Consider the following 72089-nt stretch of genomic DNA (forward strand, 5'->3'; position numbering starts at 1 on the left):
CGATGCGTGCGGCCGGGCACCATGCATCCACAGACCTCCCCTGCTTGGGCACCTTAATTCAATGATTGACAGGTTAGTAAAACCATTTTTTTCCGCAGAATAAAGCCACAAATAGCTTTTATAAGGCCACCTTAGAAATCAGAATGCTGCCCTGGACATGAGAATATGTTTAGCTCACAGGGCTTATAGGTGGTGACAGAATCCCTTTAATCATATACATAAATATGATAATTTGGGGCAGGGTAATGAGCCCAGTCCTCCACACCATAGAGCAAAGTGTGCAGATACTGCATATGTTTGGAAAATGTAATAAAAAGTTTGTGAAAATAAAAAAAAAGAAAACCTCCCTGAAATGAGAAGTGCACCTCCCTGAAATGAGTTTTTGCAGGTTGGGATGTCTGCAAGCTTCATCAGCTTCACATCAGACCTTCAGACCCCCAAGCTCCATCAGCCTCAGATCAGACACCCCAGCCTCCATCAGCCTCAGATCAGACCCCCATCAGACTCAGATCACACCCCCATCAGACTCAGATCACACCCCCATCAGACTCAGATCAGACCCCCATCAGACTCAGATCAGACCCCCATCAGACTCAGATCACCCCTCCCATCAGACTCAGATCACACCCCCATCAGACTCAGATCACACCCCCATCAGACTCAGATCAGACCCCCATCAGACTCAGATCAGACCCCCATCAGACTCAGATCACCCCTCCCATCAGACTCAGATCACACCCCCATCAGACTCAGATCACACCCCCATCAGACCATGTCAGACTCAGATCAGATGTTAATAAAGAAATAAATAAATAAACTTACCTCGCTTGCTCCGGATGGCGCTGCCTCTCACTTACCTCTCCCTGGTCTTCTTCCGGCCTGGGCTGCACTGTGACCGGACAACGCACAGCATCAGGTCATAGTGCGCGCCTACCTGCACTACATCCTGACGCTATATAAAGTCAGTAAATGGTGCAGAGCGTGGCCCGAAAGAAGACCAGGGAGTGCTAGTACAGCTGCACAGAGCTTCCCTCAATGCCCCCTGCAACTCCCGCATGGTGATGACTGCTCACTGCCATTTTCCCTTCACTTTTAAGGAAAAAAGTTCACCTTATAGCCCAAAAAATATATATGTATATATATTTAGTTTTTTGCCATCAATGTCCACACATAAGCCAAAGCTTGAGGCTGCACTACTGAAAGATTCCGATGACAACATGTCACACTGCCCGGAGAAAGACATGACGCAGATATTATTATATGTTGCATTGGGGCCCAGGAGTCTCAAATGACTCCTCTGAGAACAGTGACACACCCTGTGTAATTGGAGGGCCGCACTGCCAGCAGTGGAGTGGGGAAGGCAGCCCTCCATGCTTAGGAGACTTGCCTACACTTCTGGGCAGGCTCGGACTGGCCCACAGGGGTACAGGTGAATCCCCCTGTGGGCCCCTGAGGAAGGTGGGCCCCTAGTCTCCCACCCCCTGCACAAGTGGCACATAACACAGTAGACTTACTGCACTATATGCATATATTCAATGTACAGCACCTCAACCAGCCTACGTTCATATAAAAAACTTGATAGATTATTAAAGAAACTCCCCAGTTTATTATTATAGACACAATCAGATCCGAGATGACTTCTAGATATAGAGTAAAGCTGCCAGTGTCCTCTTTTCCCCAGGACCTACCTTCTCAAAGCTGCTGCAGGGACCTCCATATTCAATCATCTGGTAGCATCTTGCTGTTGTGTGAGCAGGTAATATTTGAATGTATCCGTAAGGTGGGCCCCCAAAATAAATTTTATTAGTGGGCCCTAGGCACCTCAGTCCGACACTGCTTCTGGGAATCTTTGAGGTTCTAAAGTGTTGTGACGGAGGCGGACCTGCGGTGCAGAACGGAATGGAAGCACGGAACGGAACCCCACGGAAGCACTACGGAGTGCTTCTATGGTGTTCAGTTCTGCAAAAAGATAGAACTTGTTCTATCTTTTTGTGGAACGGACGGATCGCGGACACCATTCAAGTGAATGGGTCTGCGATCCACATGAGACTGCCCCATGGTCGGTGCCCGTGCATTGAGGACCGAATTTTGCGGACCGCAGCACGGGCATGGAGCCCTTACGTTTGTGTGAAAGAGGTCTAACTTTGATATAGATCCACTTGGTACTTGTTGTACTACAATATTTATTCTGAAACCCACAGGAAAATATAAAAATACATTTTCTTCAAAGCAGGGAAATGGCCTCATGACCAAACCGCAAATCCGTGAAATAAGGATCTGCAGTATTCTCACTCCCATCATTAGAAATGCCTATTCTTATCTGCAAAATAGACAAGAATAGGACAAGTTCTATAATCTGCGGAACAACCACACAGATGACATGTGCTGTGACTGCTGTCAATGTTTTTGGCGGACACATAGAAATGAAAGAGTCCATGTTTGATCCATAAAAAATGCATATTGGACGTGGAACAAAGCTACAGTAGTGTTACATGAACTCTAAACAAGTTTTCTGAGATTGATGTCCAAGCACACAGGCAGGATGCATAATTCTCTCCTATTCTTCCACATGGCGTTTTTACAGCTACAGTGATGATGACTAAACACTAGATGGCGTCACACCACGTTGTCTCCCGGTTTTACTGCCACAACGAATATGGCGCCTGGAGACTGACGTGACGTAATAAATTCGAAATAATCACGCGTTCTATTGCGGTGTTCCACCATCCTGTGCTGAGGCCACGCCCCTTCCTCTCACTTCCGGGCTGCCTTCGTAACAATGGAGAAAATGGCGGAATAAGGAGAGGTCTGGGCGGAGGAGCCGGAATAGAGCGGATACCGGAGCAAGAGGGCTCTCCTTAAGGTTTGTATGTGTTGAAAATGTTTATGGCAAGCGTGGGACACCAGGCAGTTGTCATTGTTCCTGTCAGGTAACGTATACCGGGCCTCCGACGTGTAGCGAACTTTCGGCCTGAAAAGTACGAGAGGCCGAGGCTTTTCCAGAGGTGACTAGGCCCAGTGTCTTCCGGGCGGGTATCCGACAGTCGAGGTCGTGTGAAGCGGATTATGGCGTAGATTTTGTGTCGGGCGTTTCTTATGTAATCCCCGGCGCCTTCACCCGCTGCCTGTGCTGGAGTGTGATGTCACCCCCGGGGCCCTGTGCTGGAGTGTGATGTCACCCCCGGGGCCCTGTGCTGGAGTGTGATGTCACCCCCGGGGCCCTGTGCTGGAGTGTGATGTCACCCCCGGGGCCCTGTGCTGGAGTGTGATGTCACCCCCGGGGCCCTGTGCTGGAGTGTGATGTCACCCCCGGGGCGTTACGTAGGATTGCAGCTCTGGGGACATGCCTATTTGGGAATACTATTAATGCTGCCCCTCATCAGTCCTGGTTCTGCAGGCTATCATCAGGCCCATTATCTAACGGTCCTTTTGGGTCCAGTTCCGGATTTATGTTTTAGGTGATAATCCCCCTTCCACTTATAAGTGCACTGTACCAGATGAGTGAAGATGTTGCCCCCCAACATCCAATCGCCGTGCAGGTTTCATGTTTCCTAAACCTTGGATAGAAATGGGAGCTGGACTCTGATTGGTTATTCTAGGTGACCCCTGTCTGTAGACCTCCTCTTCAGTTCCTTGACGTGTTCTTTACATAACATGTATGACCGTGTCATCCATCTCATTATGGGACCTTGTTCATGTGGCCTAAATAAACCCCTTTAAAATTTGAAATTGGAAGCGGTATGTCAGTTCTTGATGGGAGAACCCCGGCCGGAATCTGTCATGGTTTCAGCGCCAAGACAGGCAGCAAATCTATGGCCGAATTTTTGCTTTCAATTCCACGTCAGATTTTTTTCCAGCATGTATCTTTGAGGGTCCATTCACACGTCCGTTGTTTCTTTCCTGATCTGTTCCGTTTTTTGCGGAACAGATCTGGACCCATTCATTTTCAATGGGTCCTGAAAAAAATCGGACAGCTCAATGTCTGATTTTTTTTTTTCAGGACCCATTGAAAATGAATGGGTCCAGATCTGTACCGCAAAAAACGGAACAGATCAGGAAAGAAACAACGGACGTGTGAATGGACCCTAACCGTGTGAATGTGCTGTGGGGTTCTGTTCACACTGCAGTGTAATCTAGGGTTCATGCACACGGCCGTAATATCCGGTCCACAAAACGTGGATACCGGCCGTGTGCGTTCCGTATTTTACATCCTGCCCTTTGTAGAAATGTCCTTTCCTTGTCAGTAAAACGGCCAGGAATAGGATATGTTCTATATTGAAGTGAATGGGGCTGGATACGGACAAACGGTCGTGTGCATGAGCCTTTATGCAGATTTATTTATTTATTTTTTGTGTGTGCGGTTTTCAGTGTTTCCTCACAACCTGCGGATTTGGCCCAGATCTTACCTGCATTGCAAAGGGTGAAATCGGCACTGAACATCCCCATAGACATGTGATGTGGGACCCCGCAGGTCAATTCCAGCACCATGTAGACGAGATTCAGGAAATGTCACCTACTTAGTTGGTGCCGTATTATCTACACATTATTCCCATTCATAGTCAGTGGGGACAAAACGGAGCACGCCGGATGGGGGGCCGCAGAACGCATTCCGTTCCATTTTGTTGTGTTCCCATGACACAAAACTGCTGCAAGCATGGAAAATGATCAAGTACGATCCGGCATGAAACGCAGTGTAAGGGCCCATGCACACGACTGTATGCCCTCTGAGACATAGGTACGTGAGCGGGCCATATGTATCACACAGTATCGGGCTGCCCGCGGGACTATTGTCTTGCTTTCATATGAGTGCAGGACAATAGCCCCGCGGGCGGCCCGATGCGCGCAGCATCATGGTAACCTATGATGCCGTGCACACGATTTATGCCACTCCGGGACATATGGCCCGCTAACGGACTGTATGTCTCGGAGGGCATACGGTCGTGTGCATGAGCCCTAAGTCAGTGGTGCCGGAACAGTTTTTTCGGATGTGTCTTTTTCATATTAGAGATAATTCAACCGGATACGTTTTTGCTGGTCTCCTGCTGGATCCTGCAAAAACGCAGATGTGAAAGTAGACACACCCGGTGTGCTTTCCGTGCGGAAAATCTGCAGCCTAATACAGTATCGACGAGCTTAAAGGACATGTGCAGCGCTAGTATATTGATGCCTCCTCCTCAGGATAGGTCACCAATATCGGATCGGCGAGGGTCTGGCTACCGGGGCCCCCACCAATCAGCTGTTTGAATATGTGGCGTTTGTACGTCTAAATTGTAGTGGCTTTGTGGATTTTGAAACCTGCAGCATGTCTGTTTGTGCTGATTACCAGTGCACATTTCACCCATGTCAGAACCCGCAACTGCGCAAAAATCCAGGTAAACCGCACTGCTGTGTCCTTGTAGCCGAAGTGTAAATGCACACGATCAGGATTGCGTGCGGAAAATCCGCACCGTAGGTCATGTAGATTGTATTCTTTGAGAATTTGAAATTCTCATGCACACAATGCAGATGTTTTCGGTGCAGATTTTAAAGTCTTCAGCATGTCAATTTAGGGCTCTTTCACACTTGCGTTGTTCTTTTCTTCCGGCATAGAGTTCCGTCGTCGGGGCTCTATGCCGGAAGAATCCTGATCAGGATTATCCTAATGCATTCTGAATGGAGAGAAATCCGTTCAGGATGCATCAGGATGTCTTCAGTTCTGGAACGGAACGTTTTTTGGCCGGAGAAAATACCGCAGCATGCTGCGCTTTTTGCTCCGGCCAAAAATACGGAACACTTGCCGCAAGGCCGGATCCAGAATTAATGCCCATTGAAAGGCATTAATCCGGATCCGGCCTTAAGCTAAACGTCGTTTCGGCGCATTACCGGATCCGACGTTTAGCTTTTTCTGAATGGTTACCATGGCTTCCAGGACGCTAAAGTCCTGTTTGCCATGGTAAAGTGTAGTGGGGAGCGGGGGAGCAGTATACTTACCGTCCGTGCGGCTCCTGGGACGCTTCAGAGTGACGTCAGGGCGCCCCACGCGCATGGATGACGTGATCGCATGGATCACGTCATCCATGCGCATGGGGCGCTTTGACGTCATTCTGGAGCGCCCCGGGAGCCGCACGGACTGTAAGTATACCGCTCCCCCGCTCCTACTATGGCAACCAGGACTTTAATAGCGTCCTGGCTGCCATAGTAACACTGAACGCATTTTGAAGACGGATCCGTCTTCAAATGCTTTCAGTTCACTTGCGTTGTTACGGATCCGGCGTGTATTTCCGGCAAATGGAGTACACGACGGACCCGGACAACGCAAGTGTGAAAGAGGCCTAATTTTATTTTTCCTGACCGCATTTTCTCCATTTACTTCAATAGGGAGAGTAATATCTGCATGGGGAAAATCCGTCCCAAATCCGCATGTAGGTCCGCACAAATTGATGCGGATTGACCGCACAAATTTCCTTGCGAACACCTGCGGATTTCAGTGCATTTAGCCTCAGTGTGGATTTGCTGTGGTATTCACCACTTACCATGTAGCAGGAATGAAAGGGTCCATTCACACGTCCGCAAAATGGGTCCGCATCCATTCTGCAATTTTGTGAAACTGGTGCGGACCCATTCATTTTCAATGAGGCCGGAATGTGCTGTCCGCATCTGCGGATTTGCACTTCCGTTCCGCAAAATAATAGAACATGTCCTATTCTTGTCCGCAATTGAATACAAGAAAAGGCATTTTCTATGAGAGTGCCGGCGATGTGCAGCCTGCAAAATGCAAAACTCACATTGCCGGTGTCCGTGTTTTGCGGATCCTCAAAACGCATACGGATGTGTGAATGGACCCTAACACGCTGTTCACATCTACTTTTTTCATTTGTCATCCAGGAAAATGACAGCGTGGATCTGTTACACAGTGGACACCAGCATTGCCTGGCGGACCCCCTTGTTCACATCTCCGTCAAGCAGATCCGGCCATGCTGTCTGCATGCAACGGTTTTTCTCCAGCCGAATATGGCGTGTTTCGACCGGATCACCGCCAGACCTCACTACAGTCAATGGGGATCCGGTGGTGAACTAGAGAATCCAGCTTGATGGAGATGTGAACGAGACCTCACTTAAGTCTCACTGGTTTCCATCATGTCCGTCACTCTACTGGAAAACATTTCTGAAATCTATCACTGGACCTTTTTGAAGGTCTCCAGTGTAATGTGCCCTACACCATGAGTCCCTAGGCTGCGGGCTTACGTTAACCAGTTTAGGACTGGGCCACTTTCCCCCCTTCATGACCAGAAACATTTATTTATATTTCAGTATGTGCAGCTTTGAAAGCTATGTTTTTTTTTGTTTTTTTTTTTCCTTTGATTATGACCTCATGCACACGACCGTTGTGTGTTTTGCGGTCCGCAAATTGCAGATCCGCAAAACACGGATGGCGTCTGTGTGCGTTCCACGATTTGCGGAACGGACAGCCATTGATATAACTGCCTATTCTTGCAAAACGGACAAGAATTGGTCAGGTTCTATTTATTTATTTTTTGGGCGGACCACGCAACGGAGCAACAGATGCGGACATCATCTTTTGCGGCCCCATTGAAGTGAATGGGTCCGCATCCAAGCTGCAAAAGCTCGGATGCGGACCAAAACAACGGCCGTGTGCATGAGGCCTATTTCAGATTTATTTTAATTTTTTTGTGATACATGGGGCTTAATTTTTATGCTGTGTGTTTTTTTTTTTTTTTTTTTTATATGCCTGGGGGTATTTATTTATTTTTGTCTCCTTTCCATTTCGGCAGTTTAGGCTACTTTCACACTTGCGGCAGAGAGATCCGGCAAGCAGTTCCGTCGCCGGAACTGCCTGCCGGATAAGGCAAAATGTATGCTAACTGATGGCATTAGTAAGACTGATCAGGATCCTGATGAGTCTTAAAAATGCCTGATCAGTCGAAAAAATGCATTGAAATGCCGGATCCGTCTTTCCGGTGTCATCCGGCAAAAACGGATCCGGCATTTATTTTTTCACCTTTTTTTCAGTCTGCGTATGCGCATACCGGAAGGACGGATCCGGCATTCCGGCACTAATACATTCCTATGGGAAAAAATGCCTGATCCGGCATTCAGGCAAGTCTTCCGTTTTTTTGGCCGGAGATGGTTTTCTCTTTTGCCTGATCAGTCAAAACGACTGAACTGAAGACATCCTGATGCAAACTGAACGGATTACTCTCCATTCAGAATGCATGGGGATAAAACTGATCAGTTCTTTTCCGGTATAGAGCCCCTGTGACGGAACTCTATGCCGGAAAAGAACAACGCAAGTGTGAAAGTATCCTTACTGTCGCCAGGGTCGGGCTTGAAGCTTGCAGGTAGGCTGGTGGTGGCGCTTTTTTATTTTATTTTTTTTAAATATTGCTTTGTATTTATTTTATTTTACATGTTGTGCCCCCTTAAACCCAACAACCTTTTGGGGGGCATTTTAACATATTGCATCTTTTTTATTTTTTATTGCTGTTTTCTCCTGTAATTTGGTCTGATGTATTAGCCCTTGTTCAGGTCCCCGGATGAATCGCTGCCCTGCGTATACAATGATAAACCATGTCTGCTTGCTCTTCGTGGAGCCTGGCTCCCCCACTCGTGCACGTGTTGCCGTCTTGTTGCATTTATGATGTGACGGCGCTGTTGTCGATCTGCCACATGATCTGCGGTGGGCGCTTTTTACACTAATTGGAACCACCCTGTTTAGCCTGTCTACTGTTAAATGGGCTTGTGCCAAGTACGTTTGCAAGTTATCGCCCTTTCATTAGGATGGGGGGTAACTAACTGGCCACTGGGACCCCCATGAACCTGAGAACAGGGATCTTTTTCCGACCCCTGTCCGATGGAGCAGCAGGATGAGCACACGCCCAGCCGCTCCATTCATTCTCTACGGCACTGTCGGAAATAGCTGAGCGCGGTACTTGGCTATCTTCTGACCTGGGTCAATTCATACAAGTGATTTTCCTCACGGGATATAGGTCCATCCATTCGGAGAAAAATCCAGCAACCATTTTCACATAACTTATTCACTGAAATGAATGGGTCTTTAAAAAAAAAAAAAGTCAAACCCCAAAACTTCTTGTCGTGTGTCTCCAACCATTCTGTGGCAGGATGCATTATCCTGGTGAAAGAGGACTCTGCCACGAGGGTGGCACTGCCCGTGTGATATGGCTCCTGGCTATCATAGCCAGCATTAGGTTGTGTCTGACTTCTTGCCACGGTAAGTGAAGTACAGACACCCAGCCATCGACCTGATGTAAAAGAAAATGTGATTCATCGGACGATGCCCCCAGAGGTGGGCACGGCTCAGCATTGGCGCTCACACCCCAGTATGTAGCCGCTGTGACCTTTCTATCATAGCCAGCATTAGCTTTTTTCAGCAGTTCGTGCTATAGTATACAGGTGGCTTTATGGCAACACATGATATGACTGTGTGCTGCCTTGGTCCTTCCAGTATGTTGGGAATAATCTACCTAGCCCAATAACTGAACAACATGGAAGCACGCCACGTTATTTTTTTTCTATCAAATTTGATGGGAATGCATCTGAAAAACCTTCTTTTAAAACCAGAATTCTAGGTGACGTTGAAGCCCCCCATCTTCTGTGGGTCCTGTATTATGGCTCAGTTCACGACGGACCCGCGTCACGTCTATGCATGAAACCTCATTATACTAGAAAACCTTGATGTTGGTCGGTTCTGCTCCTGGATACAACTTATAGAACGGGTTCATTTTATAATAATCCTCTTAGAACTGGTATCCTTGACAGAGAAAGGACTAAAAGCTGAATAATATTGGCTGAGTATAAACTGTGGTGCCCTGAAGTTAGAAGACCTAACGGCTCTGCTGACATGTCTGCTTTACGAAGGGAAGGACTATTCTGGATCGTCATGTCTCATAATTGTGGTGTTCCTGTGTTACTCCTTTTAGAAGGTTATACATTCACTACTGGCTGCTCCCAGTCCCATTGTCAGAGGTATTCTTACTACGTAGTCTATCTTGATCCGAATTGGATGAAGTCTGTGAAAGGAAACGCCCCCAGCTGGTGACACCTACTTGTCAATTAATTTCATAAATATCTGGGAGGAATAACAGAGGAACAGCACAACACAGAGTTTGAAGAAAAGATGCTCCAGAGTTATTTATGGGTATTGGGTACTAAAACAGGACAGACGACAGGTCCTCCCTAAAGGGGTAATCCAATACTATAAAAATGTCCTCCATATGCTGGGCCCCTCACAGGGAATATACTTACCCCGCGCTGCTCCTGGTCCCAACACAGCCGCTGCCGCTTCTCCCTTAGTGCAGATGAAAACATCTGTGGGGGGGGGGGGGGGGGGGGGGAGCCAGCCAGCCAATGGCAGGCGGTGACGGGGACAAGACTCCCTAGCATCGTGAATGACACTAGGGCGGCTTGTCACCAGCTGCCCGCAACACCACACCTGCGCACGGGGAGAAGCAGCAGCAGCTGTGCGGGGACCAGGAGCAGCGCGGGTTAAGTATATTTACTGTGAGGGGGCAACTTTAACCCCTTCCCGACCTATGACGTGTATACTAGTCATGGTGCACTGCTACTTGTCGCTCCATGACGAGTATACACGTCATGGCTGGAAACTGCCACCATGTTTTACTACATGGTGGCAGAGCTGTGATGATAGCTGTCACGGATTATCACAGCTAGCTGGCCTGGGACCTGTGGGAGCACACCCAGGTCAGCGATCGCTGTGATTGGTCCATGAAGTCTCATGGACCAGTCAGCGCTAGTTTTATGCGCAGGGAGGTGGGGCTGTATCCGAGACTGCAGCGGCGCTCCGACCTACTGCTATAGAGGCTCTGATGGTCCCTCCAATAGACCGATCAGAGAGGGAAGGCATTGCTGCTGTCATGGCGCTTTGACAGCCATCCCAGACGCTGATGTGTATGTGAACCTGTCACACTGTACAGTTGTGGCCAAAAGTTTTGAGAATGACAAAAATATTAGTTTTCACAAAGTTTGCTGCTAAACTGCTTTTAGATCTTTGTTTCAGTTGTTTCTGTGATGTAGTGAAATATAATTACACGCACTTTATACGTTTCAAAGGCTTTTATCGACAATTACATGACATTTATGCAAAGAGTCAGTATTTGCAGTGTTGGCCCTTCTTTTTCAGGACCTCTGCAATTTGACTGGGCATGCTCTCAATCAACTTCTGGGCCAATTCCTGACTGATAGCAACCCATTCTTTCATAATCACTTCTTGGGGTTTGTCAGAATTGGTGGGTTTTTGTTTGTCCACCCGCCTCTTGAGGATTGACCATAAGTTCTCAATGGGATTAAGATCTGGGGAGTTTCCAGGCCATGGACCCAAAATGTCAACGTTTTGGTCCCCGAGCCACTTAGTTATCACTTTTGCCTTATGGCACGGTGCTCCATCATGCTGGAAAATGCATTGTTTATCACCAAACTGTTGTTGGAAGAAGTTGCTGTTGGAGGGTGTTTTGGTACCATTCTTTATCCATGGCTGTGTTTTTGGGCAAAATTGTGAGTGAGCCCACTCCCTTGGATGAGAAGCAACCCCACACATGAATGGTCTCAGGATGCTTTACTGTTGGCATGACACAGGACTGATGGTAGCGCTCACCTTTTCTTCTCCGGACAAGCCTTTTTCCAGATGCCCCAAACAATCGGAAAGAGGCTTCATCAGAGAATATGACTTTGCCCCAGTCCTCAGCAGTCCATTCACCATACTTTCTGCAGAAGATCAATCTGTCCCTGATGGTTTTTTTTGGAGAGAAGTGGCTTCTTTGCTGACCTTCTTGACACCAGGCCATCTTCCAAAAGTCTTGGCCTCACTGTGCGTGCAGATGCGCTCACACCTGCCTGCTGCCATTCCTGAGCAAGCTCTGCACTGGTGGCACTCCGATCCCGCAGCTGAACCCTCTTTAGGAGAAGATCCTGGCGCTTGCTGGACTTTCTTGGACGCCCTGAAGCCTTCTTAACAAGAATTTAACCTCTTTCCTTGAAGTTCTTGATGATCCTATAAATTGTTGATTGAGGTGCAATCTTAGTAGCCACAACATCCTTGCCTGTGAAGCCGTTTTTTATGCAACGCAATGATGGCTGCACGTGTTTTTTTGCAGGTCACCATGGTTAACAATGGAAGAACAATGATTTCAAGCATCACCCTCCTTTTAACATGTCAAGTCTGCCATTTTAACCCAATCAGCCTGACATAATGATCTCCAGCCTTGTGCTCGTCAACATTCTCACCTGAGTTAACAAGACGATTACTGAAATGATCTCAGCAGGTCCTTTAATGACAGCAATGAAATGCAGTGGAAAGTTTTTTGGGGGATTAAGTTAATTTTCATGGCAAAGAAGGACTATGCAATTTATCTGATCACTCTTCATAACATTCTGGAGTATATGCAAATTGCTATTATAAAAACTTAAGCAGCAACTTTTCCAATATTTATGTAATTCTCAAAACTTTTGGCCACGACTGTAGGTGGTGACAGAGCTGTGATTGGCAGCTGTCACAGACAACTACCAATCACAGTTTGCCAACCTAGGGCCAATCAGGCGTCTGGGTGGTGACTTCACCCCCACTGATCACCTCAGTTCAGTCAGAGAGGTGATCAGAGAGTTATTGTCGTTCAGAGTTGCACTAATCGCTATACACACCCCATCCACCTCCCATTGCTTTCCATATTTTACTGCTCCCATATTTATTTTTTATTTTTTTCAGAGCAAATATTTTTTCCCCAGTTATATGTATGTATATTTAGTGTCTTTTTAGTTTTATAATTTTGTTAGCGGCCCTTTATTTCCCCCATCATCATCCTCACTGGCTAGCATCCACCAGTCCCTGACCCAGTGAGCCCCAGTCCACCCAGTGCTCCTGCCAGTCCCATAAAGCACTACATATTAGAGTTGCTGTGATACCAAATTTTTGATTAGATTTCGATACCATAAAAAAGTATTGCGATACTCAATACCATGTGAATAAAATTAAACGCCAAAAAAGCCACGTGCATTCCGCATTTAAAAAAAATAGCGAATCGCTCAGTTTTTCTCTTCTGGCGTTCACAGCATAGATTATTTTTTTTATATATTTAAAGTTTGGACTTTTCGGACGTGGCGATATGTAATATTTCATTTATTGTTGGGAAAGGGGGTGATTTATACTTGGTGTTGTGTGTAGCGTCCTGGCTGCCATGGTAACCGATCGGAGCCCCTGGATTACACTGCTTGGGCTCCGATCAGAAACTGCCACCAACGAGAATGGGAGGGGACCCTGTGGCCACTGCCACCAACGAGAATGGGAGGGGACCCTGTGGCCACTGCCACCAACGAGAATGGGAGGGGACCCTGTGGCCACTGCCACCAACGAGAATGGGAGGGGACCCTGTGGCCACTGCCGCTAATAATTTTAATGCTGGGGGGTTGGGGCGGACGGGAGCACTGCGCCGCCAATGATAATTAACCTTTAATACAGGAAGCGGATACTGGCAGCAGATCAGCGGCAGTTAACCGCTCAGGTGCCGTACCTGAGGGGTTAACTGCCGCCGATCGCAGCTCCCTTTCAGAGGCAGGGTGCCGGCTATGTGATTCCGCTGCCGGCACCTGCCTCCTGTATTAAAAGTTAGAGGACCTTACATAGAGCGGCGCCCAGGGATGTCCCTGCACTTACTATTGTTCCTGGGTGCCGCTCCGTTCGTCCACTGTGCCCCCGTTACCATCTCCTGCTCCGTATGCTAATTACTACTATCTGAGCAATGTTCAGGAGACATCAGCTTCTCTCCTGGGCGTTCCTTCTCCCTGGCTGTGACGTTCTGCGCTGCGATTTGACAGCGCTACAGCAGGGAGAAGGAGACGCCCATGAGAGAAGCTGATGTCTCCTGCCCATTGCTCAGATAGTAGTAATTAGCATACGGAGCAGGAGATGGTAACGGGGGCACAGCGGGCGAACTGATCGGCACCCAGGAACAATAGTAAGTGCAGGGACATCCCTGGGCGCCGCTCTATGTAGCCTGGTAACTTAAAGTCCGGGCCCATTTAAAATCCTCCTATCATTGGTGGCGCAGTGCGCCCGCCCCTCTCTCCTCACTGGTGGCAGCAGCACAGGGGGGAGGGAGACACTGCTTCCTTCTCCCCTGTGCTGCTGAGGGAACATAAGCGCACGCTCAGCAGCGTGCTCATGTTCTGTGATACAGCGCATCCCAGTATTGAAAAAATTCAAATCCCGATATCCTATCGATACCAGGACAAAAGTATTGATTGGGTATCCAAATTTCGATACCCGCAACAACCCTACTACATATTCTTTCCCCCCCCCCCCCCCAATCGACATCCGCACAGGCCAACGGCCGCCAGTCACTGACAGTTTGTGTTATTTTAGTAGGTACGCCCAGCACCCCTATCAGTCGCATCAAGAACTACATATTTTCTAGAGTGCCTCCCCCCAAACCCCCCTTCCCATTGACATCTGCATTGGCTAACGGCCATCGGTCACTGACCCAGTGAACCCTTATATAAAAATTTTTTTAGTTAGTTTTTCAGTTATTTTCTTGGGTACACACAGACCTATTGCCAGAGTTACACCAAGCAATACATAGTTTTAGTGGGCTTTTTTCTGCCATCGACACCAACCACTGACCCAGTGAGCCCAATTCCGCTCCTATTTTAATTTTGGAGAATTTGCAATTTGCTTTATATATTAAATATTTCAGTTAGTACTTTTTTGAAAAAAGAAAAAAAAACTCATTTTCTATAGTTACTGGACTGTTGCGTCGTTTACTAAAATTCAAATATGGCGCATCAGGGGCAGATTACTCAAGAGCAGGTGTACGCCATGATTTGTTCAGACACTGAGTCTGCAAGTGAAGGTGAAATCAATTTTATTGCATCATTATCTTCAAATTAATCTGATGAACCCCCAAGAAGGCTCCAAAGGGTTGATGATCGGTCATTAACCCAATCAAGTGCACCTATTTGGGCACCCCCAGATAACTATGTGGCCCAGGTACCCGACTTTACTGCTGATGCTGGTATACATGTTAATACAACTGGGTTTAGTGAAGTTGGTTTTTTTTCAAGCTTTTCTTTACTAATTTAATTTTATTGATGGTTATGCTAACCAATTTATTGCCATGAATCCTACAACATTTCATGCCCAGAAATGGACCCCTTCCGACACTAGGGGGATACGTACATTTTAGGGCATTTTTATAAATTTTTATAAATCTATAAGAGCGTACTAGAGTACAGACGTTCTTTACTACACCCCAATGTACTGTGCAGCCATGTCTAGAATGAGATTTGAAGCCATCATGAAATTTATACACTACAATGATGCCAGATGCCCACCCCAAGATGATCCCAATTTTAATAGATTGTATAAATTAAGGCCCATAATCGCCCATTTCAATTCTATGTTTATAGAAATATAAATGCATTTTTGACAGTACTTGCCTAACGAGAGGGCAAGATACGGCATCAAAATGTATAAATTATGTGACAGTGAAACTGGCTACACACATCGCTTTAAAATCTGAGGGGAAGGATTCTAAAATAGAACCCCCAGAATTGCGCCCCCCCCCCCCCCCACCCTGCACACTGAAACCCCTAAACCAGTGTGCATTCAAGAATATAATTTATGGGTGGGGTAGACCTGTCGGACCAGGTACTCAAACCCTACAGTGCCATGGGAAAATCCAAGATATGGTATAAAAAACCTGTGGTGCACCTTACACAGGTTGCATTCTATAATGCATTTGCACTTTACAGAAATGCAGGCCAAGAGGAAACTTTTCTTGAATTTCAAGAAAATGTAATAAAGGCCCTCGTATATGGGGACCGGGAGGAGGCCGGCTCCACTTCTACATGTGAGGCAACAAGGATAGTGCCAGGGCAGCACTTCCCCAGTGAAATTTCTCCCACAGAAAAAAAGAGCAAGCCGCTAAAACGTTGCCGTGTGTGTTACAAAAATGGTGTAAGAAAGGAAACCAGCTATCAATGTGAAACATGTCCATCAAAACCTGGCCTTTGTATGAAAAGATGCTTCAAAATTTACCATACTACTTTTGATGTATAATTTTATACTTTCATGAAACCCTTTTTATCCTTTCCTGTTGCCCAGTGAGAATTTATATTTTCGAAAAATCTTAGTCCACCTTGTCTAAATTATTCCAACTAAATTTAATGTACGAATTATAATGAAACTAAAAATCCACTAAACCTCTAGATGAATACCTTTTTAGTGGGAGTAAATTCCAAAATGGGGTCACTTATTGGGGGTTTCCACTGTAGGGCCACCCCCAGGGTGTCTTCCTATGCGACAGCTCCCAATTACCATTCCAGCTAAATCCGCTCGCCAAAAGCCATGTGGTTCTCCTTCCACTCTGAAGCCTGCCGTGCGCCCATACATTAGTTTTTGAGCACACATGGGGTGTTTCTGTAAACTCCAGATATAGGGTAATAGATTTTAAGTTTTGTTTGGCTGTTAACTCTTGATGTGTTGCAGAAAAAATAGATAAAAAAAAAAACTGCTCAAAAATGAAATTTTTAAATTTCGTTTTCATTTAATTCTCATGGGGCACCTAAAGGGTTAACAAAGTTTGTAAAATCAGTTTTGAATAGCTTGCGGAGTGTAGTTTTTAAAATGGGGTGATTTTATAGGTGGTTTCTAATATGCAAGCCCCAAAAAGTGTCTTCATAACTGAACTGGTCATGAAAAAATTGGAGTTTGGAAAAGTTCTTAAAAATTTCAAGATTTTCTTCTAAGCCTTCTAACGTCCCCAAAAAATAAGTCACCTTCAAAATTATCTAAACATGATGTAGACCTATGGGGAATGTAAAGTATTACTAATTTTGAAGGTATTACTATGTATTATAGAAGTAGAGGAATTGAAATTTGTAAACTTGCTAATTTTGCCTTTTTTTTTTTTTGTAAATAATTTTTGTCTCCATTTTACCACTGTCTTGAAGTACAATATGTGACGAGAAAACAATCTCAGAACGGCCTGGATAAGTAAAAGCTTTTAAAAATTATTACCACATAAAGCGACACATGTCAGATTTGCTAAAAAATTTCCTGGGCAGAAAGGTGAAAAATGGCAGGGTCCTGAAGGGGTTAAAGGGAATCTGTCCCCTCCAAGTCCTAAAATGTACAGTAATGCATGTATAAAATCCCTGCCTTCCACCCCTCCCCCAGAACGTATCATTAGGGACACCGCTCATTAGTTTGCATTCACCCACAGCAAGTTTTGTCGCTGAAATTTCTCCTACTGAAAACCAGTTCCATTCATCTAAATTTTGTTGTCCAGCACATGGATTTCTCCAAGACCCATCCAGGTGAATGGAACGGATTCTGTGGCAGAATTGCTTAGTCAGTATTGCTGTAGTGACGCCCGTGATCTTCAAACACTACCTGTGTGGGGTTCGTCTGGCTTCTTCCCTAGCTAAGGCATTGCTGTTTCTGCTCTCTGAAGCCTGCCATACATCAGCATTTTCTTCTCAAGGCAGCTTTTTTTGTGGCATGGACAAGTGTCAGGCACCCACAGAAGGCAGATACTCGTTAGAAGACTTCAGTACGCCCCGTCATAAATTAGGCGCCTGCTGGCGTTTATTTCAGTATTCTTTTACACCAGAAAAATAGCGTAAAAGATGATAAATGTGGTAGGGCCTGGCCCCTCCCTACCTTTGGCGCATTCCCTTTTCAGGAAAGTGTCAAGAGCGGTGGAGAAACGCCATTTGCATAATAAAAATTTGCTTGGTGCTTTATGGGTTAACGTTATCTGCTATCAGTAGGATAGGGCATAAGTAACTGATGGAATCCCCCCCCCACTCCATTGGAGCGGCAGGTCAAGCATCTTATGCATGCAATTGGTATTCTTTTAGCTTGTTTAGGAAAAATGATGTAGAAAAAGTTAATACAAGGCACTTACTAATGTATTGCGATTGTCCATATTGTCTCCTTTGCTGTCAGGATTAATTTTTCCATCGCATAATACACTCCTTGTTTCCATGGTTACGACCACCATGTATTCCTGCAACGATGTCTGTGCTTGCACACTATAGAAAAAAGTGTGCAAGCACGGCCACCACTGCTGGATTGCAGGGTGGTCGTAACCATGGAAACGAGCAGTGTATAATGTAATGGAAAAATGAATCCAGCCAGCAAAGGAGGCAATATGGACAATCGCAATACATTAGTAAGTGCCTTGTATTAACTTTTATCTACCTGATAAATGCCACTTGCTTAAGTCACACAATCCCTTTTTTAAGTTGGAAAAAAAATCAAGATTTTCATTTTAATCCATATCGATCAGGCCTACTTCAGGATAGGCCATCCATATCAGGGCTCCAGATGGCGACCAAAATGGTCGCCAATGCGACTTAGAACTGCTATATGGCGACAAGACTTTGTAGTCTTGTCGCCATTTGCGCCTAGACCCTCCGCTCGCTGCTTTGCCTCTTAAAAAAAAAAAAAAAAAAAAAGGCTTTCATCCAGCAGACAGAGACACGCTGCAGCCGTCTGCTGGGTAAAGACCCGCCCCTCAGATTACCCGGCATAGAGGGTGGGCGTGGCTTGTGCTCCCGCTTCCAGCAGTCTGGCAAGTTTTGGAGTTGAGTCTGTGCTGTGGCGCTGGGCTGCTGGAGACACTTCAACTAGGGCCGCACAGTCCACGGCTGATAACACGAGGCGAGTCACCCGTATGCAGATTTATTAGTGTGTTTTATAGGAATGGGTCCTTATGGGGTCACAAGGAGAAGGCAAAGATCCGTAAGAACAAGTATAAGCAGCGGCTGTGCTGCTTTAACACTCGCTGTCCTGGTCTGCATAGCACTGCCGGGGTCGCATGGCATTTTATTGATTTATGATGCTATGTAACCCTTAAAGGTCTGGAATGTACTGGATAACACTGACCTAATGCGGTCAGTGTTATCCAATACATTCCAGAACTGTAAGGGTTACATAGCATCATAAATCAATATAATGCTCTGCGACCCCGGCAGTGCAGAGCTCCTGCAGACAGACTCCGGTGTGAAACCAATTGACAAGGAGAGATTGCCGCCTATACTGCACACGTTCTAGAAAAGGAGGGCGATGTCCGTGCACGGCTCCTTACTGACACGGGGGTGATGGGCAGAGAGCCCTTAACTGCTCCTTTCTGTGCCAAAGACATGTGGTAGAGTTAAAAAGAGGGAAAATGGCACTGAAGCAGCCTATAAGGGGTTAAGCACAGGCTAGTTAAGCTGCCAGAGGAGGTCCCCTAGCTTTCCTACATCTCTGCTTGCTGGCAGTGAATGGAAACCTTTAAGGTTGACATTGACAGACTGAATGTCCATGTCCAGCCACAGTTACACAGTGAGCAGCACTAGAATATGGGCAATCTTTCCTCAAGAAACAGCAAACGAGGTTTTCATTCACTGACAGGCAAGCAGAGGGGTTGAGAATAAAGAGTAAAGCTCGTGTAGTATTATATTTTTAGCTGTTATATTTTTTTCTTAATGTAAAAAAAATAAAAAAAAAGCTGCCCTCCCCCCCACCCCCACTGTCATGCTGGTCCCGTCAACACGTGATGCCTGCTGATGTGGTCACTGGTTGCAGTGGGGATAGTTTTTTTTGAACCCATTCTGTGTCATATATAGAATAATACTGGTTTGAAACCCCTTAAAGAAAAATATAAAAATTACTCCTTAACCACCTCAGCCCCCAGTGCTTAAACACCCTGAAAGACCAGGCCACTTTTTACACTTCTGACCTACACTACTTTCACCGTTTATTGCTCGGTCATGCAACTTACCACCCAAATGAATTTTACCTCCTTTTCTTCTCACTAATAGAGCTTTCATTTGGTGGTATTTCTTTGCTGCTGACATTTTTACTTTTTTTGTTATTAATCGAAATTTAACGATTTTTTTGCAAAAAAATGACATTTTTCACTTTCAGTTGTAAAATTTTGCAAAAAAAACGAGATCCATACAATAAATTTAAAGCAAAATTTATATTCTACATGTCTTTGATAAAAAAAAAATGTTTGGGTAAAAAAAAAAATGGTTTGGTAAAAGTTATAGCGTTTACAAACTATGGTACAAAAATGTGAATTTCCGCTTTTTGAAGCAGCTCTGACTTTCTGAGCACCTGTCATGTTTCCTGAGGTTCTACAATGCCCAGACAGTACAAACACCCCACAAATGACCCCATTTCGGAAAGTACACACCCTAAGGTATTCGCTGATGGGCATAGTGAGTTCATAGAACTTTTTATTTTTTGTCACAAGTTAGCGGAAAATGATGATTTTTTTTTTTTTTCTTACAAAGTCTCATATTCCACTAACTTGTGACAAAAAATAAAAAGTTCTATGAACTCACTATGCCCATCAGCGAATACCTTGGGGTCTCTTCTTTCCAAAATGGGGTCACTTGTGGGGTAGTTATACTGCCCTGGCATTCTAGGGGCCCAAATGTGTGGTAAGGAGTTTGAAATCAAATTCTGTAAAAAATGACCTGTGAAATCCGAAAGGTGCTCTTTGGAATATGGGCCCCTTTGCCCACCTAGGCTGCAAAAAAGTGTCACACATCTGGTATCTCCGTACTCAGGAGAAGGTGGGGAATGTGTTTTGGGGTGTCATTTTATATATACCCATGCTGGGTGAGAGAAATATCTTGGCAAAAGACAACTTTTCCCATTTTTTTTTTATACAAAGTTGGCATTTGACCAAGATATTTATCTCACCCAGCATGGGTATATGTAAAAAGACACCCCAAAACACATTCCTCAACTTCTCCTGAATACAGAGATACCAGATGTGTGACACTTTTTTGCAGCCTAGGTGGGCAAAGGGGCCCATATTCCAAAGAGCACCTTTCGGATTTCACAGGTCATTTTTTACAGAATTTGATTTCAAACTCCTTACCACACATTTGGGCCCCTAGAATGCCAGGGCAGTATAACTACCCCACAAGTGACTCCATTTTGGAAAGAAGACACCCCAAGGTATTCGCTGATGGGCATAGTAAGTTCATGGAAGTTTTTATTTTTTGTCACAAGTTAGTGGAATATGAGACTTTGTATGGAAAAAAAAAAAAAAATCATCATTTTCCACTAACTTGTGACAAAAAATAAAAAATTCCAGGAACTTGCCATGCCCCTCACGGAATACCTTGGGGTGTCTTCTTTCCAAAATGGGGTCACTTGTGGGGTAGTTATACTGCCCTGGCATTTTCCATGGGCCCTAATGTGTGGTAAGTAGGTAAATGACCTGTGAAATCCGAAAGGTGCTCTTTGGAATATGGGCCCCTTTGCCCACCTAGGCTGCAAAAAAGTGTCGCACATCTGGTATCTCCGTACTCAGGAGAAGGTGGGGAATGTGTTTTGTGGTGTCATTTTACATATACCCATGCTGGGTGAGAGAAATATCTTGGCAAAAGACAACTTTTCCCATTTTTTTTTTTTTTATACAAAGTTGGCATTTGACCAAGATATTTATCTCACCCAGCATGGGTATATGTAAAAAGACACCCCAAAACACATTCCTCAACTTCTCTTGAATACAGAGATACCAGATGTGTGACACTTTTTTGCAGCCTAGGTGGGCAAAGGGGCCCAAATTCCTTTTAGGAGGGCATTTTTAGACATTTGGATACCAGACTTCTTCTCACGCTTTGGGGCCCCTAAAATGCCAGGGCAGTATAAATACCCCACATGTGACCCCATTTTGGAAAGAAGACACCCCAAGGTATTCAATGAGGGGCATGGCGAGTTCATTGAAAATAAAATATTTTGGCACAAGTTAGCGGAAATTGATTTTTTTGATTTTGTTCTCACAAAGTCTCCCTTTCCGCTAACTTGGGACAAAAATTTCAATCTTTCATGGACTCAATATGCCCCTCAGCGAATACCTTGGGGTGTCTTCTTTCCAAAATGGTGTTATTTGTGGGGTGTTTGTACTGCCCTGGCATTTGAGGGTCTCCGCAATCATTACATGTATGCCCAGCATTAGGAGTTTCTGCTATTCTCCTTATATTGAGCATACGGGTAATGAGATTTTTTTTTTCCGTTCAGCCTCTGGGCTGAAAGAAAAAAATGAACGGCACAGATTTCTTCATTCGCATCGATCAATGTGGATGAAAAAATCTCTGCCAAAAAAAGAAAAAGGAGGGGAAAGGCGTCTGCCAGGACTTAGGAGCTCCGCCCAACATCCATACCCACTTCAGCTCGTATGCCCTGGCAAACCAGATTTCTCCATTCACATCAATCGATGTGGATGAATAAATCATTGCCGGGATTTTTTTTTTTATATATACAAAGTGTTTGCCAAAGTATATGAACACCGCCACCTCCTCAGCTCATATGCCTCGGCAAACGTATCTTTTACTGCAGAGGAGAAATCTCGTCTTGCAGCGCCGCATACACCGACTTGCGTGTAATCTGACAGCAGCGCAATGCTTCTGTCCGAATGCACATCAGTGCTGCAGCTGGTCGATCGGTTGGTCCACCTGGAAGGTAAAAAAAAACAAAACAAAAAAGAAAAAACTAGGCCGCAAAGCAATAACTTTATTAACTTTAGAACAGAACATATTAACTTTTTTTAAACTTTTTTACTTACCGGTAATTTTTTTTTTGTTTAGTTTTTTTTACCTTTTTAGAACAAACCTCTCCTTCCCCATGGGACAATGTGCAAAGCGCAAATCGCCCAAAGATGTGGCGAAGTACGTTATGCACTTTATCCCAGGTGAAAGGAGAGGTTTGCAGCAGCTGAGAGAGAAAGGGCCCTAATAGCCCTGTGTGCCTGTCCTGTGAGATGCAATCCCTATGCTAGGTGTACCTGTGTGTGGTACTTCCGGAAACACTCACCAAAGCATAGGGCAGGGTGGTCAGGACAGTCAGGACAGAAATAGCGGGTGTCACGCCTTATTCCACTCCTGCTACAGACACGACATCTTTTTCGGGGTGACGGTTGGGTTGAGGTACCAGGAACGACACTGGGGAAATGTCGCTCGTGTAGACTGCTAACTACACTGGTGGATGGGGCCACGGAACCTCCTGGGTAAAGGAGGTTCTCGATGATCTCTTCCTGGAATTTGAGGAAAGATCGTGTTCTCCCAGCCTTACTGTAGAGAACAAAACTATTGTACAGCGCCAATTGAATTAAATATACAGACACCTTCTTATACCAGCGTCTTGTTCTGCGGGAAACTAAATACGGAGACAACATCTGGTCATTGAAGTCCACCCCTCCCATGAGCGCATTATAGTCGTGGACACAGAGAGGCTTTTCAATGACACGGGTTGCTCGCTCAATTTGGATTGTCGTGTCTGCGTGAATGGAGGAGAGCATGTAAACGTCACGCTTGTCTCTCCATTTCACCGCGAGCAGTTCTTCGTTACACAAGGCAGCCCTCTCCCCCCTTGCAAGACAGGTGGTTACAAGCCGTTGGGGGAAGCCCACACGACTAGTTCGCGCGGTGCCACAGGCGCAAATCCGTTCTAGAAACAAATGCCTAAAGAGGGCCACACTTGTGTAAAAATTGTCCACATAAAGATGGTACCCCTTGCCGAATAAGGGTGACACCAAGTCCCAGACTGTCTTCCCACTGCTCCCCAGGTAGTCAGGGCAACCGACCGGCTCCAGGGTCTGATCTTTTCCCTCATAGATCCGAAATTTGTGGGTATAGCCTGTGGCCCTTTCACAGAGCTTATACAATTTGACCCCATACCGGGCACGCTTGCTTGGGATGTACTGTTTGAAGCCAAGGCGCTCGGTAAAATGTATTAGGGACTCGTCTACGCAGATGTTTTGCTTGGGGGTATACAAATCTGCAAATTTCTGGTTGAAATGGTCTATGAGGGGCCGAATTTTGTGGAGCCGGTCAAAAGCTGGGTGGCCTCTGGGACGGGAGGTGGTGTTGTCGCTAAAATGCAGGAAACGGAGGATGGACTCAAATCGTGCCCTGGACATAGCAGCAGAGAACATGGGCATGTGATGAATCGGGTGCGTTGACCAATATGACCGCAATTCATGCTTTTTTGTCAGGCCCATGTTGAGGAGAAGGCCCAAAAAAAATTTAAGTTCGGAAACTTGGACTGGTTTCCACCGGAAAGGCTGGGCATAAAAGCTTCCCGGGTTGGCGGATATAAATTGTGTGGCATACCGGTTGGTCTCTGCCACGACTAAGTCCAAGAGCTCCGCAGTCAAGAACAGCTCAAAAAATCCCAGGGCCGAACCGATTTGAGCCGTCTCAACCCGAACTCCAGACTGGGCGGTGAAAGGGGAAACTACAGGTGCGGCTGAAGTTGGTGACTGCCAATCAGGGTTTGCCAGCACCTCAGGGATTCTAGGGGCTCTACGGGCCTGTCTGTGCGGTGGCTGCGACGGGGTAACTACTGCACGTGCCACCGTACCAGCTTCAACTGCCCTTCTGGTGCTCGCTACTTCACCATGTTGTATGGCAGTGCTGGTACTAGGTCCAGGAAGGGCTGCGCTGCTGGTGTATGCCTCACCACGTGATCCGGCAGCGACAGCCCCACTCTGCTGCTCTTGAAGCGGATCCTGCGTAACCTGTGGTCTAGCGACATGGGGCCGGGTACGCCTGGTGATGCCAGGGACCTCCACCTCCTCGTCCGAACTTTGGGTCAGAGAGCCACTGCTTTCCACAGGTTCATATTCTGACCCGCTAGATTCGTCAGATGAGGGTTCCCACTCCTCATCCGACTGGGTCAGAATCCTGTAGGCCTCTTCAGAAGAATACCCCCTGTTTGACATTTTGGACTACTAAATTTAGGGGTATTCCCTGAGACTACCCAAGAAAAAAAGCAAGCCTGTCTTACAAAGGGGAGGCTAGCGAAGTACCGGAGGCTGCTGCGGTTGATAAAAAATATCAAAACTGATTTTTTTTATCGCCGCAGTGCGTGTAAAATGAATGTGCAGTGATCAAAAAATATATATTTTTTGTCACTGCGGTGGGGCGGGCGTGGGTGAACGCACGTGTGGGCGACCGATCAGGCCTGATCGGGCAAACACTGTGTTTTGGGTGGAGGGCGAGCTAAGGTGACACTAATACTATTATAGATCTGACCGTGATCAGTTTTGATCACTTACAGATACTATAAAAGTACAAATGCTGATTAGCGATACGCTATTCAGCGAATAAAAGTGACTGCGGTGCTGTGGGGTGGGCGCTAACTGATGCTAAACTACCTAACCAAGGGGCCTAAACTATCCCTAAAACCTAACGGTCAATACCAGTGAAAAAAAAAAAGTGACAGTTTACACTGATCACTTTTTTTCCTTTCACTGGTGATTGACAGGGGCGATCAAAGGGCTGATCAAAGGGTTAATTGGGGTGCAGGGGGTGATCAGGGGCTACAGTGAAGTGTTTGGTGTACTTACAGTTCAGTCTGCTTCTCTGCTGGATCCAACCGAAGAAAAGGACCAGCACAGGAGCAGACAAGCCATATAACAGATCATATTTACTAATATGATCTGTTATATGACTTTTGATTGGATTTTTTAAAAATCGCCAGCCTGCCAGCCAATGATCGTTGCTGGCAGGCTGGTGACGAACTTCTTCTTTGAATTTTGCCGGCCCGCGATGCGCATGCGCGGGCTGGCTTGGAGCGAAATCTCGCGTCTCGCGAGATGACGCGTATATGCGTGATTGTGCGCAGCGCTGCCACCTCCGGAACGCGAATCTGCGTACAGCGGTCCGGAGGTGGTTAAAGGGTTTGGATACACTAATTTCTGGACCTCAGACTGGCTGGACCTTTGTTGGTGATCATACTTGCCTGATGCCCAGTGCTGGATCCCGGCTTATTTGCTCCCCAGCCTTGCTTGTCTTGAGTCCCTTCATGAAAACCTCCTATTTGACGGTGTTACAGCCAATGACTGACCACTGCTTCCCATGCATTATGTTAAATGGTCATGTGATGCACGGGAAGCGGATCTCCACCGTGGCCAGAGATTGTCTTGATGCCACTGCAGCCAAACGTTTTCATGGAGAAAGCCAAGACAAGCAGCGGAGGCCGGGAAGCGAATGAGCCTGGACCCAGCACCTAGGGATTATGAACGCAAATCTGGCTAGTCTGACAGGTCATGGAAATGAGTGTACAACTCCTTTAACTGCGTGGGCTGTAGCTTAGAAAACCCCATGCTCCTAAGCATCTCAGTTATATTATGTATTTTAAATTTGGCGACTAAAAATGTCATTTGGCTCCTAAATTTTTCAGGTTAGGAGCCAATGGCTTCTTGATATTTTTTTTTAGTCTGGAGCCCTGCATATATGATCGCTGGGAGTCTCAGTGCTACTTGAAGGGCAGACTATTGTGTAAGTGTTGCAGCTTCTTTGTTTGCATTAGTCTGTTTACTTGAATGGGGAAAGCAGCAATATGCTGCACCGCCACTACAAAGTAGACAGACCTATCTAAACAGTGCGCCATGGCCCCGTCAGCTGACCGACAGTGGTGTTGAGACCTGACCACGCACTGATTTTGATGGCCTGTGCTGATGACCCCTTTAAAATTAATGTAGAGAATGAGAAAAACTCAGGGATTGTTGCACACTGTCACGATACTGTTACATAGCTGAGCTGGTTGTGTTGCTTCTCTAACTCATCTCTTCTTAACTTTTATCCTTTAGATAGTTTCATCTTTACATCCACCAGTCAACATGGAAAGTACCGATTCACCTGGGAAAGGAAGTTCTGAACAGTCCGATTCTCAACGCCAGAGTCAGATGGACCGCCTGGACCGAGAGGAAGCTTTCTATCAGTTTGTGAATAACCTGAACGAAGAGGACTACCGGTTAATGAGGGATAATAATTTATTAGGAACTCCAGGTACAGCTGTGATCAAACTCAATTGTGGCCACGATCCTTTTTAGCAACCTTTAGGCCTAGTTCACACTTCAGTGTTTTCAGTGCTTTCCATTAATGATTGTGATCCAAAACCAGCTGCAGGTCAAAAACGCACATCTGGGCAAATCTTTCCATCAGGCCTCATGCACACGGCTGTGGTTTGGGTGGTCCACATCCGAGCCAGATTGTTGCGGGGCCGATGCGAACCGATTTAATTTCAGTGGGGCCACAAAAGATGCGGACAGCACTCTGTGCTGTGGGCATCCGGTCCAGAGCCCTGCAAAATGCTCTATTGAGGGCCAGACGTTCCGTTGCGCAATATGTGGAATGCACACGACGGGCATCTGTGTTTTGCGGACCGCAAAAGGGACACTGTCGTGTGCAAGAGGCCTTATACCTCATCTTTGTGTCTCCTCCACTCCTGGTTTGGGCTAAAAATTGCTGATGGAAATCACTGACCAAAACACTGATGTTTGAACTAGGCTTTACGTAATGGGTTCAGAATGTTGTGAATCAAAGAACCTTTTTTTTCCTCAAGGTTTTTATTTTTTTCAATGGAGAACATTCAGGGCATAATTAAAAAGTGATTTAAAGCTGGACAATGCCTTTTAAAGCAGTTTTTAGTTGTTTTTTTTTTATAACTGGGACCCCCGCAGATCAGCTGTTTGAGATGGCAGCCGCGCTTGTAGTAGCGCTTCGGCCTGCTCCAGCTTTCCCTAGGCCAAGTGATGACACGTTTATCGGTCACATAGCCTAGGAGCAGCTCAGCCCCGTTAAAGTGAATAGGGTTGAGCTGCCATACCCAGCACAATTGCAATACTAAGTGCAGCCCCGTGCTTGCTGAGCTGGAGAAGGCCGCAGCGCTACTGCAAGCGTCAGTGTCTTCTCAAACAGCTGATGAGAAGGGATCCCAGGGGTCAGACCCCCACCGTTCAGATACTGATGACCTATCCAGAAAATGGGTAATCAGTTAAAAAAAAATCTTGGAAAACCCCTTTAAGGCTGAAAAGGGATTAAATTGAAACTTAATTTGATACCAGGCTTGTAGACAGGGGGTGATCCTAAGGGTACAGCTTTTAATTAGTTTAAACATGCATTTTTTAAATATATTTTAAGCCAAGTTTATGGGTCTTTGTTCCAATGAGAAAAGCTTGTGTGTGTGTCCTCATGCTACCATCTTCTGCGCTTTGGGTTCATTGTTCTATCATACAGACATTTAGCATCTAGCCAGAGCATTCTTATTTTTCATCTAGCTAGAAACTGTTGGTACATATGTTTTGCATGTGCCTCCTTTGCTGGCGTGATCCATGGTTACGCAATCCAGCAGTGGTGGTCGTGCTTGCAAGCAGGGGCGGACTGACCGGTCGGGCACTTCAGACATGGTCCGAGGGCCTGGCCAGGATGGGGGCCCGCCGCAGAATAACAATGTGGTAATGGCAGCTGGGCCCGGTGCACTCGCTGTATTCTATCGCACCGGGCCCCGCTCGCTGTAATACTAATTTTCATATGTCAACAAGAAGAGAAATCCTCTGCGATCCTCTCCCTCTCTGTACTCACAAACTCAGTAGCAGGCAGGCTGGGCGGCAGCGCAACTCACTGACGTCACGGGCCTGCTCCTCCCACTTTATGAATGAAGCAGGCGCGTGACGTCAGTGAGTTACGCTGCCCGGCCTGCCTTCTACTGAGTTTGTGAGTACAGAGAGGGAGAGGATTGCAGAGGATTTCTCTTCTTGTTCACATATGAAAATTAGTATTACAGCGAGCAGGGCCCGGTGCGATAGAATACAGTGACTGCACCGGGCCCGCTGCCATTACAACACCAGATGCCAGCCCCCAGACCCTGTATTGGGGGTCATTCACTCACAGGGACACTGTTATGGGGGGGGATCTGTGGATGACACATATATAGCATAAGGTGCTATATATGTGTCACCGACAGTGCCATCCACAGAGCCCCCACAACAGTGCCATCCTCAGAGCCCCCACAACAGTGCCATCCACAGAGCCCCCATTAGTTCAAAACCCACCAAAAGCACACCTTTTGGTTCAAAATATTTTTTAATTTGGCTATTCCCCACCCCTCTTGTAATTGTTCCGCTACTTGTGGGCTGCGCGGGCATGAGTTCAGTCACTTCGGTGCGCAATCCCGTCCTGCAGCGCGTGATCCCGCGAGACCCGCCGCTGTAGGTCACGGGTCTCGCTTGATCACGCGCCGAAGTGACTGAAATCATGCCCACGTAGCCCGCAAGTAGCAGATCAGTGGAACAAGTACAAGGTGGAGGGGACTGTTTTTAACAGAGGCTCACTAATGGACGCTGAGATTAGATCACCCCATACGAAAGCATTGAATCAATGCTTTCCTATGGGGAAAAATTTGACCCTGGAGGTCATCATGCAGAGTGTGAGGACGTCTAGCGTCAGATACCAGACCAAATTTTAATACAGGAAGCCTGAGGTGGCTGCCAGCGACTAGAGGCCGACTTATTGCTGGAACGTAAACAATGCAGTTTCTCTAGAACATTGCAGCTCGATTTGCAAAAGGGACACTGTACCCAGACCACTTCAATGAGCTGAAGTGGTCTGGGTGCCTTTTGTGTCGCTTTAACTTTGAAATCTTATTAAAGATTGTGTGGGGTGTGGCTGGAGGTGGGACAAGAGTGGGGCTTGCAGCAGAACATGGGTGGGGCCTGTAAGGGGGCCCTTGATTTATTTTGCCCGGGGGCCCTGAGGGTTCTCAGTCCGCCCCTGCTTGCAAGCTATAGGAATAAGTGCTGGCCTATATGTACTCCTGCGATCCCAACTACCAGAGGAGAGGCCTGCGCCTTTTCATATAGTGTGCAAGCAGGGCCACCGCTGTTGGATTGCTGGGTGGTCATAACCCCTGGATAGGAGCAGCTTTATAATGTGATGGAAAAATTAATTCAGCCAGCAAAGGAAGCAATATGGACAATAATACACAATACATTAGTAAGTGCCTTGTATTAAAGAGGTTGTCCGGGTTCAGAGCTGAACCCGGACATACCTACATTTTTCACCTCGGTAGCCCTCTTGACAGGAGCATCGGAGCAGTTCACTAAATCGCGCAGGGCAAAGGCATTTTTTTTGAGATCCGGTGACATATTGGGGCTCACCATGGGGCTGCCAGGAAGCCTGGTGACATCACCGGCACTGATGGGCGGGATTTAGCCCTGCCCTAGCCAGTAAAACTGCTAGGGCAGCGCTAAAGCCTGCTCATCAGAGCCGGTAACGTCACCGAACACACTGCTGGGCTGAAGTTTCCGCCAGGCAGTGTGTTATTGAAAACAAAAGGGCCCGTGCCCTGAACCCGGACAACCCCTTTAACTTTCTCTGCATGATAAATGCCATTTGCTGAAGTGAGACAACCCCCTTTAATATAGGGGAGGTCTACTGAATTCCATTTTTTATTTTTATTTTTGTGTGTGTATATATACTAACATTCTATTAGCAGGTTTTCTTTAACCACCTCAGCCCCCCCTTAGCTTAAACACCCTTAATGACCAGGCCACTTTTTACACTTCTGCACTACACTACTTTCACCGTTTATTGCTCGGTCATGCAACTTACCACCCAAATGAATTTTACCTCCTTTTCTTCTCACTAATAGAGCTTTCATTTGGTGGTATTTCATTGCTGCTGACATTTTTTACTTTTTTTGTTATTAATCGAAATGTAACGATTTTTTTGCAAAAAATACATTTTTCAATTTCAGTTGTAAAATTTTGCAAAAAAAACTACATCCATATATAAATTGTTCTCTAAATTTATTGTTCTACATGTCTTTGATAAAAAAAAAAAAAATGTTTGGGTAAAAGTTATAGCGTTTACAAACTATGGTCCAAAAATGTGAATTTCCGCTTTTTGAAGCAGCTCTGACTTTCTGAGCACCTGTCATGTTTCTTGAGGTTCTACAATGCCCAGACAGTAGAAAAACCCCACAAATGACCCCATTTCGGAAAGTAGACACCCTAAGGTATTCGCTGATGGGCATAGTGAGTTCATAGAACTTTTTTTATTTTTTGTCACAAGTTAGCAGAAAATGATTATTATTATTTTTTTTTCTTACAAAGTCTCATATTCCACTAACTTGTGACAAAAAACTTCCATGAACTCACTATGCCCATCAGCGAATACCTTGGGGTGTCTTCTTTCCAAAATGGGGTCACTTGTGGGGTAGTTATACTGCCCTGGCATTTTAGGGGCCCAAATGCGTGCAAAAAAGTGTCACACATGTGCTATTGCCGTACTCAGGAGAAGTTGGGCAATGTTTTTTGGGGTGTCATTTTACATATACCCATGCTGGGTGACATGTGTGACACTTTTTTGCAGCCTAGGTGGGCAAAGGGGCTTACATTCCAAAGAGCACCTTTAGGATTTCACAGGTCATTTTTTACACATTTTGATTTCAAACTACTTACCACACATTAGGGCCCCTAGAATGCCAGGGCAGTATAACTACCCCACAAGTGACCCCATTTTGGAAAGAAGACACCCCAAGGTATTCCGTGAGGGGCATGGCGAGTTCCTACAATTTTTTTATTTTTTGTCACAAGTTAGCGGAAAATGATTATTATTTTTTTTTTTTTTCTTTCTTACAAAGTCTCATATTCCACTAACTTGTGACAAAATATGCCCTTCACGAAATACCTGGGGGTGTCTTCTTTCCAAAATGGGGTCACTTGTGGGGTAGTTATACTGCCCTGGCATTTTAGGGGCCCGAATGCGTGAGAAGTAGTTTGAAATCAAAATCTGAAATAAATATCTCGGTCAAATGCCAACTTTGTATCAAAAAAATGGGAAAAGATGTCTTTTGCCGAGATATTTCTCTCACCCAGCATGAGTATATGTAAAAAGACACCCCAAAACACATTGCCCAACTTCTCCTGAGTACGGTGATACCAGATGTGTGACACTTTTTTGCAGCCTAGGTGGGCAAAGGGGCCCACATTCCAAAGAGCACCTTTCGGATTTCACCGGCCATTTTTTACAGATTTTTATTTCAAACCACTTCTCACGCATTTGGGCCCCTAAAATGCCAGGGCAGTATAACTACCCCATTTTGGAAAGAAGACACCCCCAGGTATTTCGTGATGGGCATAGTGAGTTCATGGAAGTTTTTATTTTTTGTCACAAGTTAGTGAAATATGAGACTTTGTAAGAAAGAAAAAAAAAAAACATTTTCCGCTAACTTGTGACAAAAAATAAATTGTAGGAACTCGCCATGCCCCTCACGGAATACCTTGGGGTGTCTTCTTTCCAAAATGGGGTCACTTCTAGGGGCCCTAATGTGTGTTAAGTAGGTGAATGACCTGTGAAATCCTAAAGGTGCTCTTTGGAATGTGGGCCCCTTTGCCCACCTAGGCTGCGAAAAAGTGTCACACGTGGTATCGCCGTATTCAGGAGAAGTTGGGCAATGTGTTTTGGGGTGTCTTTTTACATATACTCATGCTGGGTGAGAAATATCTCGGCAAAAGACAACTTTCCCATTTTATTTTTTTTATACAAAGTTGGCATTTGATCAAGATATTTATCTCGCCCAGCATGGGTATTATGTAAAATGACACCCCAAAACACATTGCCCAACTTCTCCTGAGTACGGCAATACCAGATGTGACACATTTTTTTGCAGCCTAGATGCGCAAAGGGGCCCACATTCCTTTTCTGAGGGCATTTTTAGACATTTGGTTCCCAGACTTCTTCTCACGCTTTAGGGCCCCTAAAATGCCAGGGCAGTATAAATACCCCACATGTGACCCCATTTTGGAAAGAAGACACCCCAAGGTATTCAATGAGGGGCATGGCGAGTTCATATAAATTTTTCCCCTCCCCACGACAGCACCTTAGAGAGATGGCTCCGCCCCAGGAAACCTGCAGCATAAAAAGGTGGAGCTGCTCTGCCACCTCAGTGAGGTTTCCTGTCCTGGTGCGGGAGCCTGCAGTTGTCGTCCTGACCTGGAAGTCCCGGTAGATGCCGGAGGGTTAGCGGCGGCGCATTTTTTACCTGTCCGATCATTCCCCACAGGCGTCGGGGGCAGGATACCGGTGACGAGATCCCGGGTCACAAGGGCAGAAGGTGCCGGTCCCTCAGGCGAGGAGGACCGCACCAACGGATTTAGGGTGGCCAGAAGGCCCCAGTATTGCTGCAAACCATCCAGGACGCCACCGGATGTAGACGCTGGTGGGTGGCGTCCGGACTGGAAGTGCCATGCGTTCCACGGCCGTGCGCTTCCGGTCAGGTGACCGGGAAGTTTCGGCATCCTGGCAGTTTTAAACCGACTACATGCAGGTATGAGTGTGCTTGGGTTATTGGACGCCGGTGTCTGAAGTTCAGAGTGCCAGAAGTGGACCAAGTTGTTCCAGTGCTATCTTGGCGTGGTGGGTTTGCTAGTAACTGTGTATCTCTCAGGTGAGAGGAATTCTTGATGGCAGTAGATAACTTGGACAATATTTCATCAGTGCAGGTTTTCCTTCATTATGGATGAAGAGGGGAGGTCTGAATGTGCGGATATTGAAATCCTGCCACCGGTATTGAGTCCTATTCTCGCTCCTTTAAGGGTCTAGGCTGTTACTTAGATTTGGGTATGTTCCTTTTTTCTTAGAAGGTGGCGACATAGAAAAAGAACAAGGAATGCCCTATCTGCAAGTGCTTGCTGTCTTCTTACGCTAAGATGCTCTGTCAGTAGTGCATTGAGAAGACGGTGGCTGAGGAGACTCTGAGTCTTCTAAACGACATTAAATCTATTATGTCCGAAGTCAAAAATTCCCTGAAAGCCGGTAGAAAGAAGAGCGGTGAGGCAGGAGTCCGGCGTGGAATCGGAAGGTAGCGGCTCTCTCTTCGGGGTTGAGGACTCTAATGATTCCTTCTCTTCTGAGGATGACACAAAAGAAGGAAAGTTCCTATTTCCAGCAGAAGATACGGACAAATTGTTAAAGGTTATTCGATCTACCCTGGAGTTGGAAGATACCAGAGAAAATAGATCTGTAGAGGATGTTGTGTTTGGGGGACTTAGGGAAAGGAAGCGTAGGTGTTTCCCTGTCCATAAATCGGTTTCAGCTGTGATAGAAAAAGAATGGAAAAAAAACGGATAAAAAAACGTTTATTTCTAAGTAGGGGTGGGCGATATGGCCTAAAATCTATATTGCGATATAATTTTAAGCATGTGCGATATGCGATATATATTGCGATATATTGTTTTCTATATTTGGGGGGGCGTGTTTAAACTTTTTTTTACTTTTTATTTAATAACTATTAGTCTCCTTAAGGGCTAGAACGTAGAACCCTTGTCATATTCACCCTAACAGAGCTCTATTAGGGTGAATAGGACTTTACACTCTCCCTGCTGCCCTGTGCTTTGTGCACACAACAGCAGGGAGCTGACCCCCCCCCCCCCCCCCCCTAAACGGTGCCATCCCCAGATCCCCCCCCCCCCCCCTAAACGGTGCCATCCCCAGACCCCCCCCCCCCCCCTAAACGGTGCCATCCCCAGATCCCCCCCCCTCCCCTAAACGGTGCCATCCCCAGATCCCCCCCCCTCCCCTAAACGGTGCCATCCCCAGATCCCCCCCCCCCTCCCCTAAACGGTGCCATCCCCAGATCCCCCCCCCCTCCCCTAAACGGTGCCATCCCCAGATCCCCCCCCCTCCCCTAAACGGTGCCATCCCCAGATCCCCCCCCTCCCCTAAACGGTGCCATCCCCAGATCCCCCCCCTCCCCTAAACGGTGCCATCCCCAGATCCCCCCCCCTCCCCTAAACGGTGCCATCCCCAGATCCCCCCCCCCTCCCCTAAACGGTGCCATCCCCAGACCCCCCCCCCCCCCTCCCCTAAACGGTGCTATCCCCCCTAGTGGGAGGAGCAGGCGCGTGACGTGAGTGAGCGCCGCCCGCCATCACTGCCTGCTGTTACTGGAGCTAAGACAAAGTAAGGTACACAGTAAAGAGATCAGCAATTAATAAAGTTAAAGTTACTGATTAGTTTTTAAATGTTCTACTGTCAGCGGCGTGGCCCTGTATGTTCTAACCCCCAGGCAAGCGTCCCTGTCACCATGGGAACGCCTGGGGGTTAGAATATACCATCGGATTTGAGTTTTCACGCGCTCACTGAGATCGTGAAAACTCAATGATTTACTGTCAGTCCCTCCCCTCCTCCTCTTTTGTCATTGGTGGCCAGCGGCAGCCACGCACAGTGGGGAGGGAGGGACTCTCTCCTTCTCCACTGTGCCGGCTCAGGATCATATCGCGGTCCGGCGATATAGGAGAGATGCTCAAAATCCATATCGTGGCACAAATTTATATCGCATATCGCCTATATCGTCTATATCGCCCACCCCTATTTCTAAGACCTTTAAACGGAAGTACCCCTTTGAGGAAGAGGCGTCTACATCTTGGGACAGGGCCCCGAAACTGGATGTAGCCATTTCCAAGATTTCTAAAAAATCCTCTCTGCCCTTTGAGGACATGGGATTCTTAAGGGATCCCTTAGATAAAAGAATAGATTCTTCCCTTAAGAATTTGTGGGAATCTTCTGAGGTTGCTTTCAGGCCTAGTATAGCTGCCACTGTGGTTGCGAGATCTATGTCACTGTGGTTGGATAGGCTAGAGGGGCAGATTAGGGATAAATGCCCTAGAGAGCAGTTGTTAGCATCTATGCCCACTTTCCAGAAGGCCGCAGACTTTATTGCAGATGCTGCAGTGGACGCGGTGAGGCTGGAAGCGAGAGCCGCATCCCTTTCCAATTCTGCGCGACGTGCTTTGTTGCTTAAGAATTGGAAAGGGGGAGATATGCCGTCCAAGCTGAGGTTGTGTAGCATCCCCTGTGATGGCCAGTTTCTTTTTGGGTCTGAACTTGACTCCTTACTCGAAAAAGCGGCAGATAGAAAGAAAAAGTTTCCCCAAGAATCTTTCACTCAGTTTAAGCAATATAAACGGCCCTTTCGGAACCCGACAGGATTTCAGAATAAGAAGCAGACGGGGGACAGAGCAGGGAGCAAGGCCTAGATCAGGAAGTAAGGGCTTTTTGTTTAGATCAGCCGCAGCTCGTAGGGGAAAACAAGGAAAGCAGCAATGACATGATCCCAGTAGGAGGAAGATTAAAATTTTCTTCCTGCTTGGGAAAAGATGGCAGGCAAATGGTTGATAGGTCTTCTGCGGGAAGGTCTAAGGTTGGAATTCTTGAGATACCCTGCGGAAAAATTTGTGATTTCAAGATTTTCTCTCATTATGCTGCAAGAAATAAAAAAACTAATAAGCAAAAAGGTGTTAATTCCTGTCCCAGAGTCAGAGATAGGGAGAGGTTTTTATTCCACCCTGTTTCTAGTGAAGAAACCAGATGGGTCATACCGGACTATAATAAACCTCAAATACCTGAACAAGTTCCTGAAAGCCAGAAAATTCAAAATGGAAACCATCAGGTCAGCGATATATCTTTTATCTCCAGGATGTCATATGGCGGTTCTGGATTTAAAAGATGCTTACCATCATATTCCGATTCATCCAGATCACCAGAGATTCCTCCGGGTGGCTGTAAGAACCGAGGCAGGCCTTTTTCACTATCAGTTCCAGGCACTTCCCTTTGGCCTTTCCATGGCACCTCGGATCTTTACCAAGGTAGTGGCGGAGATGGCTTCCTTTATCAGGAGGGAGAACATCACGTTTCTGCCTTACTTGGACGACTTTCTGGTGGTGGCCCAAACTCAAGAGGAGTGTGTCAGGGCTCTGAATCGGGTGATGGAGGTACTTCAGTCCCTGGGGTGGCTTTTGAATACCCAGAAGTCCAGGATGGAGCCGTCATCAAGCCAGGTTTTCTTGGGTCTGGTTTTAAATTCCAGGCTGGAGAAAACTTTCCTCACAGAGGAGAAGGTAGCCGGGATTCAGGGAGTAGTTCGGAGGGTTCAGTCAGGAGGAACCCCATCTATAAGGAAAGCTATGTCCCTGTTAGGAGTTTTAACATCCTGCATGCCAGCGGTCCAGTGGGCGCAGCGACACTCTCGCCAGTTACAGGGAGAGATCTTGGCTGCCACGAGGCGGGCAGGGACGTCCCTGGAGTCAGTTATAAAATTGTCCGACGCAACTCTTTCATCCCTAAATTGGTGGAAGAAAGTAGAGAATCTGACTCAGGGACTTCCCTGGTCCTTTCCGGAACCAGTAGTTGTGACTACGGACGCCAGCCCCTGGGGATGGGGGGCTCACGTGGAGGATCAGATCTTTCAGGGAGAGAGTGGTCCCAGGGTCAGAGACTGTTCTCGTCAAATCGAAAGGAGCTGAGAGCTGTTTTGCTGGCCTTCCTATGATCCAGAACAGACATGTGAGGGTGATGTCCGACAATCGGACAGTGGTCTCATATCTCAATCATCAGGGAGGAACCAGGTCAGATTCCTTACAGAAGGAGACGAAATGGATTTTCGAGGAAATAGAGGAGAGAGTGCTTCATCTCTCGGCCATTCATATCAGAGGGGTCGAGAATTTTTGGGCGGACTTCCTGAGTCGCCACAGGATAGGTCAGGGGGAGTGGTCACTGAATCCAAAGATTTTCTCCCAGATAGTAGGTTTATGGGGTCTGCCTTCAGTAGACATGTTCGCCACAAGGGAGAACAGAAAGGTACAGGATTTCTTCTCCCTCAGTCCAAAGGAGTGCCCATCTGGGGTGGACGCCTTCCTCCAGAGATGGGACTTCCCTCTAGGTTATGCCTTTCCCCCGCTACAATTGATTCCGTTAGTGATAAGGAAGATCAGATACGAAAGGGCAAGAGTAATTCTGATAGCTCCCTTCTGGCCAAAGGGGGCGTGGTTTTCCCTGTTGAGGGCCATGTCTGTTTCGGATCCGTGGATCCTGCCAGGAATTCCGGACCTATTGTCACAGGGTCCAGTGTTCCACCCGGAAGTAGAGTCTCTACATCTTTCGGCGTGGAATTTGAGAGGTCATTTTTAGCTAGTCAGGGATTCTCTAAGGAGGTCATTTCCACTCTGATGAAAAGTAGGAAGGAGGTGACGAATATTATTTATGCGCGGGTATGGAGAAAGTTCCTGTCCTTTATAGGCACAGAAAGGGTTTCCTGGCCGTTAGAATTTTCAGTGGTTCAGGTGTTGGATTTTTTACAGAGGGGATTGTCCCTAGGGTTGGCAAAAAGTACACTAAAAGTGCAGGTGTCAGCTTTGTCGGTCTTAGGGAGAAGGAGCTTAGCCATGGACCCTTGGGTCGTTAGGTTTTTTAAGGCAGTAGATAGGATTACGCCATTTGGATTCCGAGAGGGGCATGGTGAGTTCATGTGAGATTTTATTTTTTGACACAAGTTAGTGGAATATGAGACTTTGTAAGAAAAAAATAATAATTTCCGCTAACTTGGGCCAAAAAAAAGTCTGAATGGAGCCTGACAGGGGGGGTGATCAATGACAGGGGGGGTGATCAATGACAGGGGGGGTGATCAGGGAGTCTATATGGGGTGATCACCCCCCTGTCATTGATCACCCCCCCTATAAGGCTCCATTCAGACGTCCGCATGTGTTTTGCGGATCCGATCCATGTATCCGTGGATCTGTAAAAAACATACGGACATCTGAATGCAGCCTTGCAGGAGGGTGATCAATGGCAGGGGGAGGTGTCAGTGATTCATGAAGGAGGTGTCAGTGATTATCATGCGATTTATTTATTTTTTTATTTTTTTTATTATTTTTTTTTTTTTATAACCCCTAACAGGTATATTAGACGCTGTTTTGATAACAGCGTCTAATATACCTGTTAGGCGCTGGCAGGCTGGAGATCCACTCGGTTACCTTCCGATCCTGTGAACGCGCGCGCCTGTGTGCGCGCGTTCACAGGAAGTCTCGCGAGATGACGCATATATGCGTGACTCTGCCTGCAGCTGTCGCCTCCGGAACACGATCCTGCGTTAGGCGGTCCGGAGGCGGTTAAGAAAAAATAAAGCTATTTCTGACATCATTCTTCATGAAGGAGGTGTCAGTGATTATCATTCTCTGTATAAGTGTGTATACATACATACATACATAGCTGTCAGTCACTGATGACATCTCCTCCATGTACTACTGGAGCAGGGGCGTAGCTATAGGGGGTGCAGAGGTAGCAGTCGCTACTGGGCTCAGGAGCCTGAGGGGGCCTAAAAACCCTTGTGCCACATAAGAAGACACTGGTATTATAGAAAATGCATGCAGGTCAAGTTACACTTCTGGCTGGAGGGAATGGGTTAGGTCAAGAATTTGGCTATGTGCTTCCCTGGCCACAATGCACTGAGGGAATGGGGGCCCAAGCTGAACTCTTGCACCAGGGCCCATGAGCCTTTAGCTACACCCCTGCACTGGAGTCAGAAAGAGCAAAGACTCTAAAGGAGTTATCCAATGCTGTAAACACCCCCGAAATGCCAGAGTCCCTCATACAGAGAATACTTACCTGGTACCTGACGCTTGTGTCCTTCTGGATCTCTCCACCGCTTCCGCTGCATCTCCCCATCATGCAGATCACAACCCGGGCATTTTGGATAACCCTTTTAAATGTATAAATTACAGGTTTTCTGAATCTTTTCACGTAAAATCATACATCGATCTGCTCCGCCCCTTCTGCTCTGTAACATGCCTGCAGAATGCACTGCATTTCATGGTGACAGGTTCCCTTTACAGCTTTTGTATTAGGGCTGAAACTATTACTCGATTGAATCGAGTAATTCAACACAAAAAATCCTCAATGCAATTTTTTGCATCGAGGTTTGTTTGTCATGTGACCACAGAGCAGGCATGAAGCGCTTGTTATTACTTACTGCTCCGTGATCACCCGCCGGCCCGTGCCACGCTGCACTGGATTCCGACGCTGTCTGATGTCAGGATCCAGTGCAGCGCGCGGAGAAGTGGAAGGAGCTGTGGAGTTGTGCCCTTACAGGAAAGGTCAGTATTTGGGGGGGGGGGGGGGGGGGGGGGGCTGATTGATTTGATGGCACTGGGGTGGGGGAGAGCTGAAGGCAATGGGGGAGCTGATGCACTTGGGCTGATCGCACAGGGGGGAACGAAGAGTTTTGGGGACTGATGGCAGGGGTCTTGAGTTTTTATAAAGGGAAAACAGTATTTCATTTTATTCTTATTAAAGTACTTAATCGTAAAAAAATAATCACTAGAATACTCGATTACTGAAATAATAGTTTACTGCAGCCCTATTTTGTATCAACTGAAGAATTAAGCTGACCTACATTGTTAGAGGACATGATGACTTTCTTTTTTTTTCTTTTTTTTAACCACTTGCAATATGGGCCATTTGCCCCCTTTCTGACCAGGCCTAATTTTGCAAAACTGACATATCTCACTTTATGTGGTAATAACTTTGGAACGCCTTTATTTATCCAAGTCATTCAGAGATTGTTTTCTCGTGACACATTGTACTTCATGATAGTCATAAATTTGAGTCAAAATATTTCACCTTTATTTATGAAAAAATCCCAAATTTACCCAAAAATTTAAAAAATTTGCAATTTTCTAAATTTCAATTTCTCTGCTTTTAAAACAGAAAGTGATACCTCATAAAATATTTATTACTTAACATTTCCCATATGTCTACTTTATGTTGGCATCATTTTGGAAATGTCATTTTATTTTTTTAGGACGTTAGAAGTTTAGAAGCAATTCTTAAAATTTTTAAGAAAATTGCCAAAACCCACTTTTTAAGGACCAGTTCAGGTCTGAAGTCACTTTGTGGGCCTACATAGTGGATACCCCCATAAATGACCCCATTGTAGAAACTACACCCCTCAAGGTATTCAAAACCGATTTTACAAACTTTGTTAACTCTTTAGGCGTTCCACAAGAATTAAAGGAAAATGGAGATCAAATTTTTTAATTTCACTTTTTTGGCAGATTTTCCATTTTAATCCAATTTTTTCTTTAACACATCGATGGTTAACAGCCAAACAAAACTCAACTCAATATTTATTACCCAGATTCTGCGGTTTACAGAAACACCCCACATGTGGTCATAAACTGCTGTATGGGCACACGGCAGGGCGCAGAAGAAAAGGAACTCCACATGGTTTTTAGATGCCATGTCCCATTTGAAGCCCCCTGATGCACCCTTACAGTAGAAACTCCCAAGAAGTGACCCCATTTTGGAAACTAGGGGATAAGGTGCCAGTTTTATTAGTACTATTTTTGGGTACATATGATTTTTTTGATCATTCATTATAACACTTTATGGGGCAAGGTGACCAAAAAATTGGTTGTTTTAGCACAGTTTCTATTTATTTATTTTTACAGCGTTCACTTGAGGGGTTCAGTCAAGTGACATTTTTATAGAGCAGATCGTTACGGACGTGGCGATACCTAATATGTATACTTTTTCTCATTTATTAGAGTTTTACACAATAATAGCATTTTTGAAACAAAAAAATTATGTTTTAATGTGTCCATGTTCTGAGAGCTATAGTTTTTTAATTTTTTGAGAGATTTTCTTATGTAGGGGCTCATTTTTTGCGGGATGAGGTGACTTTTATTGGTACCATTTTGTGGGACATAAGTGTTTTTGATCACTTGGTGTTGCACCTTTTGTGATGTGACAAAAATTGCTTGTTTTGACTTTTTTTTTTTTTTTTTTTTTTTTTTTTTTTTTTTTTTTACGGTGTTCACCCGAGGGGTTAGGTCATGTGATATTTTTATAGAGCTGGTTTTTACGGACGCGGCAACACCAAATATGTCTTATTTTATTTTTTCTATTTTTAACTTTTTTTTTTTCATGTGAAACTTTTTTTATTTTATTTTTTCAACCTTTTTTTTTTTTTTTTTTACACTTTTCGTCCCCCATAAGGTCATACAAGACCTCTGGGGGACATTTTCTTCACTGACATAGTAGTCCCAGTTACAGGACAAATGCACCCCTAGAGAGGCTGTACAGCAGCAATCCAGCGCTGTACAGACTCAAAGCAGGGCTGATCGAGGTCTGTGAAAGACCTCACACAGCTCCTGCACTCTCCGGTCACGGCGTTCACATGACCACCGGGCCGGAACAGGAAGCGCATAGCGCTTCCTCCTCTGCATACACAGCGCTCGGTGAGCGCTGTGTATGCAGCGATCCAGAAGGCAGGGACACCTGGGAACTGTCCCTGCCTTCTCTAAGGGTTGCCCTGCTGTCACTGACAGCGGGCAACCCGATCAGCAGCTGCACGATTAGCGTGCAGCTGCACTTTCTGAACGGACGTTTTAAAAACGTGCGTTCATAAATAGAGATCCACCCATAGGACGTTTATATCCTATGGACGGACGGGAGGTGGTTAACTTATACTCCACGTTAAATCTTCTGGACCACTTTTTTATATATATATATATATATATATAATTTTCATTCCTGCATTTTGCCAGTCCTCTATTCTTCCTAGAAATATAATATGAAAAATGGACATGTGTCCCTGTACAGTCTGGCAGTATCAGTGTGACAAGATGCACACCAACTGGTAACATCCAGTTGTCAGTTTACTCCTGCATTTCTAAGAGGAGTAATAGAGGTACATCATAATATAGGGTTCTGAGAAAAGATGCTGCTTTCAAGGGGAATGCATGCATTTACAAAACAGATGTTTCTGGAGAAGTGACAGGTCTTCTGTACAGGAAAATGAAGAACTCGAATCCTTTGGTTGTTATATTGCAGATTGTTAGCTTGTGTTTGCTCATTCGATTTATTTTATATTTCTTGCCACTTTAGGGGAAATTACTAAAGAGGAGCTTCTGAGAAGATTGCAACAAATCAAAGAAGGACCACCTCAACCGAATGCTGAAAACGAAGGTACTTTACACACAACTACATGACAATACCAAATGCTAATATGGAAAGAATATTTCAAATGTGTCCTCTTTGTGTTAGACTACATGCACACGACGTATGTATTTTGTGGTCCGCAAAATGCGAATAGAGGTGACGTCCGTGCTGCATCCGTTTTTCTTGCGGATCCATTTTAACAATGCCTATACTTGTCTGCAAAACAGACAAGAATAGGACATGCTCTATATTTTTTGCTGGGATACGAAACGGACATACGGATGTGGCCCAGTTTAAATGAATGGGTCCATATCCTATTTGCAAAAAGAACGGAAACAAAATAAGTTTGTGTGCATGAGGCCTTAGGCTGAGGGTACAGGCAGGATTCGCTTGTCACTTATGTTTGCATCATATATTTGTTTTGCAGCAGTTGTGTGTGTACAGATGACTCTTGGGCCCTCTTGTTCCATAGGTGTCATCTGTCACATTGCCAAATACATTTCTGTGTAGATGTGTATGAGTAGCAATTAAAGGGATGTCTGCCAATTCTGGAGGGTGACCTTTTCATTATCACACTTCACAGTTCTAATTTTCACCACTGATGGCATGATTGTGCTTTAGGGTGCATTCACATGACTGTGTTTTTGACTCTGCATCCGTTCCGCAATTTTGCGGCACTGGTGCGGACCCATTCATTTCAATGGGGCCGCAAAAGATGCGGACAGCACACAATGTGCTGTCCATCCGTATATCCGTTCTGCGGCCCCGCAAAAAAGATAGAGCATGTCCTATTCTTTTCAGCAGTCGTGGACAAGAATAGGCAATTTGCGGACCGCAAAACACATACAGTTATGTGAATGTAGCCTTAAAGGGGTTGTCCAGTTTCTAGATGAAACCAGACAACCCACTGGATCAAGCTTCAGTGAAGAACGAGTAATTACTTACCTGCCAGGTCTCTCATCCCCACTCCCAGTTCCTTTGGCTGGGATCTATTTATCCGGATGCAGCGGTTAAAGACTTAAAGGGGTTGTCTCATCTTGGACATTAGTGGCATATGACTAGGTTACAGGTAATGCAACTAATGTAAAATAGGTGTGGGACCCACACCCATCTCTACAACGGGGCCTCCAAAGTGGCCAACCTCCATTCACTTCTGTTGGATTTCTGAAAAGGGCTGGCTCGGCTATTTCCGGAACTTCCTTAGAGGTGAATGGAAAGATGGCCGTGCATGTGCAGTGCGCTCTTCAATCACTTCTGTGGGAGTTCTGGAAATGGGCACGTTCGGCTATCTGACATTGGTTGCATATCCTATATTCTCTCAGATTAGACAGCCCCTCGACTCCATGTCTTGTGCGCTAAGTGCATTCAGAATCAAGATTTACAGTGTTTTGTTTCTTAAAACTTAAAAAAAAAAAAATATAGATATATTATTAACGCTCTAGTTTTAACCAATTTTTAATTAAAAATCCTTGTGTTTTAAGCTTCTACAGGGGGGACACCTGAGGACTCTTCCAATGGAGATTCAATAATCGACTGGTTGAATTCGGTTAGACAGACTGGAAATACAACAAGAAGTGGTCAGCGGGGCAACCAGTCTTGGAGGGCAGTGAGCAGAACCAATCCAAATAGTGGTGATTTTAGGTTTAGTTTGGAAATAAATGTGAATCGTAATGCCGCTAATCAGAATATGCCTTCAGCTGAGCAGTCATCAGAAACCAATGGAGCTGAAGATATGGAAGTCAGTAGTCAGGTTGAGGGTGAACCTGAGCCAGAACCTGAACCAGAACCAGAACCTGAACCTGAACCAGAGCCAGAGCCTGAACCTGAACCAGAGCCTGAACCAGAACCTGAACCTGAAATTATACCCCCTGTTATGGTACAAGAGCAAGTAGTTACTGAGGAGCCAAGTCCTCAGAGAGGTCAAAGGAGGGCAAGAAGTCGAAGCCCAGACCAGCGAAGGATCAGGGCAAGGACTGATCGAAGCAGATCACCTCTAAATCGACCTGTGGAGCAACCAACTCGAAGGGCTCAACATAGTCCAGTACAGACTGTTAATGCTCCTCCTGCTGTTGAGGAAGCAGAGGGTAGCTCTAGAACCAGGCAGCTTGTAACTGCATACCTGAGCAGTTCTACTTCTGAGGCGGAGGGAAGCTCTAGAACTAGACAGCATGTAACTTCCAGACTACAAGCACTTGCTACCGAATCTCAGAATCCCAGTGTAGTGCTTTCAAATCCAGAGCCAGGAGCTTCTCCCCAGCCTCCTCCCACAGAGACTCCAGAAAATGCAGAACCTACAGGCACTGGTCAAAGGCCACCAACCATAGTTTTAGATCTTCAGGTTAGGCGGGTACGTCCAGGGGAGTATCGTCAAAGAGATAGCATTGCAAACAGGACACGCTCGCGCTCTCAGACCCCTAACAATACAGTCACTTACGAGAGTGAACGGGGAGGATTCCGTCGCACGTTCTCACGGTCAGAGCGAGCTGGTGTCAGGACATATGTCAGTACTATCAGAATCCCAATCCGTAGGATACTAAACACAGGCCTGAGTGAAACCACCTCTGTTGCTATCCAGACCATGCTACGGCAGATAATGACTGGTTTTGGGGAGCTAAGCTACTTTATGTATAGTGATAACGATGCAGAGCCTGGCACTCCTGCAGCTGCCTCTCAACCAATAGCCGTGGGGGTGGAAACCCAGAACATTGTTACACCAAATGCCAGTCCACCTCCTCCACCACCACCGCCGCCACCACCACCACCACCACCACCACCGCCGCCTGTACCTGAGCCTCCTGTAGAACCACCCATCCCTGTTGTGGAACCTGACGATGCCAACGCAGAAATTGTGTCAACTTCTGGGGGTAGGAGGGAAGTTCGTAACAGAAGATCTGTCACCTTCGAAGAAAGTGGATCTCTGCCATTTCTTAGGCTGGCTCAGTTTTTTTTGCTTAATGAAGATGATGATGATCAACCAAGGGGACTCACCAAAGAACAAATTGACAACCTGTCAACTCGTAATTATGGTGAAAATGATGCCCTGAAAACTTGTAGCGTGTGCATAACAGAGTACGCAGAGGGGAACAAGCTCCGCAAGCTCCCTTGTTCACATGAGTACCACGTCCACTGTATTGATCGCTGGCTGTCTGAAAACTCTACTTGTCCAATCTGTCGCCGAGCTGTTCTGGTGCCTAGCAACAGGGAAAGTGTGGTGTAAACAGGTTGCTATGAACTGTCTACTAAGCAGCTACCGTTTTAGGCCCGGAGAAGGAGAAAAAGATGCTTTTTATGACCACTTTTTGAGTGGTGCTTAAAGTAGGATTTTTGGCTTTTTGAGTGAGTTGTCATGTTGAGATGAAACATTTCTATTTCTCCTCCCTCACAAAATCTCAATGATTCAAAACCTGTTAAGAAATGTGGTCCATGAGAAAAAGTAACTTTCTAAAAAAAATATTCCATTTCACTACGGTCAAAACATCTACTTTGCAAGGACAGCATTCCTTACATCCCCTGCTGAACCTTACACGCTCAGTGCTGGTATGATCCCTATGAAGATCACCTCAGTACTTGGTAACAAGACTTTTCAAGCGGGATCATTGTGAGAATCACTTGTGTTTTAAGTCAAGGTTTAATTACAGGGGTATCCTTAAATATACGCAGTGGTACATTTTATGCTTATTGTCATTGCTTACAGTTTTTTTTTTTTTTTTTTTTTTTTTTTTTTTATTTGTATGACAATTTGTGATGATTAGACTTCCTTAAATTCTCTGGCCATAGGAGGGCCTTGCCAGTGTAGCACATACTTGTATATAGGCACCAGTTAATTGCTCACATTGTGCTTTTCTCGGTTCTAATGGCATTATGCATGCATTTAACCTATAAGAGATACCTTCTAACTGCAGGGTATTAGCCCCACACCCACCTGTTATCCAACCAGTGAAGCTTGGAGCTTCCTCAGTTTCAAAGTTCATCTGATCATTGAAGAAAAGATTTAATTTTTATGTATTGCCATTTTCTATACTTAAGGTGAAGGTAGTGCTTTAGTAAATCCACCTAGCTGATGTACCCAATAGCTTGAAGTAGCAGGCATCAGCAATTGGTTCAAGCTGAGAATGTAATGCATCACAAGATTAAAATTTTTTTATTTTCCCTTGAATAGTCAAATATTTTTTTTTTAGGTTCCAGAACCATGAGTTCCACACATACTTTAGGACAATACAGTATTGGAATATGAAAGGCGTGGGGTCTGCAGTCATCCCAGCAGGCAGGAGAAAGTGCAGACCTGGTCAGAATCTGACTCTGTCAGGAAGGGGGGCTCAGCGTGTTGGACCTTTATCAGTCAGCTGTACCCTGGACAACCTATAATGGTCGGTCATCTAATCACTCCAGCAGCATGGTAGGCATTGGGCTGGATCAGAAACCTTTTGAAAGTAACATTGGTTACTGGTATCTGGATCCATTGTGCTAAGCACTTATAAATTACTGAAATGGTATTCGGTCATAGTCCACACGCTATTTTTGTAAATCCATTTATTACTATGGGAGTTAAATGTTCTTTTTAATATTTTAAAGTCCTTTTTAAGGGTGTGACAACTCACTGGTCAGTTAGTGCCACTCAGACTTCTCAAAGTACCCGCCATATGTTAATAACTAACTCTGTTTAAGAGTTGATTATTTTAACGCCAATTGACCTACGGCTTTCTGTCATGCGTTGAGGGTCTTCCTGCACTGCAGCATGAGACGTTGAATGCATTTGTGCCTTGCATTCGAGATGTTACTCTGTGTGGTAGTGAGTCTTCACTTGGATAAGAATCGGTGACACAGCATAGCTTTATCTAACAAGTGACATATATATATATATTATTTTTTTTTTTTATTATTTTCATCGAAAGAGGGTTTTTGTTGCACAGAATTTATTCCCTTTTTATTTTTGTATATAATTCAACTTCTGGGGGGTGGGTGGGGAGGATGGATTTGGGGTATTCCTGTTGGGAGGTTAAAAATAAAGATCGTTCCAGCACCGAAGGGTGAAATAGCCACAAAATGATTCTAAATAATGTCTGAGATTAGTTTGGTGAAAACCCGAGGATGACGTATCCGTGTGTAAACTCACTTTAGGATCTCTGTAAATAAAGACACTTGTCAGATTCTTCTCATTCTGTATGTCTGAAGGCCCATTTTAATTGACATACTGTAGAAATTGCTGATTTAGTTTCAATTTGGAATATTTATCTTGTGAAATATAACAAATGTTTATGCTTGTTGAAATAAAAAAAAAAGGAAAAAAAAAAAACCTTTCTTCGAAATGTATAGCTTTTTGTAGCCTCAGCAGCTCCATCCACGGTCCCTGCACAGTGTTAGTATTGTGTAGCAGACAATCTGTCTGACATGACGCTTGCTCATTCTCCACGTGTACACATGGCTAGCCGCTTACAGATTGCATTTGTCTGACCACGAAACGGGGCGTAGTTCTTGTTTTTAATATGTGAAATATAAACCTGAGGCTGCTAACATGAAATGAGAATAAAAGTTTTAAACCTGAACCATGAGACAGGTCCTTCTATTTCTTGTCCAGCTGTTCCATTGTATTAGTTTGCTCACTCTGTACCGTTCCTTTTTTTTTTTTTTTTATCCCCTTTTCATTTGTGTTGAATGATTTCATTACACATTTCCCCATTTTAAAAGGCAAGCATGAATAGCGTTGGCGAGAGTAACGTGTTTATAGCTGTATGAAGCTTTATTCAAGGCGTGCAAGTATTATAATAAATGGTGTACATTATGCTGTGCCGAGATTCCAGTTTGTTCCCCTTCCCCCCCCATTGATGGCATTTTATTTTTAAAGGGGTTCTCTGCTTTTGCCATATTGATACCAGGGCTGTGGAGTCGGTAGATAAATGGTCCGACTCCTCAGTTTTTGGTAACTCCGACGACTCTGTATTTAATATGCAAATGTATTTTATAGTATAAAATACATTTGCATATTAAATACAGAGGAGTCGGAGTTACCAAAAACTGAGGAGTCGGACCATTTATCTACCGACTCCACAGCCCTGTAAATGATGACTAGGGATGAGCGAATCGACTTCGGATGTTTCATCTGAAGTCTATTCGCATAATAGCTCGTTTGAATACTGTACGGAGCAAGCGTTCTGTACAGTATTAGAATCTATTGGCTCCGATGGTACCTCTGAACCAGAGTTCGGGAAATGGTTTTCTTACAGTAGAAATTTGAAGTAATAACTTTGGCTCATCTGAGCAATGCATTCTAATACTGTATGGAGCGCTCACTCCGTACAGTATTCAAACTAAGTATTATGCAAATCGACTTCAGATGTTTCATCCGAAGTCGATTCACTCATCCCTATTGATGACCTATCCTGAGGATAGGTCATCCGTATAAGATCAGTGGGGGTCCTTCTGCCGATTATCTGTATGAAGAGAACGCAGTGCTTGTACATGTGCCTGGTCATGGTCGATATTGCAGCATCAAGCAATGTAATTACACCTCCACCATCTCATTCACTCGAATAGGAAGGAGCAGCTGTTGCAATCAAGTTAATGAGACTGAGAAGCTGTAATTACACTGCTTGCCACTGCAATGTCGACTGTGAACAGTGAAGAGACCACAGCTGATTGGCGGAGGTGTTGGCAGTTTGGCACCCTGCTGATCTGATATGGAAGTCCTGTCCTCAGGAGAGGTCATCAGTATAGCAAAAGCAGAGAACCTTAATGGTTATACAGATTGCAGCAAAGGGGAGGTTTGAAAATGTATATGCCTCTTTCGGAAACTTCACCTCCCTAGTGCTAAGGTTCATTTCCTGGACCGTAAGAAAATATCTTGTGCACACTGGCACAAGCTCAGAGTTGAATGAAGTTTTAAAGTCCAAAATTTTGAAAAGAACATATTGATTAAGTACTAGTAATAACTTCTGTTCTCTGTAAAGCTTTAAAATGCAATGGTTAATATAAGATCTGTACGGCAGTGATCATTGCCTGTGAACTTAGAGCAGACAATGATTGTGAACTTATCTATAAAAAGTCTGAAGAGGGTGAAAAATAAAAAAAACATGGAGGGTATTGACAAGGTCCCCTGCCAATCCATTGATTTCTGGCAGTGCAGAAATCAACCCACAATCAACATGAACAGTGCAGGGTGCTGGCAGATTGAGCACAACATTGTCTTGGGCTTAGGAATGCATAAGAGCAGGAATGATACTCCTTAACCACCTCAGCCCCCAGTGCTTAAACACCCTGAAAGACCAGGCCACTTTTTACACTTCTGACCTACACTACTTTCACCGTTTATTGCTCGGTCATGCAACTTACCACCCAAATGAATTTTACCTCCTTTTCTTCTCACTAATAGAGCTTTCATTTGGTGGTATTTCATTGCTGCTGACATTTTTACTTTTTTTTGTTATTAATCGAAATTTAACGATTTTTTTTGCAAAAAAATGACATTTCCACTTTCAGTTGTAAAATTTTGCTAAAAAAACGAGATCCATATATAAATTTTGCTCTAAATTTATTGTTCTACATGTCTTTGATAAAAAAAAAAATGTTTGGGTAAAAAAAAAAATGGTTTGGGTAAAAGTTATAGCGTTTACAAACTATGGTACAAAAATGTGAATTTCCGCTTTTTGCAGCAGCTCTGACTTTCTGAGCACCTGTCATGTTTCCTGAGGTTCTACAATGCCCAGACAGTACAAACACCCCACAAATGACCCCATTTCGGAAAGTAGACACCCTAAGGTATTCGCTGATGAGCATAGTGAGTTCATAGAACTTTTTATTTTTTGTCACAAGTTAGCGGAAAATGATGACTTTGTAAGAAAAAAAAAAAAATCATTTTCCGCTAACTTGTGACAAAAAATAAAAAGTTCTATGAACTCACTATGCCCATCACGAAATACCTTGGGGTCTCTTCTTTCCAAAATGGGGTCACTTGTGGGGTAGTTATACTGCCCTGGCATTCTAGGGGCCCAAATGTGTGGTAAGGAGTTTGAAATCAAATTCTGTAAAAACTGACCAGTGAAATCCGAAAGGTGCTCTTTGTAATATGGGCCCCTTTGCCCACCTAGGCTGCAAAAAAGTGTCACACATCTGGTATCTCCGTACTCGGGAGAAGTTGGGGAATGTGTTTTGGGGTGTCATTTTACATATACCCATGCTGGGTGAGAGAAATATCTTGGCAAAAGACAACTTTTCCCATTTTTTTTTTATACAAAGTTGGCATTTGACCAAGATATTTATCTCACCCAGCATGGAGAAGGAGAAGTTGAGGAATGTGTTTTGGGGCGTCTTTTTACATATACCCATGCTGGGTGAGATAAATATCTTGGTCAAATGCCAACTTTGTATAAAAAAATGGGAAAAGTTGTCTTTTGCCAAGATATTTCTCTCACCCAGCATGGGTATATGTAAAATGACACCCCAAAACACATTCCCCAACTTCTCCTGAGTACGGAGATACCAGATGTGTGACACTTTTTTGCAGCCTAGGTGGGCAAAGGGGCCCATATTACAAACAGCACCTTTCGGATTTCACTGGTCAGTTTTTACAGAATTTGATTTCAAACTCCTTACCACACATTTGGGCCCCTAGAATGCCAGGGCAGTATACCTACCCCACAAGTGACCCCATTTTGGAAAGAAGAGACCCCAAGGTATTCGCTGATGGGCATAGTGAGTTCATGGAAGTTTTTATTTTTTGTCACAAGTTAGTGGAATATGAGACTTTGTATGAAAAAAAAAAAAAAAATCATTATTTTCCACTAACTTGTGACAAAAAATAAAAAATTCTAGGAACTTGCCATGCCCCTCACGGAATACCTTGGGGTGTCTTCTTTCCAAAATGGGGTCACTTGTGGGGTAGTTATACTGCCCTGGCATTTTCCAGGGGCCCTAATGTGTGGTAAGTAGGTAAATGACCTGTGAAATCCGAAAGGTGCTCTTTGGAATGTGGGCCCCTTTGCCCACCTAGGCTGCAAAAAAGTGTCACACATGTGGTATCGCCGTATTCAGGAGAAGTTGGGGAATGTGTTTTGTGGTGTCATTTTACATATACCCATGCTGGGTGAGAGAAATATCATGGGAAAAGTTGTCTTTTGCCAATTTTTTTTATACAAAGTTGGCATTTGACCAAGATATTTATCTCACCCAGCATGGGTATATGTAAAATGACACCCCAAAACATATTCCCCAACTTCTCCTGAATACGGAGATACCACATGTGTGACACTTTTTTGCAGCCTAGGTGGGCAAAGGTGCCCAAATTCCTTTTAGGAGGGCATTTTTAGACATTTGGATACCAGACTTCTTCTCACGCTTTGGGGCCCCTAAAATGCCAGGGCAGTATAAATACCCCACATGTGACCCAATTTTGGAAAGAAGACACCCCAAGGTATTCAATGAGGGGCATGGCGAGTTCATAGAAAAAAAAAATTTTGGGCACAAGTTAGCGGAAATTGATTTTTTTGATTTTTGTTCTCACAAAGTCTCCCTTTCCGCTAACTTGGGACAAAAATTTCAATCTTTCATGGACTCAATATGCCCCTCAGCGAATACCTTGGGGTGTCTTCTTTCCAAAATGGTGTTATTTGTGGGGTGTTTGTACTGCCCTGGCATTTGAGGGTCTCCGCAATCATTACATGTATGCCCAGCATTAGGAGTTTCTGCTATTCTCCTTATATTGAGCATACAGGTAATGAGATTTTTTTTTTTTCCGTTCAGCCTCTGGGCTGAAAGAAAAAAAATGAACGGCACAGATTTCTTCATTCGCATCGATCAATGTGGATGAAAAAATCTCTGCCAAAAAAAGAAAAAGGAAGGGAAAGGCGTCTGCCAGGACATAGGAGCTCCGCCCAACATCCATACCCACTTAGCTCGTATGCCCTGGCAAACCCGATTTCTCCATTCACATCAATCGATGTGGATGAATAAATCATTGCCGGGATTTTTTTTTTTTTTATATATACAAAGTGTTTGCCAAAGTATATGAACACCGCCACCTCCTCAGCTCATATGCCTCGGCAAACGTATCTTTTACTGCAGAGGAGAAATCTTGTCTTGCAGCGCCGCATACACCGACTTGCGTGTAATCTGACAGCAGCGCAATGCTTCTGTCCGAATGCACATCAGTGCTGCAGCTAGTCGATCGGTTGGTCCACCTGAAAGGTGAAAAAACCAGGCCGCAACGCAATAACTTTATTAACTTTAGAACAGAACATATTAACTTTTTTTTTAACTTTTTTACTTACCCGTAATTTTTTTTGGTTTAGTTTTTTTTTACCTTTATAGAACAAACCTCTCCTTACCCATGGGACAATGTGCAAAGCGCAAATCGCCCAAAGATGTGGCGAAGTACGTTATGCACTTTATCCCAGGTGAAAGGAGAGGTTTGCAGCAGCTGTGAGTAAAAGGGCCCTAATAGCCCTGTGTGCCTGTCCTGTGAGATGCAATCACTATGCTAGGTGTACCTGTGTGTGGTACTTCCGGAAACACTCACCAAAGCATAGGGCAGGGTGGTCAGGACAGAAATAGCGGGTGTCATGCCTTATTCCACTCCTGCTACAGACACATCTTTTTCGGGGTGACGGTTGGGTTGAGGTACCAGGAACGACACTGGGGAAATGTTGCTCGTGTAGACGGCTAACTACACTGGTGGATGGGGCCACGGAACCTCCTGGGTAAAGGAGGTTCTCGATGATCTCTTCCTGGAATTTGAGGAAGGATCGTGTTCTACCAGCCTTACTGTAGAGAACAAAACTATTGTACAGCGCCAATTGAATTAAATATACAGACACCTTCTTATACCAGCGTCTGGTTCTGCGGGAAACTAAATACGGAGACAACATCTGGTCATTGAAGTCCACCCCTCCCATGAGCGCATTATAGTCGTGGACACAGAGGGGCTTTTCAATGACACGGGTTGCTCGCTCAATTTGGATTGTCGTGTCTGCGTGAATGGAGGAGAGCATGTAAACGTCACGCTTGTCTCTCCATTTCACCGCGAGCAGTTCTTTGTTACACAAGGCAGCCCTCTCCCCCCTTGCAAGACGGGTGGTTACAAGCCGTTGGGGGAAGCCCACGCGACTAGTTCGCGCGGTGCCACAGGCGCAAATCCGTTCTAGAAACAAATGCCTAAAGAGGGCCACACTTGTGTAAAAATTGTCCACATAAAGATGGTACCCCTTGCCGAATAAGGGTGACACCAAGTCCCAGACTGTCTTCCCACTGCTCCCCAGGTAGTCAGGGCAACCGACCGGCTCCAGGGTCTGATCTTTTCCCTCATAGATCCGAAATTTGTGGGTATAGCCTGTGGCCCTTTCACAGAGCTTATACAATTTGACCCCATACCGGGCACGCTTGCTTGGGATGTATTGTTTGAAGCCAAGGCGCCTGGTAAAATGTATTAGGGACTCGTCTACGCAGATGTTTTGCTCGGGGGTATCCAAATCGGCAAATTTCTGGTTGAAATGGTCTATTCGGGGCCGAATTTTGTGGAGCCGGTCAAAAGCTGGGTGGCCTCTGGGACGGGAGGTGGTGTTGTCGCTAAAATGCAGAAAACGTAGGATGGTCTCAAATCGTGTCCTGGACATAGCAGCAGAGAACATGGGCATGTGATGAATTGGGTTCGTGGACCAATATGACCGCAATTCATGCTTTTTAGTTAGACCCATGTTGAGGAGAAGGCCGAAAAAAAATTTAAGTTCGGAAACTTGGACTGGTTTCCACTGGAAAGGCTGGGCATAAAAGCTTCCCGGGTTGGCGGATATAAATTGTGTGGCATACCGGTTTGTCTGCCACGACTAAGTCCAAGAGCTCCGCAGTCAAGAACAGCTCAAAAAATCCCAGGGCCGAACCGATTTGAGCCGTCTCAACCCGAACTCCAGACTGGGCGGTGAAAGGGGGAACTACAGGTGCGGCTGAAGTTGGTGACTGCCAATCAGGGTTTGCCAGCACCTCAGGGATTCTAGGGGCTCTACGGGCCTGTCTGTGCGGTGGCTGCGACGGGGTAACTACTGCACGTGCCACCGTACCAGCTTCAACTGCCCTTCTGGTGCTCGCCACGTCACCATGTTGTACGGCAGTGCTGGTACTAGGTCCAGGGAGGGCTGCGCTGCTGGTGTATGCCTCACCACGTGATCCGGCAGCGACAGCCCCACTCTGCTGCTCTTGAAGCGGATCCTGCGTAACCTGTGGTCTAGCGACACGGGGCCGGGTACGCCTGGTGCTGCCAGGGACCTCAACCTCCTCGTCCAAACTTTGGGTCAGAGAGCCACTGCTTTCCACAGGTTCATATTCTGACCCGCTAGATTCGTCAGATGAGGGTTCCCACTCCTCATCCGACTGGGTCAGAATCCTGTAGGCCTCCTCAGAAGAATACCCCCTGTTTGACATTTTGGACTACTAAATTTAGGGGTATTCCCTGAGACTACCCAAGAAAAAAAGCAAACCTGTCTTACAAAGGAGAGGCTAGCGAAGTACCGGAGGCTGCTGCGGTTGATAAAAAATATCAAAACTGAATTTTTATCGCCGCAGTGCGTGTAAAATGAATGTGCAGTGATCAAAAAAATATATATTTTTTGTCACTGCGGTGGGGCGGGCGTGGGTGAACGCACGTGTGGTCGACCGATCAGGCCTGATCGGGCAAACACTGCGTTTTGGGTGGAGGGCGAGCTAAGGTGACACTAATACTATTATAGATCTGACCGTGATCAGTTTTGATCACTTACAGATACTATAAAAGTACAAATGCTGATTAGCGATACGCTAAACAGCGAATAAGTGACTGCGGTGCGGTGGGCTGGGCGCTAACTCACGCTAAACTACCTAACCAAGGGGCCTAAACTATCCCTAAAACCTAACAGCCAATACCAGTGAAAAAAAAAAAGTGACAGTTTACACTGTTTACTTTTTTTCCTTTCACTAGTGATTGACAGGGGCGATCAAAGGGTTAATTGGGGTGCAGGGGGGTGATCTGGGGCTAAGGTGTAGTGTTTGGTGTACTCACAGTTCAGTCTGCTCCTCTGCTGGATCCAACCGACGAAAAGGACCAGCACAGGAGCAGACAAGCCATATAACAGATCATATTTACTAATATGATCTGTTATATGTCTTGTGATTGGATTTTTTGAAAATCGCCAGCCTGCCAGCCAATGATCGTTGCTGGCAGGCTGGTGACGAACTTGTTCTTTTAATTTTGCCGGCCCGCGATGCGCATGCGCGGGCCAGCTTTGAGCGAAATCTCGCGTCTCGCGAGATGACGCGTATATGCGTGATTGTGCGCAGCGCTGCCACCTCCGGAACGCGAATCTGCGTACAGCGGTCCGGAGGTGGTTAAAGGGATCCTGTCACTGGGATTTTGTGTATAGAGCTGAGGACATGGGTTGCTAGATGGCTGCTAGCACATCCGCAATACTCAGTCCCCATAGCTCTGTGTGCTTTTATTGTGTAAAAAAAAAACTATTTGATACATATGCAAATTAACCTGAGATGAGTCAGAGCTTGAAAATATGACCTTTCTGGTCACACAAGTAAGATATGACTGTTATGGTAATTTGCATAAAAGGCGGGAAGTACAAAAATGCATAATACTTATTGAACTCGTCTGCAAATGAAATTAAAAGTGTCATTTATATGTTTAGGGTAACACAATGAACATTTAGAAATGCTCAGTGAGGGTAGCATAGTAAAGGTCACAGGTTCCCTTTAAGGCCTTCTAGGAAGTGGCTAATGTGTTGGGCCTCCCCTCCCTCCTGGCTGTAGTTGTGAGTTATAGCCTCCCTTCTGATCCTCAGCTACTTTAGGTCACCAGCAGTCTGCCTCTTCAACTGACACAGGACAAAGTCAGTTACTTTTCTAGTCATTCCTATGACACTGACATTGAGGCTTCTACTTTACAGACATTGAGGTTCCCATAGGCATACATAGAGAAACTGGTTTCCTGTCCACACATATAATGCGGTGTTATTTGGGGAGGCAGTGTGTTGGTCACATGTCACAGCTAAGGATCAGAAAGGAGGTTATAACTCACAAATATAGTCTGGTAAAAAGATTACCTTCACTACAGTTTACATTGTGTACCTATCTAATGGGGGGGCGCGCAACTTTAAGGTATACTGCTTGGTACGGTTCATCACCTCAGTCTACTTCAGCTCACCTTTGCATTCCTCTTGTTTGACCATGTAATAATGTGCGATCTGGCACAATTTGGGCACATGCAGTAATAATGTGTTCACCTGATGCACTGCGCATGTGCCAAATGCTTTTACAGTGCCAGGCGTGATGATGTCAATGGCAAGCGGTGACAGGGACGAGCCTCCCTAGCATTGCGGGTGACGCTAGGAAGGCACGTCCCCGCCTGCCATTAGCTGCTTCTGTGCACGGGCACCAGGTAAGTAGATCCAGTGTGAGGCGCCCGGGCAAATAAGGGACTTTTTTTAGTCTCTGATAACCCCTTTAAAGGAAACCTGTCACCTGGATTTTGGGTATAGAGCCGAGGACATGGGTTGCTAGATGGCCGCTAGCACATCCTCAATATCCAAAAACCGAATGGATACATATGCAAATTGACCTAAGATGAGTCCTGTACATGAAATGAGATGAGTCAGGGACAGGACACCTCTCAGGTTAATTTGCATATGTATCAAATCGTTGTTTTTTTTTTTACACAATAAAAGCACACAGAGCTATGGGGACTGGGTATTGCGGATGTGCTAGCGGCCATCTAGCAACCTATGTCCTCAGCTTTATACACAAAATCCAGGTGACAGGTTCCCTTTTATGCTCCTTTGACTTCTGTGGGATAAATACCGCTGTTCATAATGGAGAATGTTGTCTACTGAAAGATATGAAATTTGAGTAGGAATATCAATGAAAAACATTGGCATGTGAGCATTGGAGTGACTGAGGCAGAAGTGTCCTGCAGAAAATACATGCCGCTAGTTGGGAGTTCATTACTTTTGTTGGAGGTTACCTGGTAGAAATGTAGGTCAGTGGAATGGGATGCTGCTCATGAATGTACACTTTGTCCTGTTCTCTCCATGTGCCAATATAACTGCAGCAGCAGTGTAAACACGAATCTAGTTGGGTGTGCCCTTGCCATGTGACCTCCTCCCTGATGAATGCGTTCTTATGAGTGAAGGTCATATGACAAGACGTCCATGCACTGAATATTGACATCACTGCAGCCCTTAGCTCCAGAGAGTCCTTAAAATGTGTGCTCCACGTGACACCCCTCTGATCACCCGGACTAGAAGTGCAGATAGCTTGCGAATGGACTGACAGCAGAAAGTACTTCTAACAATACTCCATGAGCTAAGACTGAATGGAAGCTGTTACTACCACCCCAGACTGATGGAGGCAGCATCTGGTCTTGTATGTTATGCTTCCTTCCCCCGGTATAGTCCTGTGTGTTGGCAATCACAATACCACCAGGGGTAGAGGAAAATTGGGACAGTTACTGTAATAACCCATCTGGGACTGTTTTATTTTTCTTCCCAAAACAGGAATGGATATTCAAGATGTATTAACTGCTTAAAGGGGTTGGCCAGCTTTGACGTGATGGCCTATCCTCCTGATAGACCATCACTAGCTGATCTGCATGGTCCAGCACGCCTCACCTCTGATGACTAGCTCTTCTATGTAGCTCTGGACGCTTTCTACTTTCTAGTGGTCAGCATACATCATTGACATGCGCTGTGCACTGCAATGTTGACAGTGCTCTGTAGCTTCGGTGCTGACTTCTGGCAGGGTGCTGCACCCCCTCTAAGGAGCTAGCGATACTCTCTCGAGGGGAGGTCATCACTGAAAAAAGACTGGACAACCCCTTTTAAAGTGCATCTGTCACAGTGATCATTCCTGTTAAACTATATGAATACTGCCTGGTAGGGTTAATCATGGTAAATAAAATGAGCCCTCTATTGCAACAGATGTATCATTGCAGCATTATTTACGTTTTATGCAAATTAAGTGAACAGAGCACAGATGGGCTGGCCTGGCCCCTTGGAGCCTGCTTCACAGCCTCTTTTCGCCCTACTTCACTTCATGGCCTGATTGACAGGGCCAGCTTCTGCTGGTAAGATTTAAAGGGGTATTCCCATCTTGCGAAATCAGCCTGAGCTGCAGTTACAGCAGAATTCACTTCCTGGTTTTCTGATGCTAAGGCTGGGCGGGCTTAGGCAGCTAGAGTGAAGGCTGGCCACGCCTCCTTATGACATCACACTGAGAACTCAGTCCTTGGTGCTAGTTCATGTGAAGAGTATGAGTCATCGGTCTGGCAGCCTGCAGTGTCTGTGAGGCCCCTTCCCCTGCTGGGGAATCATCAGAGAGCCATGTGAAGTGAGCTCAGTGTACAGTAACACCTGGCTATTCTGCAGTTTTACACACAAAATCTCTGTCTGATCTTTTACAAACCCATTCTGTGCATCAAAAACTATAATTCCATATTCTACATTAGCTCAAAAGCTTGATCAACCACCCACCCACCAACACTGATTTGTTTCCATTACAGCTGTACTCTAGTTGTGTATAAACCTTACACTATGTATCTTTATACATATATAGCTCAGCTACATGTGTCTTCTCCAGTCCCTTTGGCTGAATGGCTTCCTATACAGCCCTGCTACATCTTTATTCTACTCCCCCACTAGCACTGTCTGAAAAGCTTCATATACAGCTCTGCTACATCTGTCTGTCTGTCTCTTCAACCAGCACTGTCAGAACTGACACATATTCAGCTCTGCTACATCAGTTTCTCTCTTCCACCAGCATTGATGCTGACCCGCCACATATACAGCTCTGCTACATCTGTCTATTCCCTTCTCCACTAGAACTATGGCTGAGCAGCAGCATATTCAGCTCTGCTACATCCATCCCCCTCCCCATTGTGCCTCCATCAGCCCCCCCATTGTGCCTCCATCACCCCCCAATCGTTGGTGGTGCACGCAGTGTCAGTGAGGAGGCCGGCCGCAGCATCACAAGAGATAAGAATGCGCAAGCGCGGCCCATGGATGCGGCCGGCGAGCGGTGGCTGTATTCATGGGCAGCTTGCATACACAATGGATATTGAAAATTATATTTCAAAAAGATGAGTGTGATTTTTATTTTATTTTAATCAGATATATTTAGAAAATAGTTAATTGAGGATAAATAATTTTAATTAAATAGGATTATGAAGATGGGAATACCCCTCCTTTCAGCGGCACATGCACAGATGTTTTCACAAGGCTCACTCTGCTGAGATATTTACTGTGCAAGCGCCAATGACTGATTCCTTTCAACAGCCTTATTTATGTTGCCAGGGTTCAGACAGATCTACTCCACCTATAGAAAGACTATATCTGTAGTAAAATTTTCATCCAGCTCTATGGATTCAATAAGTAACAGCTCCTTTTAAAAATCTCACCTTGTCACGATTTAAAAAAAAAAAAAAATGCTAGTGACTCACACTGGGGAGATTTTGAAGTACATTCCTAGGAACTGATTTCCTGTAGGGAACCAGAAAAAGTTAGGTGTAGCCCCACAATATTTGGTTGTATATTTTATAGGCTGTATTTCGTCCACGAACTACAGCCTATAAGTTACACACTAGGGGATCCAAGTGCTATCGGTGAAGTCCGAGGAAATCTGACTGCCCAATAGCACAGACTCGAGCCTGGAACGTCGTCTGTTTGAATGAAGCCTTAAAGACATAAAGCAGGACAAAAACTAAATGTCAAAGAAATACAGAAAAGGGCATATCTGGATTTGATATTAGCTGAAATACCAGACACCGGGATAAAAGAATAAGGCCTTGTGCACACAACTGTAATGTGGGCCCATTCATTTCAAGGGAGCTGCAAAACCAGTGTGCTGTCCCCTCTAGTATGTGTGTTCCCCTACCCCGCACAAAAGATAGAACATGTCCTATTTTTGTCTGGTTTGCAGGCAAGAATAGAATATTTCTACAGGACTAAAAAAAAAAATAATGGCATGCAAATGGATGGGATCTGTGATTTGCGGACTGCAAAACTTTTATACGGTTGTGTGCATGAGGCCAAATACCGTCTGAAAGTATGAATCAAAAACTAGAGGTGGGATTGTGTGTATTGACAAATGCAACAAGGAATGTATAAAGACCGTAAAGCCTAGCTACAACTCTTGTATTCGCTAAAGGATTAGTATGCCCCGTAAGATGGTAAGTTACTGTCCGCAACTCCGTTTGTGAATGGACAATGACGTGACTCTCTAGGAATGCTGGGAAGCTGTTCATAGGGATTTACCTGACGTTCAGGAATGGAAAGGCCTATTGTTTTTTGCAGTCAAGAAGTAGAGAAAATAAGAGAGATGGTGGTATTACACCCATTGACAAAATATAATGCACCAAGAAGGAGTTTTTGCAATTGAATGACACTTTCCATGTGTGAATGTGATGATATATGTACGTGATTACAATATTAGAGTGAAAGAATACGTTTATTGGGGAAAACCTGAAAGGAGGCTCTAGGACCCTGTTGGGCCTCCTCTAGCCTAAATACAAGATGAGATACACCTGGGCATGGAGGTATACAGGTTCTGTATGGTATCTTGCCGCACATTTGCCCACAGAGGTTGCAGCTGGGCCTTTCGATCCTGCACATTTGTAGGTTGCTGAAGCTGGAATCCCAGCTGGTCCAATAATTGATCGATTGGTGATAAATTTGGTGACTGGGCAGCCAAGGTAGTGTTGTAATCGGGCAGAGATATTTCTGGGAAACCCTTGCTGTGTGTGGGTGAGCGTTATCCTGCGGAAGAATGCTAGTTGGAAGCCCTGCCAACACAGGTGGCCGCAGGATGTCCTGCACAGGTCACTGAGCTGTTACTGGCTCTCCTATCACTACTAGCAGTGTGCCGTGTGCTTCTCCACAGCAAAGGCAGGATGTCATGGGATAACCAAGCAGAACCTGGATTCATTGCTAAAGACGATACCGTTCCAGTCCTTAGCAGTCCAGGTTTCTCGTTCTCAACACTACTGCAAATGAGGACCATAGTGGCTCTGTCAATGGCAAGAAAAGTAATGGGCACCGTGACACCAAATTTCCTTCTGCTAAACATCTGGAAATTGTCCAGAGAGAAACAGGGGAGTGTAATGAAGGTGCCACCTATATCTGAATGGAGCACAAGAAACTCTGGGAGCTGCTCATGCTTGTCGGTGGATCAAACTATCCTGTCTACTGGTGGTCTTTCTGGGCCATCTGGAACCTGTTGGTCGTGTGTGCCTGCCCTCCCGTAACCACTGCTCCCAACACCTTGGTCAGAACGGCCTATATGGCAGGCAATTCGTCAAAACTACTATCCTGCTTCTCTCAGTCCAGTGATGTTCCCCCTTTCAAAGTCTGTCAGCCGGGTAAAATGTATTTGATGGCATGTCTAGCAATCAAATCCTTCTCCAAGAGGTACACCACCTATAGGTAGCCTTTTTATAGGGCAGTGGGGGAAGAACTTTTACGCCTTATTGTGGCAAGACCCAGTGTCTAATCAAGCCACACATGTAATCATTTACAGCGGCGGATTGGCTATAGACCTTACAGGGAAATTTCCCGGTGGGCTGATGCCCCAGGGGCATCGGGCCCTCCTCACAGCCGGCCAGTGGAAGTTTTTGGGGATGTATTTTGTGCTGCTGGCGGTAGTATTTTATGATAAACTGTGGTATTTGGCTCTGTTGAGGTGGTATAATGTGCCACAATATGGTATTACTGGCCCTGCCTTCCATCAATTTGGATTCGACTACAAAACGGGGCCACTTTACCCTGTTCATTTACATATCTAAGACATAACTGCACGCCCAGTTTTGCAATCTTACATTTCTGTCTGGGTGCATTACGTGTTTGGTCAATGAGTGCATACGGGCACTGGCCATGTGCGCACCGTATCACTAATGTGGAACCATTCAATTGAATGGATCCGCAATCTGGAAGATATGAAGCGGAGGCATGGAACGGAAGGCCACGGAAGCACTACGCATCCGTGGCATTTCGGTCTGTGCCTCTGCACTACAAAGAAATAGAACATGCTCTATTTTATGCTGTGCGAACGAACCACAGACCCATTAAAGTTGAATGCGTCTGCATCCGCCAGCACAGAGATATGTTACCTTTAGGCTCCATTCACACGTCCGCAAAATGGGTCCGCATCCGTTCTGCAATTTTGGGGGTACTGTGGAGGTCACTGTGGAGGTACTGTGGAGGTCACTAATAAAGGGGCGGGCTGCTGTGGAGGTCACTGTTAAGGGGCGGGATGCTGTCCAGGTCACTGTTAAAGGAGCAGGCTGCTGTGAAGGTCACTGTTAAAGGGGAGGTCTCAAGGGGACAGGGAACTGTGGAGGTCACAGTTAAGGGGGAGGTCCGCTATGGAGTTGTTGTGGAGGTCACATTTTAAGCGAACAGCTCTGTAGAGATCACTGTTAACAGTGATTTCCACAATAACCCTTAACGAGACGGGGTGCTGTGGAGGTCACTAATAAATGGGTGGGCGCTGTGGAGGTCACTGTTAAAGGGGTGGGCGCTGTGGAGGTCACTGTTGAAGGGGCGGGATACTGTAGATGTTATTGTGGATACTGTCTATCTTTTAAAGACACACACAAACATTAAATTAAATAGATGAAATATACCAGTGTGAAGCCAAGTCCTTCTGCTAGTTTATGACATAAATCATGACATAAATTAGCATAAAAAACATAAATTAGCATAAAAAACATAAATTAGCATACAGTCCTGGTCTTTGTATATGACCCCAATGTGTTTCAGATTTGTGAGATGCCCCATTTAAAGGGAACCGGTTGGCTACGTTATCCTCTCTGAGGGCAGCATAAAGTAGTCACAGATATGCTGCTAGCATGTGGCAAAGTGCAGTGCATTTTAGTTTTGCTGTGTCTTTTAGCAGAGTACTACATGGCTGTCATTTACTAAGACCAGGTTTTTACACTGTTCTTCGATTCCCACCTACTCTGCCGTAGGATTCGGTGCATCTACGGCAGTCCATGTGCACGGCATAAAAACTACTCCAGCCCCTGGCTGGAGTCGTTTTTCACCGACATTTATGCCTGTTTCCTGTTTAAATATTATCGCACTAGGGTTGCACTGGGTATTGAAGTATCGATACCCAATCAATACTTTCAGACCCGGGTCGATACCTATACTAGGCTGCGCAGCCTATTATCAGTTAGAGAACATGGCACGCGCCACTCTCAGTGCGCGCCATGTTCTCCTCACTAGCACAGTGGAGAAGGAGGCAGTCCCTTCCTCCCCACTGTGGCGTGGCAGCTGCTGCCACCAATGGGGAGATAGCAGGGCGAGGAGGGGAGGGACTGTGGCCACTGCCCCACCAATGAATGTAAAACACATGAATTCAAGTATAAGCAGCGGGTGGCGGTATCCCATAACTGGCACCCGGCCTCAATAACGGCACAGTGATCTGCCGAACCGTGGCAATTAACCCCTCAGGTGCCACAGCTGAGAGATTAATTGCTGCGGTTCTGCGGATTGCATGCCCTGTTATTGAGGCCGGGTATGTGATACTGCTGCCCATATTTGAATTAATGTGTTTTACATTCATTGGTGACGGTGTGTTCCCCCCCCAGTATTATAAATTAAAGTCATTGGTGGCGCGGTGCGCCCCCCCTCCCCCAGTATTATAAATTATAGCCATTGGTGGAGCAGTGTGCCCCCCCCCCCCCCAATATTAGTATCATTGATGGCGCAGGGGCCACAGGCGCACCCCCCCCATTGTGATATTCATTGGTGGTAGTGGCCTCAGGGTCCCCTCCTCTTCATTGGTGGCAGTTCCGATCGGAGCCCCAGCAGTGTAATTGCAGGGCTCCGATCGGTTACCATGGCAGCCAGGACGCTACTGAAGCCTTGGCTGCCATGGTAAGCTCCCTGCTGCTGTGTGTACTATTCACAGGGCAGCAGGGAGAGTGTGAAATCCTATTCACCCTAATAGAGCTCTATTAGGGTGAATAGGACAAGGGTTCTAGCCTCTAAGGGGGCTAAAAGTAAAAAAAAAAAAAAAAAAATACTAATAGTTTAAATAGCCCCCTTTCCCAATTTTACATTTAAAATTTACAAACCATAAAAAAATAAACATATTACATATCGCCACGCCCGAAAAAGTGTGGCATTCCGTCATAATAGAAGTCTATGGCCTGCATAACGGATCTGTCCCATTTCCGTTATGCAGGGGAGTCCTCTCCTGCATAATGGCAACGGGACGGATCCGTTATGCAGCTCATAGACTTCTATTATGACGGAATGAATAGCGGAATGTCTCTAAAGGCATTCCAATATGGTCTGTTGTAACAGAATCTATAACGCAATTCTGCTTTTGCCACCAAACGAAGCGTGAACGAATTTCAAAATATGAAATTCGTTCATCTCTAGTGTGAACTATTAAAATATAAAAAAATATTTCCTAGGCGGTGAATGCCGTAACAGAAAAAAAATAGGATATTACGGTTTTATTATGGGCCGACGTTCCATAAAATATGGAATGTACACAGCTTTTTTAGTGTTTTAATTTTTTAGCGTGGTAACGAATAGTATCGAGTATCGCAATATTTTTTTATGGTATCGAAATCAAATCAAAATTTTGGTATTGTGACAACCCTATGTTGCACGGCCGGTCAAAAGAGGGACTTGCGACTTCTTCTTTTTTTTTTTTTTTTTTTTAACGAATAAAATAGCCGCAAGTATCTTGATAAATGACCCCCCATGTCTTTTTGTTATTGACTTTAATATAGGAAACACAAGTAACAAAAAAGCCCCAGCATTCAGATAATGTGAATTTGAGCTGTGGACTCCAAACCACGAATCCACAAATTACAGCACAATACATGAGGATGGGTTTTTAAAAACACAGGGAGCTGAAGTTTTTACCATGGAGAAAAAAAAAAAAATAGTATTCTGTGGAGTTTTGGATCCACAGCATGCTTGTGATGTTGTGTAAATTAAGCAATTATCACCCCTTCAATGTATACGGATAAATCTGTACTGTGAATTGGCAGCATTATCCACATGTAAGGGCTCATGCACACAAATGTGTGTGCCCCGTGCCCATATTGCGGCCTGCAAACAGCAGGTTGGGCACAGGCCCTGTGAACTTCATAACACAGATGCGAACCCCTTGACTTCAATGGGTCCGCAATATGCAAGATACGGAGCGGAGCAGATTCAGGTCTTATTTTTTTGCGGTGTGGATCGCGGACTCATTCAAGTGAACAGTTTCGCATCCACAAACAGCGTGCACAAAGACGGCGCCTCTGTATTGCCAGGCCACAGCACGGGCACAGGGTACAGACGTTCATGTGCATGAGCCCTAATGCACAGATCTTGCTGTGGAATTTCCACATATTTGCAGATGGATCAACAGCAGAAAAAAATAGCTGACTCTGTATTCGGCCTTAAAGCGACCCTCCAATCGAAGAAAAAAAAAAAACCACATTAACTGAGGAATGAACTGCTAATTTTCATGTTCCTTTTCTGTTATCCAAGATGGCTGAACAGCTTCCCAATTTACCTGATGCACACTGAGCATCAGTACCACAAGACACTTGTGGGGGGGGGGGGGGGGGTCAGAGGTAGCCGAGCTCTTGAGTCTGATAAAAGAACTTCTACACTGCAGTTGTACATCACAGGAGCCTCTTGCTTTTCTCTAAAGTGTAATTTATCCTCTGATCAGCTCCCTAGAAAAATAAACAAACATAGTGGGAAGTAAGAGAAGTGAGGTCACTGCATAAAGTACTGGCAGAAGGGAGAAACCCCCTGCTTCTGAGCGAAATGCATCTAGCCGCGAGGCTGAAACGGAGTAATACACGGACAAGCAAAAAGGTAACAATGGTTTGAACTTTTGACATCAGGCTCCATATCTCACCATCCACAACAGCTTCGAACGTGAGACTAACATCATTTTATAAACAATCATCTTGGCTATCTCATACATGAATTGGACTTGTAACTATTTAGCATATGATTAGTTATGCAGATAGTAGTCTAACATTCAAAGCTGTAGTGGATGGTGAGATATAGTGCCTGAAAGTCAAAAGTTCAAGACATTGTTACCCTTTTGCTTGTCAGTAGAGATGAGCAAATTTTTCAAAAATTTGATTCGGCCGATTCACTGAATTCTCATAAAAAAATTGGTTTGGTCCGAATTTATTTTCGGTGAATCGTGTTAAAAACTGCTATTTCCTGGCTGCAAAGAGCCTTTATAGTGGTGTAGAACACTGTGCCTTTGATTAACACGCATAGGGAGTGTGCTGTGGTAGGGAAATAATACTGTGAGTCAGTATGACATGTAGATGACAGGCGTCGCTCTTAGAATCACTGCACACTTCACTTATTGGGGCAGTCACGGGGCCAAGACTGACCAAATAACTCAAGTATGAACTCAGGCATACAGGTAGATGTTAGCGTCAAGAAGAAGCGCACTCCTTTTACACCCTTGTCAGCTGATTCCACATAGATGTCTACAGAACCTGTTCTATTAAACGCTTATACAAGTAGAGCCCCCCGACAGAGTGGAGAGGGTGTCAGCAGTAAGTTTGTGTTGATGTCACTGATTATTGTGCCCTTCCTCTGATCCGTTAGAACAATAACCCCCCAAAAAACGAATCCTGTCTGTGGAGCATCCGCATTCACTCGCTCAGCATGTGGTCAGTAATCCATCAGTATTTGTAATGCCAAAGAAAACAGGAGTGGATCCAAAACAGATGACACGTGAATAGAATATTTGTCTTCTGTGTTTTGTTCCCACTCCTGCTTTTGGCTACCAAATAACAAGCCAATTCTGATGGGACCATACAGGCCTTACAGCTGCTACACAGACAGGATCCGTTGTGCATCTCATTTTTTCCTTCCTTCCTTCTGACAGATCAGAAGAAGGGTTCAATAAATGATGATGTCATGCCAGGCCAGGCCGAAAGGCAAAATAGTGACCCAGTCATGAAGTGGGGAGGGTGGGAAGAGCATGAAAGTCCACAGAGTGGCACAATGACAGTGTGGGGGTGGCAGCATCAGGAGGCCACAGAGGGGCACAATAACAGAGTGTGTTTGTGGTGGCATCAGGAGGAGGCCACAGAGCGTCACGATGACAGTGTGGAGGTGGCGGCGGCAGCAGCAGCATCAGGAGGCCACAGAGTGGAAGGTGGCAGCAGCATTAGGAGACCACAGAGTGGCAAGGTGACGTAGTGTGGAGGTGGCAGCAGCATCAGGAGGCCACAGAGTGGCAAGGTGACATAGTGTGGAGGTGGCAACAGCATCAGGATGCCACAGAGTGGCAAGGTGACATAGTGTGGAGGTGGCAGCAGCATGAGGAGGCCACAGAGTGGCAAGGTGACAGTGTGGAGGTGGCAGCAGCATGAGGAGGCCACAGAGTGGCAAGGTGACATAGTGTGGAGGTGGCAGCAGCATGAGGAGGCCACAGAGTGGCAAGGTGACATAGTGTGGAGGTGGCAGTAGCATCAGGAGACCACATAGTGGCAAGGTGACATAGTGTGGAGGTGGGCGCAGCATGAGGAGACAACAGAGTGACCTGGTGACAGAGTGGGGAGGTGGGTGGCACTAACAGTACCCGCTGACAATGGTGGCATCAGATGTGTGGCATCAGGCGGGTGGCAGCTTTAGAATAGTAGCTGAGGCAGGTATGCAGAAGAAACCCGTCTCTTTTGTCAAAGTGTTGGTGTGGACCATGAATGATCTAGTCTGATGTATCAGGCATTGGTGGGTGGAAATCCTGGCTGATCCACACCTGATTCATCTTGACAAAGGTCAGTCTCTCCACATTTTGGGTGGACAGGCGAGTTCTTCTTGGGGTAACTATGGCCCCAGCCGCACTAAACACCCGCTCTGATGCCACACTACTGGCCAGGCAGGACAGCTTTTCCAGGGCAAACTCTGCCAGTTGCGGCCACAAATCCAGTTTGGTTGCCTAGTAGTCCAGCGGATCTTGAATGTGGGGTGGCAGGGTGCTGTCCAAGTATGCCACCACCTGCTGGTTCAGGTCTTGCTCTATGTCTAGCTGTTGGTGAGTAGTTTCTTCACTATGTGGGTGAAGAAATCTGCTCACCAGCAACTCTAGACTCAGGCTGCTGCTGATGGGGCTGGTGCTGCTCCTGCCACCTCACCCCTCCCCAGCAGCCATGGCAGTGGAACGTGAGCGCAGAGGGCCCCCTCCGGTCAGACCTGTGAAAGAATGGACGATGGCGCAGATAGGCGGCGGCCAACTGACTACATAGGATATCTCTATAGTAGTTCAGTTTGTCTTCCCTCTTAGCAGGTGTAAAAAAGGACCCCATTTGGGACCGGTAGCGAGGGTCCAACAAGGTGGAGAGTCAGAAGTCATCCCTCTGCCGAATGCTGACTATTCGGCTGTCACTACGCAAGCAAGTGAGCATGCATTGGGCTATTTGTGCAAGTGACTCGGAGGGACTCCCTGCCTTCTTCTCCACTGCATACTGTCACGGTGTGTCTGGGTCCTCTGCCTCCTCTTCCTCGTCAACCTGTAGCTCCTCTGGCTGCTCCTCCTCTCCTGTCACCTGTGTATAAAAACCACCCATTTTGCTACACATTGCTCTTGCTCCAATGTCCTCCTCCTCCAGTTCAGCCCCCACAGGGCTCATGTGACTGTGAGATCTAGGCGCCATGTCTCCAGTCCCCTGACCAGCCAGATTTACCAGCATCTGTTCCAGGACATGAAGCAGTGGAATTATATTGTTCATCCCGTAGTCATGGCGACTGACAAATAACGTGGCCTCCTTAAAGAACCTGAGCAAACGGCAGGTGTCACTCATGAGCTGCCACTGGCTGACATTGAAGTTACACAGGGGAGTACTCCTGTCCGCTTTGATCATCAAGAAATCGTTTATGGCCTTTCTCTGTTCGTATAGTCGGTCCAACATATGGAGGGTGGAATTCCAACGGGTGGAAACGTTGCATATAAGCCTATGTTGGGGGATGGCGTTCTGCCGCTGCAGCTCAAGGAGGGTGTGTTTTGCAGTGTATGAAGTGCATGCAAAGTTTCCTGGCCATTTTTAGGATGTCTTGCAGATGGGTGGAAGACTTCAGGAACCGCTTGACAACCAGATTGAATACGTGTGCCATGCAGGGTGCATGGCTCAGCCCTTCTTGATGCAGCGCCTACACCATGTTCTTCCCGTTGTAGGTCACCATGGTTCCGATTTTCAGTTGTCGCAGAGAAATCCAGGATTACATTTCTTGTTGAAGGACACGGAGCAGTTCCTCCCCTGTGTGACTCCGTTCGCCCAGGCAAACGAGGTGCAGAACAGCATGACACCGCCGTGCCCTGCACATGTGGTATGCTGGAGGGGCACTGTGATTTGTCCCTGCAGTGGAGGCTGAGGACACAGTGGAGGATGAGGAGGCAGAGGCGGACATTGTCACAGGACCAACTGCGTGAGAACGTGGAGGCGGAAGCTGCATCACCTGGCCAAGTTGCTGGTGCGGCTGTGCAGGAACCACATTCACCCAGTGGGCCGTAAAGGACATGTATTGTCCCTGACCTCAGTTACAGCTCCACACGTCGGCGCTGCCGTGCACTTTGGGAGGCACCAGCAGGCTCAAGGACTGGCCCACCTTCTGTTCTACATGTGTGTGCAGGGCTGGTACTGCCTTTTTGGCAAAGAAATAACGGCTTGGGACTCTCCACCTCGGCTCGGTACAAGCCATCAGTTCTCTAAAAGGTGCAGAGTCCACCACTAGGTGAGGGAGGAACTGCAGCACCAGCAAATTGGACAGGAGCACGTTCAGCTTCTGCGCCGTTGGATGAGTGCACGCATACTGTTGTCTCTTGGCAATCGCTTTGGTGATTGATTGCTGACGGAATGACTGACGAGGAGTAGGAGGGCGAGGAGCAGGAGCATCAGGACCAGCAGATGATAGGAAGGAAAGAGAGATCCCTTCGGCTGAGGTGGTGCAGCCTTGACTGCCTGAAATCGGCTGCGTGCCACTGGGTCATGGAGCGGTAGCTGCGGCAGGCTGGACCACCACATTGGAGCCACGGTTCTCCCAGGCCACTTTATGGTGACGCTGCATATGTTGATGAAGGGCCGTGGTGCCAACTAGTGATGAACATCGGCCGGGACAATTCGTGAACGCGCTCGCGGCGGGCCCCATTCACTTTAATGGCAGGCAATCCTGAAAAAATCTTAATATTTGCAGCCAGGAAACATTTACTAGAAGGACACAAAAAGTTACACAACATGGACAGTGATATACCAGAGGGGGATCATTGGCAAAAATTCCCACAAAAAAATATGTATTTTAATCAGAGGCCATTTTTATGCGTCTTAAAGGGAAACTCTCAAAAATGTGCCCTGCTGGAGCCTAGAAAATTTTTATTTCCTATCGGTTTGATGTATACAAATGTGCAGCAGTCCATGTTTTTGTATCCTGGAGAGTCCATTAAAAAAATGCCTAAGTTAACGTAATTTTTTTTTCTACCATGGAACTGTATGGTGAACGGATGCCACTGTACGGCATCAGTCTGAGGCATCTGCTAACGCATAAATAGGATGTGAACCTAGTCCTAGTGTCAGAATAAGCACCAGTGACAGCGGAGCAGCATGGCGGAGAGGGGAGGCTGGCATGTACTGACAGAGCGCTACTTGGTCCTGGTGGTCAGGGATGAGGACTGTGTTTCCCAGGGATCATTTTCTACTGGGAAATACAGGGCACAGTATAATACACTAGAATCTATATAATATAAAGATATTAGCCTTACCCCCAAATAATAATACAATTAGATGGTCATTTATTATATAGAAATACATCTACGTTAGGCATATTTCTGACACAGATTGTGGCGCAAAGGTCCTTAGCACCGCAATCTGCATATTTTTCCCACTCATGCCAGGTCTAAAAAAGGATGGTGTGGGCAGGGAAAGGGATACAGTTATGGCCATCCAGTTATTGGATACCACCGCCATACATTGACCGGATAACACCTCTGTACAGTGACCGGATGACACTGCCATACCGTGACCGGATAACAGGGTATAAGAGGGCCCAGTACAGGGAATGATTAGGGGCACTGCACAGGGTGTGGTAAGAGGGCACAATGCAGGGTATAAGGAGGCACAGTCACATGACCCTGTGACATTAGAAGGTCCTTATGGTGAATGCGGTTTATACGCTACTATAATGAGAGGCAGAGGAGTGAGACAGGGGTGTGAGTATGTGGCTAGAGGTAAAAAATTTAACTGTCGGCCCGTACAGGCCCCAAAATTAGGCAATAGGCATTCACCTGACAGCAAAAAACTTTGGATTCTGTGGCTGGAGGTACATTAGGCGGTCACAGGATAAATATGTAACTGTCGGCCAGTACAGGCCCCAAAAATTAGGCAATAGGCATTCACCTGACACCACAGAACTTTGGATTCTGTGGCTGGAGGTGCATTAGGCAGTCACAGGATAAAAATGTAACTGTCGGCCAGTACAGGCCCCAAAAATTAG

At 45.8% G+C, this 72089-nt stretch overlaps 1 protein-coding gene across 1 annotated transcript; it reads left to right on the forward strand.

Annotated features, from left to right (window-relative positions):
• Window positions 1-2761: 2761 nt before the first annotated feature.
• RLIM (ring finger protein, LIM domain interacting) lies at window positions 2762-46579 on the forward strand. The gene is made up of 4 exons (XM_040442354.1): window positions 2762-2863; window positions 26634-26832; window positions 42550-42630; window positions 44085-46579. The coding sequence occupies exons 2-4, from the start codon at window positions 26664-26666 to the stop codon at window positions 45818-45820; spliced, it is 1986 nt and encodes a 661-aa protein (XP_040298288.1). The 5' UTR covers window positions 2762-2863; window positions 26634-26663; the 3' UTR covers window positions 45821-46579.
• The last annotated feature ends 25510 nt before the right edge of the window (window positions 46580-72089 follow it).

This window comes from Bufo bufo, chromosome 8, assembly GCF_905171765.1.
Source record: "Bufo bufo chromosome 8, aBufBuf1.1, whole genome shotgun sequence".
NCBI lineage: Eukaryota > Metazoa > Chordata > Amphibia > Anura > Bufonidae > Bufo > Bufo bufo.

Bases quoted from the DNA above. Each gene is read 5' to 3' on its own strand.
- RLIM (XM_040442354.1), top strand. From the start codon at position 26,664: ATGGAAAGTACCGATTCACCTGGGAAAGGAAGTTCTGAACAGTCCGAT. The intron at 26,833-42,549 runs GTACAGCTGTGA...TTGCCACTTTAG, and splicing joins TAATTTATTAGGAACTCCAG to GGGAAATTACTAAAGAGGAG. The intron at 42,631-44,084 runs GTACTTTACACA...TTGTGTTTTAAG, and splicing joins ACCGAATGCTGAAAACGAAG to CTTCTACAGGGGGGACACCT.